Consider the following 72,089-nt stretch of genomic DNA (forward strand, 5'->3'; position numbering starts at 1 on the left):
GTGGTAGCTTATTTTGAAGTATACCATTGCATTTTTCCGTAAGCATTACCACAGAAACTTCTTCTAATTTTCTTTTACATGACAAAATTTCCTTTAAAAATTTGGTATATGAAGGCATTTGTAACAAAGCATCAGTAAAAGGAATATTGATGTGAATTTGTTTTAAAATCTCCAAAAATTTTGCAAATTGGTTGTCAAGCTTTTCTCTTTTTATTTTTTGTGGAAAGGGAATATTCACAGGGAGAGGAGTCAATTTTTCAATATTTTTTTCTTCTTTTTTCTTGACTTCATTCTTTTCAGATGGTTCAGAGGGTATTTCAACATTCTTACCGTTGTTTACTTGTTGTTCTGACTGGTCTGCATAGGGTTCATCAAGCTCCTTATCTGACCGTAAGGTGATGGCCTTAAGGTGCTCTTTTGGGTTTTTCTCTGTATTGCTTGGTAAGAGACCTTGAATCTTTTCTGAAACAAGAGTTGCCAATTGGCTCAACTGTATTTCCAGATTTTTGAGGGATGAATTTTGGCTCTCCATCTTTTCATCAGTGACCTTAATATACTTATACATAAGATCATCAAGACTTGAATAAGCTTGTTGATGCCTTTGCTGATAGGGCCTTGCTTGTTGATAAGGTCTAAAGTTTGATTGACCATGATTTGGATTCTGGTATCCGGGTGGACCCTGTATTTGTTGCTTCTGGAAGCTTTGAGAGTTCTCTACACCATTTGGATTGCTCCATTGAAATCCTAGATGTTTATGTGCCATTGGACTTCCAAAATGATACTGTTTGTAACTGATGACATTGACATGTTCATCATTGTGATTGATTGCTTGACATTCATGGTTCTGATGATTTCCTCCACACATGTTACAAGCCTCAGATTGGCTTGGTTGTTGTATATTTACCTGAAAAGTTTCAAATTTTTGTGCCAAAGAAACAATTTGTTGTGTTAGTGTATTTAAAGCATCAACCTGATTTACTGTAGCGGCCTTCTTGATAATTATACGCTCAGATGGCCATTGGATGACATTCTCAGAAATTTCATTCAACAATTGCAACGCTTTCTCTGTTGTTTTTCCCATTACTGAACCTCCTGCAACTGCATCTATCACATTTCTACAAGAGGGTTTTAGCCCGTGATAAAAAAATATACAATTGCATATGTTCAAGAATATTGTGGTGTGGACATTTTCTTAACATTGCTTTTAACCTTTCCCAAGCTTGATAAACTGACTCTGTGTCAGTCTGCAAGATATTAGATATGTCTTGTCTTAACTTTGTGGTTTTAGCAGGGGAAAAATATTTGTTTAAAAATTTCTGAGTCAGTTGATCCCATGTGGTAATGGAACCTTGTGGCAAATTTTGCAACCAAGTCTTGGCATCTCCTTTTAAAGAGAAAGGAAATAGCCTTAACTTGATAGCTTCAGGAGGTACTCCATTATACTTAGCTATTTCAACAAGTTCCAAAAAGTCAATTAAATGACTGTGTGGATCTTCACTTACGTCTCCAGTGAAGATGCAAGACTGTTGAATTGTTTGAATCAGGCCAGTCCTGATTTCAAAGTTGTTGGCTGCCACTGGAGGTTTTCTGACACTAGATTCACAGTTGAAACGGTCAGGTCTAGCATAATCCCTTAGGATTCTGTTTGCTGGCCTTGCCGCCACTTCATCAAATTGATCCTCTATTTGGACTGGTGGTGGCACTTCGTGTGGGTTGATATTTTCTACTTCCTAATTCTCCATACATTCACAAGCTATGCTTTGGGAAGATAATGCTTGTCCTTTCCTGTGCAATCGAAGAGATCTTTCAATTTGAGGATGATAATTGACAAACTCTTTTATAGAAGAGGGGCCATAAACTACTCAAAATTCTAAAAAAACAAACTGAACTTAACTCCTAAAGTGATAGTAGTAGTAGTAGTACTTAGAAGAAAATAATTAAAAGAAAGTGATGAATAACAAGGACAACAAAGATGACAAAAATAATAAGTGATCAAATAAAAATAGTAGTATGATAATGTTGTTGTTGTATAATAATAATAGTAGTAGTAGTAGTAGTAGTAGTAGTATATGATAATAGTAATTATATTAGTACTAATTAGCAATAGATGTTATGAAAAAAATGGTAAACGAAATCAGTTAGTAGTAACAGTAACTAACGATGGAAAATAATAATATAATACTAATATAGAATATAGTTACAAGTAGTACTTGTATTAATAATAGTGACTGATATGCTATAATGATGATAAGAAGGATAAATGATAATAACACTTGTATAAGATATTAGTACTTGTAATAGTAAAAGTAATAGTAGTAATATTTAGTAAACATTGATAGCAAAGATAATAATACTAATAGAAAGTTCCCAAATTAGTAACAGAATATTTAGTCTGAAGTAGACTTGTGCCAATACCCGGCAATGGCGCCAAAAATTTGACGAGGCCAATGCGTATAAGATTTTGCTACTCGTACTCTATCAAATTCTAGTATAGTTTATGATATCGTCCCACAGAGATTGGAGAATCTAGCTACAAACTTATAATGTTCTTACTACTATTTGAGAGAATCAAATTGATGAAGTTTTGTTTGTTGAAAATTTAAATTGCTTAAGTTGAAACTAAATAACTTTTTGAAGATTTATATTTAATAAGAGTTGGGAATTATTGAATTCGCTCGATAGCGTGATAATAATAAAATCTTAGCTTCTACATGTATTTCTCTTACGAATAATTGTTTATTGCTAATACAATTATATTTTGCTCACTCAGAAATAATCAATTAACAACACTCCGCGAGGTTATATAAATCAATTGATATATTACTTGTGACGATTAAACCGAAATAATTTTCTTGCCTGAATTGTGCTAAAAGATAGCAATAACCTCTTGCGATTAGTTTTTACTAAAAATCAATAATCTTGTCATCTACAACTCCTCCGTGAGAATTAGAATGGAAGTAAGCAAGATCACAGACCTAGAATGATAGCTTAAAAAGAATTACTCTCACTCTATTATTTTATCCAATAGTTATCGTATATTAATTTTGCTTCGTGAGAATTACAAAATTGACATACAACTAACTTTGGAGAATAAATAGATAGAAGTGATAATAATTAATTAAAACTAATATTCCAGCACAATATAGAAATATAATTAGAAAGTTTCAGGTCAAGCATGTAGTAAAATTGAGATTAATATTATAACGCTATCGAGCTTCATCAACTATCCCAACAAAAGATATTACCCTATTATGGAGTATTTAAATCTCACAAAGTAATAAATTCTTAAAATACTATCAACACTCTTAGAAAATTCAAAGACTACAAGATAAAATGAAATAGATAAAGAAAGAAGCAAAGACCAAAACTAGAGAAAAGTTGTTAATTAGGCATATATGATCTTCCCCTCCCTTTCAACACAAACATCCTATTTATAGAAATCAAATTTCATAAGGTGCCACGATGCCTCGTGGTTCTTTTGCCATGATGCGTCGTGCTTCTATTGCCATGATGCCTCGTGGTTCTTTCGCCATGATGCCTCGTGCTTCTCTTTTTATTCATTTATTTGCTTTATCATGATATTTTTATTTCCTGCAAAATACTATTAGAAAATACAGATAATTGACATATTATATATATATTATTTAAAATAATTTATTTTTAAGTATAAACATATGAATATTTTATAGTCATCAAAACTACCCCTCTTGAGAATGACTTGAGAGTCAAGCCTCACGTCCACTCCCACTTCCGTTGACTCGACCCCAAATTTGCACTCGAGGTATTCTGTCTTCGTCCTGCTCAACTTGAAACCTTTAGACTCAAGGGCATGTCTCCAAACCTCTAGCCTCTCGTTGACGCCTCCTCGTGTCTCATCAATTAAAACTATGTCATCAGCAAATAGCATGCACCATGGCACCTCCCCTTGAATATGATGAGTTAGTGTATTCATCACCGGGGCAAATAGGAATGGGCTGAACGCAGACCTTTGGTGCAACCCCGTAACAATCGGAAAATGTTCGGAGTCGCCTCCTACTGTCCTAACCCGAGTCTTAGCTCCATCACACATGTCTTTAATCACCCTAATGTAGGCAACCGGAACCCCTTTAACCTCTAAGCATCTCCATAAGACCTCCCTAGGAACCCTGTCGTACGCTTTCTCCAAATCAATAAACACCATGTGGAGATCCTTCTTCTTATCCCTGTATTGTTCTACCATCCTCCTAATAAGGTGGATAGCTTCTGTGGTAGATCACCCCGACATGAACCCGAACTGGTTGTCTGAAATGGACACCGTCCTTCGCACTCTCATTTCAACCACTCTCTCCCAAGCTTTCATGGTATGACTCAGTAATTTGATACCCCTATATTTTCTACAGCTCTGGATATCATCTTTGCTCTTATACAACAGAACCATTGTACTGCACCTCCACTCTTCAGGCATCTTATTAGTCTTGAACATAACATTAAACAACCCAGTAAGCCATTCCAAGTATGCTCTACCCACACACCTCCAAAGTTCAACTGGAATTTCATCTGGCCTGGTAGCTCTGCCCCTACTCATCTTACGCATTGCCTCCATGACCTCATCGACTTCAATGTCTCTACAATAACTTAATTCATGGGGACTGTCGGTATTCCTCAATTCACCTAGTACAATATCCTGATCCCCTTCTTCATTTAGAAGTTTATGAAAGTAGGTATGTCACCTCCTCTTAATCTGGTCATCCCCCATCAAAACTTTATCGTCATCATCTTTTATCCACCTCACTTGGTCCAGATCCCGAGCCGTCCTCTCTCTCACCTTAGCGAGTCGGAATAACTTCTTCTCCCCGCCTTTGTTCCCTAGTTCCTCTGTCACGACCCAAACTGATGGGCCCCAACGGGCACCCGGTACCTCACCTATCCTTGCGTACCAACTTTCAACTAAGGGACTCTGAACATATGATGTCATATTTTTAGCCATGGGCCACATTGCAAGACGACATCGAATGCTGACTAAATATCAATATAAAACTTGGCCGACAAGACTGTCATATTTATTACAGCTGACAACCCAAACAACTATACATACAAGGCCTGAAAGCCCAACATACTGCACTAATTGACAAAATATGTCTACAAGCCTCTACTAATGGATATGCTGTGATCGGAACGGCTCTCCGACCTACTCATGACATATATACGTATATATACAAGATATACATAAGGCTATAAACCCGGAAACTCCGAAAGGCATGGAGCTTACCGATCAAGCTGAACTCGGGCAACACTTATTGAAGAGGCCTACTCGTCTGTCTGTATGACCTGCACGCATGAAATGCAGCACCCCTAGAAAAGGGACATCAGTACGAAATAATGTACTAAGTATGTAAGGCAATATACTGGAAGTTGAAACTAAATTGATAATATAATTACTGCAAGTAGCTGGAAGTCAAAGATAATATGAAGATATGCTTACCTGCTGATACTGACTCAATTCTCTCAATATAGTAAGTAAAATAGTTGTCCGGCCCTATAAGGCTCGGTATACATATATATCTGCTATGCCATAGTAGGCTCGCTCATAAGCGCTCGGCCATACTAGGCTCTGTATCTCGACCAACTGGGCTCACTCATATGCGCTCGGCCACAGTAGGATCGTCATATAACTTACCATCTGATCAGAGGTTGCCCAATAGGGGCCTGCCCATCGATTATAGCTCGATGGTAATGAAAATACTTTTAATATTGTATATATATAAATTCTCTGCTCTCTTGACTGGAAGAAGGAAATACTCAACTGAATATGCAGTCCCGATAAGGAGAATATTATAACTTACAACACTAGGAAAATATACGCAATTTGCGAGACTAGCAAAATATATGTAAATTTCGGGATATGAATGTAATGACGAGATCATGCCAAATGAAAGAAGAACTTAGTGTCTAAAACGCAATACTCATCAAGCTTCTCATAGTGAAGTTGTGACAACTACTATGGATGTGTGGTTCCTTAATTTACTGAGTTCAGTCAATCCACAATATCAAACTAGTTGGGGAGATAATTGACTGAAATCTATTACTACCAGATAATATGGATGGAGAGGAGTATTTAAGCAAAGTTATTGTGAACTAATCAATGTAGTGTCTAAAAATCCCCTCATAATCCACATCCCAAGAAAAGGATAATATGTTGAAGATCAATGCTATTTAATGGGAAGGCACGTGTGTAGGCCAAAGCTTATCGGCAATACCAACAAAGAAGTTGAAAAAAATGGTTCACTTAGACTAAGAACAACAATAACGCACTACCATTATTAATATAAATATAGTGTTCTCCAAATCCCATTTTGATCATGCCACATATATTATGAATGTATGAGTCATACGTTGTTTAAGGCAAAATCTGCCACGTATGTTTTTATCCAAAATGTTTTGGATAATTACCAATTACCCACGTAATTAAGAATTGTCTCAAATTACTTAAAATTCTATTTATTTTTAATACACTTTATATACCATATTGTTACGGTCATGTGGTACTTTGTATGGTACTAGTTCATAAATATCGAGTATTAACGCTCAGCCCGTATTTTATCCCCACATGCCAAACTTGGACAAAAATTCATTTTTTTGACTTGCTTCCCCTTTCACCTTCACAAATTTACTTATCACTTGTGAAATACCATAATTCTTATAATCTCCAAATAATATTTTCCTTGGACTGATGTCAATTACCTTACGACAAATTTAACGTACAATACTACAGGGTGCAACATCGTCGTAATTTAATATTGCGAAGCGTAAAATCATCGTAATATAATACTGCGGGACGTAATATCGACGTAATATTGCAGGGTGTAACATTATTCTCCCCTTTGGAACATTCGTCCTCGAATGTTGACTGATGCTCTTATCATTCTTGTAACCTATAGGTCTTGCGAATACTTTAATACTTGTCTTTCCATCTAGGCGACTGTTTTGTGAATGAATCCCAGAGGCCAGGGCATTCCCCCCTTTAAGCCTGTTTCTCGCACCACGACTTGTAGTCAGAATCCTTCTTATCTCGTAACTGTTGCTACCTTCTATCATGCAGCCTTTACGACTTTAACTTTGTATGTGCGCCTGACTCTCCTCTTCCAGCTTTTAGCCAATCTCTAGGCTTCATTTTTTGAACATATACAAAATTATGTCAAGCTGTCCCCCTGAGCGTCATTAGCTTTACTAAATCTAAGTAGGCCATACTATACCAAAATTCTTACCCCGATTTATCGTTACTGAGGTCTACTACCTAACTCCAGGTTACTCCCGTTGCTTATCCTATATGCAAAAAGCTAAATCCTTTAACATTTCTTCATTACTGTTCATCTTAAGACTGATGGCCCAATCTCATCCCGTACTTTGAAACTTTTACCCATCCATTATTGATTCACCTCAATGTTGATATACAATTATCCATTGATAACTTGAAATTTCTTACGTAATATATTGCCACTAGGGCTTATGCTGTATCGAGGAATATTTGAGGTGATTTTCCTGATCCACTTAGGGGCAATACTGTATTTCAATAGTCGTATTTTATAGCATCCCAATGTAATTCACCTTACGTTTTTAATTTCATACAATCCATGAAATCCTCTTCAAATCATGGCTCAGTCGAGGGCCCAAACGTCATCCTTTATCTATCACAATTTCACCCTCATTCCACTACCAAAGAAGCATTCTATTTTTTTTCTAGATATTATTAGTCTTAGACTGCTTTGAGTTCATTCACGCTATATAAACTTTCTATAATTTAGTGAAACCATTAGCTTTCTTGTTTTCATGGGTTTAATCCCGATGACTTATCCGTTCTCGTCACCTTCTCACTCGCCCTTTCTCGTTCTTACACATGTCATAAAACTTTGTCGCTTTACTATAGCTTGGGACCTATAGATATCTATTTATACTATTCACATCCTTTCTTCAACTTGTTTGCACCATAGATTTCCTTATGTTTTTCTGTAACATCAAGCGAGACATCACATCGTCTCTAACTCTTCTTTATTCTCTTGACTAGATCTCTCGGTACTTAGAGACCATAGGCTGGAAGGTACGCCACTGACGACGCTCCTATCATTCCTGGATATTGAATCTTAGTGCTTCTAGCCTTCTATTCGAATCATGGACTATTCGCGATCTTCTGCCCTTGAGTTCTTGTACGTTGTTCACCTTTATCTTACTTACTTTAAAATCTCGCATAATGTCTTTTATCACTTTCATGACCTCCCTTTCACATAGGTATAATTCACGTCCATAACTTGAAGCTCTATTATAATACTTGCACCTCTGGTGCCTATACAATCCGGTGGGAGCTCCATAATGAATTCTTATGAGGCTGGTACTCTTCAGTTGGTTTCATCATAGAGCCGTTATAAAATATGGCTACTACAGTATCTCTCTTATGCCTCTGCTACTTAAGAGTGATCCTGACGCCGATAATTCTCTTGGTCCCTTCTGTTTTGCTTACTCGATGTAACTCTTTGGTTTCCACTTTTTTTCTGATCAGCCTTTATGTAGGCTTAAGCTATATTCCGATATGAGACTCCTGGTATTAGTTATTACTTTAGCCTTTCATAGGTGCTGAGGGATATCCATGATAAAATCTTTTAACAATTCAATCCTTCGTCTATGACCTGGGCTCAATTCTTTCTTTTAACGCATACCAGAATCTTTTACGGCTGTATATGCTACAAGTATAGAACTCCAAACTCTTGAGTGAGTTCATAACGTCATCAACTCGGGATCATTAATTGAATAATTCCTTTCGTTCCTTCTTCGCTTCCTTTAACGTAAGCTATTAGTTTTCCTTATTTTTTTGCCCCTTTGTTGCGTGCATACTTAGCTTATCTTAGTTCCCACGCATGCCAGAGTTTTTATGCAACTCATATGATCTTGAATATTACTTTTAATTTTACTTCCCGTTCATTATCCACGGTAGGGGCCACTTTCCTTTGGAGTGCTTACAATGTTGTTGTGAGACTGTTGTTACACGACCCTTTCCTTTTTTAGGTCGTTGTGCTTAGGTTGAAGCCTTCTTCCTTATTTCCTCAACTAGTCTTTCGTTATAGTACTTAGGGAGAACCTTTGATTCCTGTAAAGTTGTGAGCTTATTATGGACCTTTTGATGTCCTTTCTTTCCTATAATTATCCGTAGTTGCTTACCTCCATGCCCTTGTGCTTGTAGGGTTGCTTCTGAACTGACATTTTGACTGTCTCCCCAGTGACACTCTCTTTTATTCCCGTAACATTCATACGGTATCTTTAACTGCCCTGACTCCTATCTGAATATATTTCAAGTATAATAACATTATTGCGAAACCGAATTCACTATATTGGGTTTTATGATGTTTATCTTGCACGATCTGTTGATTCGTCTGTAACCTCCTGTCTAGCCGTAACTAGGCTCTTCCTTATTCAACTGCTAACTACTCGTTGGCCCATTCTCATATAAATATTCCACATAATCTTTCTTGGGTTATTTCCTTTGTCTTAACTTACGTCTCGTACTGGCTCCTTATTTATCCATAACATTCCGGGCAGGAACGCCTCACTTCTTTTCTTTGACGTCGTGTTTGCATAATGTTCTGGGATCGTAGCCTATCTGTTGGCTTTGAATAGTGCAATCTCATCCCTTTTTTATTTTTATTGCATTCTTCCTTTACCATTTCGTAACTACTAGAACCACTTATTTCTGACTTAACACCACATCACTCCATATTCCCCCTTTAGGGGAGTACTAAGAGTTGAAGCCACGAGGATCTACCTATAGATGTGTTACCTCTTCATCTTTGGTGTCTTTTCACATCATCGATGACCCTTACTCGCCTTCCGGCAATCCTTCTGTACCAAGGATAACAAAATTCCTCACTCACGAGGGTGATACTTAGTGTAACTGGCACATACAATCCCTTAAGCTTAACTTTGCTTACATTACTTGCTTTAGGAAAGCGTCTTCCTGAATAACCATTCTCTGAGTTTCTCATGAATCTTCCTCTGTGGTCCATTCTATTATCGCCAGAACGCAATATGAAGTTCTCATGATGCCGACCACCATCAAATCACTCAGTCCCTAATTCATGTTTAGTTTATCTTTTTCCACCAGTCCATGCTGACTTCTATTACTCTGAGGTCTAACTTTTTTTTCTGAATCACGTTAGCGTCGCGAACTTGTTTCTCGAAGTGAGGATATGACTTTATGGCCTATATTCTTTTGTTACCTCAAGGCCTGCCACTTCTCGTCTTTTCCTTCACTTGACTATCAACTCTAGAATACTGTTATCTTTTTGTCCTAATGTTGTCATCCATGTATCACATCTTACTCTTAATGCTTCTTTAGCTCTCTTCTTATTTCCCGTGAACATTTCTACCGATCACTTTATTCTGAAAACTTCAACAAGATATTCTTTTGCTTTTAATTCCCCTTTTGCACCATCCACTGGCTTTTTGGGCTGCCTAGCATTATCTCTCTACTAGGGACGAGAGCCCTACTAAGATAATATTTATCCTTTTCAGGCTTCCAGTGCCTGTCTTTGTAGTACTCATGTCTAGCTGTACTATTTTAGAGTGCACCATCTAGGTATCCCATAAGGAGATCTATTATCACCTTTTTAATATCCTTCTGAAATGTAAATTAGCGCAAACCATCCATCCATCATTTTGGGTTACTCTAACTCTAGCCGGATCCTGCTATCGTATCCTTCTCTTAAACCATATCTGTTAGCTCTAATAGGGCATGACTGAGATAGGTACGTACATTTGTTACTGTTGAAGGTAACTCAAAATGCTTATATCTCCCTTTCTGAATGATAAATAATGATAATCTTTATTAACTGGGTACCCCGTACCCTTCTTCACCTTGCTTCTTTTACTTGCTGAAACTTGTCTAACTTTCGATTCCGTTATTCCTTTTTACCGTAAGAGTGAATAAGTATTCTTTCCCAAAAGCTTATTATTAAGAACTGTGCACCTTTTAGTACACGCATGATCTACTGAAGACCTCGCATTTACTCATCATACGCAAGATACAAAATCGAATTCCTCTAATTCAACACTTTCACAACTATATGTCTTATCGATCATCTTTCTGAACGTAGGCATCGTTTTATTATGAATAAAAATAGAAGCTCAGGACTTGAATTCTTATAAGTGAGCTCTACCACATGATCTAGAGTAAGAAGAAAGAGTGACAGTCTTAAATGCCCGGTAGCCTCCTGCTTATAAGTGTGGTGCACGACACACCCATAAACAAGACTCTACTAGACACGGCTTGTAGACTTCCTAGTTCAGAACTGCTCTGATACCACTTTTGTCACGACCCAAACTAATGGGCCGCGACGGGCACCCGGTACCTCACATATCCTTGTGTACCAACTTGAAACTAAGGGACTCTGAACATATGATGTCATGCTTTTGGCCATGGGCCACATTGCAAGACGACAGCGAATGCTGACTAAATATCAATATAAAACTTGGCCGACAAGGCCATCATATTTATTACAGCTGCCAACCCAACCAACTATACATACAAGGCCTGAAAGCCCAACATACTGCACTAACTGACAAGATATGTCTACAAGCCTTTACTAATGGATATACTATGATCGGAACGGCTCTCCGACCTACTCATGACATATATACGTATATATACAAGATATACATAAGGCTCTAGACCCGGAAACTCCGAAAGGCATGGAGCTTACTGATCAAGCTGAACTCGGGCAACACTTATTGAAGAGGCCTACTCGTCTGTCTGTCTGACCTGCACACATGAAATGCAACACCCCCAGAAAAGGGATGTCAGTATAAAATAATGTACTGAGTATGTAAGGCAGTATACTGAAAGTTGAAACTGAACTGATAATATAATAACTGCAAGTAGCTGGAAGTCAAAGATAATCTAAAGATATGCTTACCTACTGATACTGACTCAATTCTCTCAATATAGTAAGTAAAATAGTTGTCCGGCCCTATAAGGCTCGGTATACATATATATCTGCTATGTCGTAGTAGGCTCACTCATAAGCGCTCGGCCATACTAGGCTCTGTATCTCGACCAACTGGGCTCGCTCATATGCGCTTGGCCACAGTAGGATCGTCATATAACTTACCATTTAATCAGAGGTTGCCCAATAGAGGCCTGCCCATCGATTATAGTTCGATGGTAATGAAAATACTTTTAATATTGTATATATATAAATTCTCTGCTCTCTGGAAGAAGGAAATATTCAACTGAATATGCAGTCCCGATAAGGAGAATATTATAACTTACAACACTAGAAAAATATACGCAATTTGCGAGACTAGGAAAATATACGTAAATTCCGGGATATGAATGTAATGACGAGATCATGCCAAATGAAAGAAGAGCTTAGCCGTAACATACCTGAGATTAGATATCACACCAAGATCAACTTTAGATGCAGAACGCAATACTCATCAAACTTCTCATAGTGAAGTTGTGACAACTACCATGGATGTGTGGTTCCTTAATTTACCGAGTTCAGTCAATCCACAATATCAAACTAGCTGGGGAGATAATTGATTGAAATCTATTTTTACCAGATAATATGGATGGAGAGGAGTATTTAAGCAAAGTTATTGTGAACTAATCAATGTAGTGTCTAAAAATCCCCTCATAATCCACCACCCAAGAAAACGATAATATGTTGAAGATCAATGGTATTTAATGGGAAGGCACGTGTGTAGGCCAAAGCTTATCGACAATACCAGCAAAGAAGTTGAAAAAAATGGTTCACTTAGACTAAGAACAACAATAACGCACTACCATTATTAATATAAATATAGATTTCTCCAAATCCCATTTTGATCATGCCACACATATTATGAATGTTTGAGTCATACGTTGTTTAAGGCAAAATCTGCCACGTATGCTTTTATCCAAAATGTTTTGGATAATTACCAATTACCCACGTAATTAAGAATTATCTCAAATTACTTAAAATTCTATTTATTTTTAATACACTTTATACACCATATTATTACGGTCATGTGGTACTTTGTATGGTACTAGTCTGTAAATATCGGATATAAACGCTTAACCCGTATTTTATCCCCACATGCCAAACTTGAACAAAAATTTATTTTTTTGACTTGCTTCCCCTTTCACCTTCACGAATTTACTTATCACTTGTGAAATACCATAATCCTTATAATCTCCAAATAATATTTTCCTTGGACTGATGTCAATTACCTTACGACAAATTCAACGTACAATACTACAGGGTGAAACATCGTCGTAATTTAATATTGCGAAACGTAACATCATCGTAATATAATACCGCGGGACGTAATATCGACGTAATATTGCGGGGCGTAACATCCTCATACATACGAGCAAAAGCTGTCGTCTTAGCCTCCGTTACTGCCATCTTCGCCTCTTTCCTAGCTACCTTATACCTCTCACTATTCGCTCTCCTCTCCTCCTCGCCAGTGCTCCCTACAAACCGCAGGTAAGCCTCCTTCTTTGCTTCCAATTTACCTCGGACAACTGCATTCCACCACCAGTCTCCTTTGTGGCCACCAGTGCGGCCCGAAGATATCCCTAACACCTCTTTCGCCGCTTTCCTTATACAGTCCGTCGTCGTCGACCACATAGTGTTTGCTTCCCCACTACTTCTCCAAGCTCCCATTGCCGATAACCTTCCTTACAACTCTTGAGCTTTATCGTTTGTCAAGGCGCCCCACCTAATCCTCGGGCAGCCTCGTACTAACCTCTTCTTCCTCCTTATCATAATACCAATGTCCATCGCCAAAAGACTATGTTGCGTTGCGAGGGTCTTACCCAGGATAACCTTGCAATCCTCGCACAACCTTCTGTCGCATCTCCTGAGGAGGAGATAGTCAATCTGAGTCTTCGCTACCAATCTTTGGTAAGTAACCAAATGCTCCTCCCGCTTCGAAAAACTTGAGTTCACTATCACTAGATCGAATGCCTTGGCAAAGTCCAACAGCGAAGTGCCCCTTCCGTTCCGCTCCCCGAAACCAAAGCCGCCATGCACCTCAGTATAACCACCTACAGATAACCCAATATGACCATTGAAATCTCCTCCTATGAATAACCTCTCGGAAGGCGGAATACTACGAATGATCTCATCCAACCCCTCCCAAAAGTGCCTTTTAATCTCCTCATCCAAGCCTGCTTGCGGCGCATACGCGCTAACGAAATTTAAAGCACACTCACCCACCCACCACCAACTTAATAGTCATTAGTCTATCATTCACCGGCCTGACCTCTACCACCGACTCTCTAAGATGGCTATCTACCAGGATACCCACTCCATTCTTACCTCTCAGGACTCTAGAGTACCACAACTTATACCCATCAAAATTTTTTGTCCTCAATCCGACCCACCTAGTCTCCTGGACACACGCTATATTAATCTTCCTCTTCTGAAGGATCTTCGCCAAATCTATAGACTTACTCATTAGTGAACCTATGTTCCATGACCCGATTCTCAACCTATAGGCTCCCTTGCCCCCTCTACCTCCCCTGCCTCCCGTCCCACCCCCTGACCCCAGCCCCACACTCTGCCCCACACTCTGCATAAACATATCCATATTTAGTAGAGCATTCAAGTTATTTATGAAGGTTTTGGGTCACTTCATCCATAACTTTAAGGTCTACGCAAGAAACTTAAATTTTTATATATGATACAAGCGACAGTCTCTGATACAGTAGTTTTTATACTCGTATAGGTTCTTATGAAAGCAAGTGTAAATTTTTAAAAATCTATGTTAGCCTTAAAAAGGTTTAGGTACTCAATTTCTATGCACAAATTTTTGTTAGAGCATGAATCTTTTGCTCATTCTCACACTAGTAAACAACAACAACAACCCAGTAAAATCCCACAATTGGGGTCTGGGGAGGGTAGTATGGATGCAGACCTTACCCCTACCTCGAAGAAGTAGAGAGACTATTTTCGGAAGACCCGCGGCTCAAGATAATAAGAAAAACAAAAAGGAGAGAATATTAGTTTCACTACAGAGATCATAGGAAAAATAGGAACATAAAATGCAGAAGGAAAAACGCAAAATAAAAACGATGGCCAGTAAATAGATCCTGCACTGAAAAGAGAAAATAGTAAGACACGACAATGCCCCTAGCTATATCAAACAAAAACCCTACCAGACTAGGCTCACAACAGTACAAGGTAACGCAAGACTCAACTACCTCCTAGCCTACAACCGTAATACTCGACCTCCACAACTTCCTATCAAGTGTCATGTCCTCGAAAATCTAAAGCCTCGCCATATCCTGCCTAATCACTTCTTCCCAATACTTCTTAGGCCGCCCTCTACCTCTTCTCGTGCCCTTTACAACCAGTCGCTCACACCTTCTTAATGGAGCATCTGGGCTTCTCCTCTGTACATGTCCGGACCATCTGAGCCTCACTTCCCGCATCTTGTCATCAATGAGAGCCACGTGCACCTTCTCCCGAATATCATCATTTCTAATCTTGTCCATCCTAGTGTGCCCGCACATCCACCTCAACATCCTTATTTATGCTACTTTCATCTTTTGGATATGTGAGTTCTTAACAGGCCAACACTCAGCCCTATACACCATGGTCGGTCTAACCACCACTTTATAGAACTTACCTTTGAGTATCGTTGGCACTCTCTTGTCACACAAAACTCCGGATGCTAACCTCCACTTCATCCATCCTACCCTAACATGGTGTGCGATATCCTCATCGATCTCCCCTCCCCGTGGATAATCGACCCTAGGTACTTGGAGCTACCTCTACTTGGGATAACCTGTGATTCAAGCCTCACATCCCCGCCCAATTCCCCCGGCTCAGTGCCGAACTTACACTCCAGGTATTTCGTCTTCGTTCTGCTCAGTTTGAAACCTTTACACTCAAGAGTCTGTCTCCAAACTTCTAGTCTCTCGTTAACACCGGCTCGTGACTCATCAATCAGAACTATGTCATCGGCAAATAGCATGCACCATGGCACCTCCCCTTGAATATGGTTTGTTAATGCATACATCACCAGGGCGAATAAGAACGGACTGAGCGCAGAGCCTTGGTGTAACCCCATTTCAACCGAAAAATTCTCAGAGTCGCCTCCTACTGTCCTAACCGGAATCTTAACCCCATCATACATGTCCCTAATCGCCATAATATAGGGAACCGACACACCTTTTGTCTCCAAGCATCTCCAGAGAACTTTTCAGGAACCTTGTCATACGCTTTCTCTAGGTCAATAAACACCATGTGCAGATCCTTCTTTCTCTCTCTGTACAGTTCCATCAACCTCCTAACAAGATGTATAGCTTCTGTGGTAGAACGACCCGACATGAACCTGAACTGGTTGTCGGATAAAGACACTGTCATCCTCACCCTCGCTTCAACGACCCTCTCCAATACTTTCATGGTATGACTCAGTAATTTGATACCCCTATAATTGTTACAACTTTGGATATCACCTTTGTTCTTATACAATGGAACCATCGTACTCCACCTTCACTTATCCGGCATCATCTTAGCCTTAAAAATAACATTAAACAACCCAGTCAACCACTCCAAACCTGCTCTCCCTACACACTTCCAAAATTCCACCGGAATCTCATCTGGCCCGGTTACTCTGCCCCTACTCATCTTACGCATAGCCCCAACAACCTCCTCAATCTTGATACGCCTACAGTGCCTGAAGTCACGGTGACTCTCAGAATGCTCCAATTCGCCTAGCACAATATCCCGATCCCCTTTTTCATTCTCACACTAGTAAATTTGTAGTAAAGTTCAAGTGTAAAATACAAATTCAAGTTACAAAACGGTGTCGGTTTGTATAATATCTCAAAGTGCACATACAAAAGCATTTGAAGAGGTTCATTTATAGGTACTCCATCCAGAGGCGGAGCTAGGATTTAGAGTTTATGAGTTCAGAATTTTAGTCATTTTAAGTTACTGAGTTCTAAATTATTAATTTGTATATATTCAATAATTTTTTTTTAAGACAATATACGGTTTGGACCAAAGCGACTGGGTTCGGCCGACTCCATCTATTACTTTAATTTTTTAGATACTAAATTATTGAAAATGACTCGCTTGCGTTACTGATTCTAGAGTCTGCATACATATAATTAGTAGTGGTACTAAAATTGGAGTTTCAGCAATGTCAATAAAGTCATATATAAAACCTTTGATTTTTTCCCCCTTCTTCTTTTGTGCTGATCAACTAAGAAGATTAGGGTTGTATATTCGGTTTATCGATTTGATTTTGACCCTTATCGATAATTAATTATCGATTATCGATTTGTACATATGCTTATCGTTATCGTTTCAATAAGGTTTCGATTTTTTCGATTTCGATTTATCGATTTTTGGGGGTTATCAATTCGGTTATCGATTACACCAATAAGAAAATTTGCGGGATTTCACGGAAAGTATATTGCTATAAACACGCATAACTAATATGGACAAAAAGAAGCTAAAATAAGACACCGTTTATAACATAAAAATTATAGAATATAGAATAAGGGTAAATTATTTCCTGCGAAAATCCAAGAAAAATTAACATACTTCCCCAGATCTAAATCAGTAATTTTCGTGTAATCCCTTAACAGAAATCTGAAAAAACAAAAACATGTAGGTTTTGCTGGTACAAAGAATCTTGTAACTCACCAAACTATCTAATGGAAAAGACTGAATACTACCATGAGTCTAATTTTCATATTTATCAGTTGATTATAAAACATTTAAAACCACAATCTACAACAAATTCAGAATAAGAAACACAGAAAAATTCAAACTTGAAGCAAAAGCACAAGTCTTTTCTGTCATTTAAGAGATGAAAGAAGAAAAACAAATATGTCAGCAGGACACAGAGGAGGGAAAATATTACTACTCCTATATAGTATATATTCTGAGGAAGAAGAATACCTGAAATGATTTTTCTTTTTTCCTTCCAAAAGTCTGTGCAACTCTGCCTGTACTTTCTTATTTCAACGATTAATTAACCCTTTAAACTATAGACGGAAGAGAGAGGAAAGGGTATTATAGAATAAGAGTATATTTATCTTTTTAGTATATCTTATCGGTTTATCGATAAACCGATAACCGAAAAGGACAAAATCGAAATCATAACTCAATAAGGAAAATTTCGAAATCGATAAACCGATTCGAATGCATCCCTAAAGAAGATATTTCTTTTCCAGTTTTGGTCCCTTGGTTGCTTTGTGTCAAAAAGTTTTTTCCTTTATATACATTTAGTACTCCAGCATAAACAAAAACGGTTCCATGGTCTAGTGGTCAGGACATTGGACTCTGAATCCAGTAACCCGAGTTCAAATCTCGGTGGAACCTTCTTTTTGTAATATCTTTTTCTTCATAAGACCGAACAAAAAAATTACTACACAGTAGTTGGTATGACATAAGCATTATTCTAATACGTGTCTATAGAGTAATTGGTATAGGCAAGTGATTTAATTTTGTACACCATTCACGAAATAAAATTTTGAATCCATTCCACCAATTCCTCAACTAATTGTTCACACTTTATCAACAGCTTTTATCAAAAGTCACTTATAGCTTGTTTGGCCAAGCTTCTTTTTGGCCAAAAGTGCTTTTTTTGGCCAAAAATTGAGGTGTTTGGCCAAGCTTTTGGAAGGAAAAAGTGCTTTTGGGGAGAAGTAGAAGCAGTTTTGGAGAAACGGAAAAAAGTAGCTTATCTCCAAAAGTACTTTTTTGAGAAGCACTTTTGAGAAAAATACACTTAGAAACAGTTTTTTAAAGCTTGGCCAAACACTAATTGCTGCTCAGAAGTGCTTTTCAAACTAATTAGCCAAACACAAACTACTTCTCACCAAAAGTATTTTTAAAAAAAGCACTTCTCAAAATAAGCTGATTTTTGCAGCTTGGTCAAACGGGCTATTTGGCACACCAGCTCAGAACTTGCAGATTTTTCATAAGAAAAGAAACTAATTTCAAGACAAGGAAAAGAGCACTTTATCACTGAATAAAAAGCTGCAGATATTTGGCAAAGACAACCTCCAATCTTTCATAACACATATATACACATTGATATACAACCTACCACCTTTGTGCATGGTCTAACCAAAGAAACACACATCGTATTACTTACACTAGACCAAATCTTTCACTACATAAAGTTGGTACAATTAGCTCAAAATAACTCGAGAGAACATTACTACTAGTAATATTTAACTAATACTTATTCTTGTTATACTTAACAATTCAACACGACCACATGTTTCTTGACCACAAACACCTCTATATATTTCTTGAGGAATTAATATCTATGGATTAACTCTAGAAATCATTTCCATCAGTCAATCTCCTTATTATTGACTTGATCACCTTGCATGAATGTAGGCAGTTCATAAGGAATAATCTCCAAACCCATGCATTTCTCCATAATGGAAGGTGGACCAACATGAATATATATCTTCCATAAAAGAATTCATTCTATTCTCTTCAAAAAATATATCATCCAATGCAAATTCTGGGACTTCACTGAAATCACAATATTCACGAACTTGCTCAATATTCCCTTGGCAAAACTCAATGGTTTCTACTTTGGCAGTAGAGTTTGTGGCATTGCTAGTTTGAGATTTTTTTTTGCTGTTTCCCTTTTCCAAATTCAAGCTTTTGATGTAATTCTGGAGGAGAGAACTAGGCTTTGGCCATTTGGTACGACATTTTCGTCTTGAAAATTGCCTTCTTTTTGTTGCATTCCAATGATTCTTAATGGAATTCTCAGTTCTTCCACGTAGTCTTTTTGCAATTTCTGCCCATTTGTTTCCCACTTCGGCATGAGCTTCTATTAGGATCCTGTCTTCTTCCTCTGTCCACAAATCCTTCTGAAACAACGGAAATAAAGTTTTTAAGTTTTATGGATTGACGGTTAAAAATATTTGGATAATCATGTCCTTTATATATTAGGTAATTAATTATAAATAAATTAAACTATACTATTAATGCTAAAAAACTTTATACTGACTATGCATATAACTTAAAAGCATATGGAATTAATCGTTAACAAAATTTTCCACAAGTCCTAAGGAATATTGGGGAAAAGAAATTCTACTACATGCATGGATACAGAAAGAAGAACAATGACAAAGAAAGAGAAAACCCTTTACATGGAATGTGATAAACTTGCATAAAGATATTAAGGGAAGATTCTAAACAGAAATCAAGATTAATATTATTTGCAAAGAAGGAAATAAAAAATCATACTTTTATATCAGGTCTGAGATGGTTGTGCCACCTCTCCCTACTTTGCTTGCCTATCCTCCCTTTGAGCATTTGTGCAATTTGAGACCATTTTCTAACTCCAAACTTCTCTACCAAATGGATCAAAAACCTGCACGTATATAAGTTTATTTTGATAAGTACATCAAGTTTCTCAATAGGAATTTAACCTACTAATTAAGACAATCTTCACGGCAAAAGAAAAAAAAGAAACATGAAATAACCAAAGATAACATAATTAAGTATTTAAAAGTATATTTTGTCTAACAACTCAAGCTTTTAAATGAAATAAAACGATATGATTACCTGTCTTCTTCAATCGTCCATTGTCCTTTGGCGGATTTAGACTTTTTCTTCCTCCCTCTACCTACCTAGTTTTTTCATTGATGAAGATAATAAGCTTCTTTCATTTCTTTTCACCTTCTTATTCTTTCTTCTTTCACCAATTTCTAATTTGCAATTAGAACCATTAGTGACACATGATGAACTTTCATCAGGCACAACAAAATTCAAAGGCTTCGCATCTTCACAACTCAAGGAATTAAAATAGCTCTCATTGTACGTGTAACTAACATCCATAGTATTCTCCTTGATTGTGTTACCACTCTCTCCATTTTCTTGATCAAATGGCTTAAGCTCATAACTTAAGTTAAAATCTTCTAATGAAGAAAAATTATCCTCATTGGAGAATGGATCAAAGGGGTCATAACCATTGGTATCAATCATAAAATTTCCAGTACTGTTGTTGAAGGTATAGTTAGGTAGTACTCCTCCTGAAAGAGAAAAGTTAAGATCAAGGTGCTGAAAATATTGAAGATAATTTTTTGAGTCTATGCAAAAATCATCATCTAATTCTGGTTTGAGGCTATTGTTATTAGGCGCAAAAATTGGGTGAAAAGAAAGCTCTTGTTTATCAAGTTCCATTGGAAGGAAATTAGCTTGAGGAAAATGGAGGAGAAATGAGGGGGGAAAAGGGAGCTCTCTAATCTCTATTTCATTCTCCGATCTTCAATTTAATTTAATTTAATTTCCTTCTCTGTTTGTTATCTTAATGGTAGTAGTAAAGGAGTGACATTTATTGTAGTGTGAATGTATCTGGACTGTTTTTATCAAAGGGTGATCTAATTGCAATTGTTCTAAAGGACCAAGGCTTGTTTTGTTCAGGACTAATTAAACAAAGTATGTACCAAATTTAGGTAGTTTTATAATGATTAGATTCTCAAGTTAGATATATGTTTTTGTTGAATTTTATTAATTTGATCACAAAATCTGATTTATCTTGATTTTTGATTATGTCAGATTTGGATCTTCTTTATTCAGTCTAATGTCTATTATCTTTCTCATTGACGGATGTATATCGATGTTCGAGTTACATACAAAATTGAGTATTTTATATGTATTTATATTAGGCTCAAAATCATATGTACATACAATGATACTGTGAATAATTACATTAAAAAGTAGTGTTGAAATTAGTAAATACATGTAAAGGAACTAAATTCTTCTTCTTCTTCCTTATTTTTCTTTTCGATCCTTATAAAAATGTAAAAGAGGGGTTTACTTATTTGTTTAATTGATACAGTAAATATGTACCATTAAATTGTTCAGCTTAGTAAATTCACACTACGTGAAATTTATCGTAATTTCCCTTTTCTTTCAAACTTTAACTTAAAATGATGTGCACAAAGAATACGGAGGAATAAGTCAATGGTATTTCTTTAATTAAAGCAGTCAATAGTAGCAATTCCTTGTTAAAATTAGCCAACGGATGTAATAAGAAGTTACTGCAATTTAATATAATTTTGACTTTGCAAAATAATTTTTTTTGCGATAAGTCTTCATTTAACATCAATTCTCCGAGTTATATTTTCAAAATCACACAATTGTATCATTACTCAAATTTTCATCACCCTTTTTTTGGCCCTTTGCATTTATTAAATAGGCTTTGTTTTAAAGAGAGTAATATGCTAAATGTTTCGAAAATGGAATTTTTTGTTAAAAATTTCATATATTGATAAGCGAGAATTTATGTTGAAAATCAACTCTATTTTGGAGAGGACAACTTAATTACCATGTTAAACAAAAACATGTTTCGTGTTTTAGTTCAAAAATTTGTATTCTAGTCTTTAAATGTCATAAAGATTTTTTACCATTATTGTCCACCAATTAATTCTTTGACCATGTAACTGGACAACCAGAATGTTCGTCTTAGTACCTTTAAATCTTTAGCATATAGTAGGAGAGTAGATGAGTAATTAGATTTGTTAACTGAAGCTCTCTTTCTCTTTCTCTCTCTCTTTCCATTGTCACATTAAATTCTGAAATTACTACTTGTCATTAAGAGTAATATTAATAGTCAATAAATAATCATAGATGTTACGATAACTCAGTCAACCTAATGTTGAATTACAATGGTTAAATGTTGCAGTTAACTATTCTCTCTCTATTTTTCTTTTAAAATCAAGAGTTTTATTGGTCTAAATTTACTACGGGATAAAATAAGTAAATAAAAGTAAGGTATGACATTAACCTAACATCAGCAAGTAGTAAAATATATCGGAAATAAATGTGACAACAAGGAGCTTTTCTTCTCCTTTTACGAGAGTGAGCTAGGGGTCAGTTGTTTAAGACTCAATTATTCAAATGGTCACTCAATTATCTCAAATTATTTCTTAAAGTTATTTTTTTTATTTATAATAACAAAGTCGCTGAACTATGCTTATTGCACTCAGAAGGTCACTCGTCTTTATTTTCCAAATTTTTGAATTGGGTCAATAGGCATAGTTCAGTAACTTTGTTGTTACAATCGAAAGAAAAGTGACTTTAGGAAATAATTTGGGATATTTGAGTGACCATTTGAGTAATGAAATCGTTGTTTAATGCAAAAATCATATGTGTGGCGCTGGAAACAGAGCATATGTATTTATCAGGAGAGTTTAAAATTAACAACAAAAATGGGTGTGAGCACGTGATTTTTGCCCTATATGAATTATTCCCATAAATTCAAAAACAAAACAATTTTTTCCATTGTTTGCAATTTTGCAGATTTTTTGTTGCATTTTCTGTTATTGTTTGCATTTGTCTGTGCATGTTTATTTTATTTAAATTATTTAAAAATAAAAAAAAAATATGTTGCATTTTTTTGCATTTAGGATTTAACTTTGCATTTTTAAGAATTAATTAAGTAGCTTTACAAAAATGGAAAATCACAAAAAATAGTTTATTGTTGCTTTTTAATTTTTGATTTTTTGGTAATTCTCCCTTTAATTTGGTACTTAACTTAGTTGTGGTAGTCATAATTAGAGTTAATTAAATTAATTAGATAATTTGGATTAGGAATTAATTTAGGTTTTTATTTTAGTTTAATTTAAAAGAAATTGGGAAAGGAAAAGAAATGAAAATAAAAGGAAATAGAAAAGGCTGTATTTGGGCCAAACTTGACAATTGTCCCCAAAACCCAACCAAAACCGGCCCAGACCCGCCCCAATAACCGGTCCGTCTCAAGCTTAATCCAAACGATGCCGTTTCAGGCGTTTTAATCTGGACCGTTGAATTAGTTTGATTAAACGGTCCAAATTCTCGCCCCCCAAACCCCGACCCGATCCAGAACCAAATAGGTTCCCCCAGTGAAACAAAACGACCTCGTTTTCCATTAATGATTTAATCAGAGCCGTTGGATTCCAATCATCCAATGGCCCTAACTAAATCATAAATTTAATATACTCAAAACCTCAAACCCCTTACCCCTCTCAGAACCCCCCCTCATCGTCTCTGATCTCTCTTCAGAGACCAGCCAAAATCGCCGCCTCAAACCACCGTTGGCCGCCCGCCGGAAATCGTCTACGGCAGCGGGTAATCACCAAACAACCCCAAATTCACACCATCGACTCTCCTTCATCTCCCCGTTCCGAATCCTTAATCCATTACCTTCGAATCACAGTCGAACTCTTCGAATATGGGATCGAAGGTCAGACCCTTAAACCCTAACTTACCCAATCGACCCCAAATCAACACCACCTAACCCCCATATCTCCCTCGTACCAAATCCATTATTGTTTTCCCTCGAATATTGCAAGAATCTCTCGAATCTTAAATCCGAGGTCGAGCCCTAAAAATCTAAGATTGTCCTCAATAAATCCTAGTGGCATGCATGGTCATATGGAGTTGTTTCTGTCAAAGTTTTGAAGATTAGATTCGACGAAGACTGATGTTGCTCAGTTGTTCTTGACAAAGAACAAATGTGTAACATCAGTCTCGTTAAATCAAGGTCTACAGCAGGTTGTTGATTTCTGAAATGGTAAGTGTTTTCATTCTTTTAATCCATTTCATCTCCTTTTTCCTCTCCCTTTCTTTAGTTAGATTTTTTTACTCCCTTTGAAAACTCGACCAATATGTTGAGTTCAAACTGTTCTCTACTCGTTGTCCCCTTTGTTTCTTTTTGTAAAAGTTGTTCTATGATTCTTATTGGTCCGCTGACTTAGTTTATCTAATTAGGTCGTTTGTTTTAATAACCTAACTAATTTCATGTTTGTTTGTTGATATTAATCAGTCATATAGTAGTTGTTATTAATCAGTCGTATGTTGAATCCATTTAAGTAGTCGATTTTGTTTTCTGCCTTCCATATGATCGCAGAAATTGGTTTGGATCACAGACAGTAGCTCAAGGACTTTGGGTCAATTTGACCCGTTTGTTAGGTTTGAGTAATTAACAGGGGTTGTAAGGGTAGCCTAGGGATTATTTAGTTTGTGTGAAACTTACCTAACTAATTAAGAAACTTCTAATAGTGGTAGGGTTTAGGAGTGCATTATTGAATAAAATAAAGAGCAAAGAATTGATTGGAATCAATTAAGAAATTGGGGAAGGGGCATTTATGAATAGGGAATTGATTTTAGGCTTCCTTAAGAGATCCTATATAAAGCTTGCTTAGGAAAAGACTAAAGGAGAACATACAGAATATAGAGTCCAAAGAAAAAGAAACAGAGATATAGAAGTTTAAGAGGGAGGACAAAATAAGAGAGAGACCTAGAAGATAAAAATCCAAAAATACAAACAGCTGCTTTTCACTGTTTGATTAAATTCTTTCTATGATCTCTTCAGTTTCTAATTCCTGAAATAGTTTCTAACTTATCTGGGCTCAAATGATTTGAATCTTGTGGTTTAAAAGCTTGGTTTGAAGTTTTGGTTGTGGATTTTTGATTTTTGAGCATCAGTCTTTGGTTTAAAGCTGTTTTTTTTTCTGTGGTTTCTTTCTGCTGCTGGATACTGTTGTTGCTACTGCTGATCTTATCCCCTTTACTTTCATTTCCAAGTATTTCCTTAGTCTATAAATACTGATTGAATGCTTGTTATGAGAATCAAGTGGAATCCGATGTAATATAGGCTGTATTTGCCATAGTTTTTCTTTTTCCTTACTGTTTAAATACCATGTAGTAGATTGGTAATGGTAGATGTTAAACGAGCTGGTACTGGTATTATAAAATGGGGTTTGTGTTTTAGCCAATTGTTTAGTTTCAACATTAAATAACATGTTTAGAAGGTGTATGAGCAGGTTTGTGGATTGTTTGTATGGCAAATGAACTGTAGGCCTCAATTATTCAGTATCACAGATTTTTTTGCTTAAGTTTCTGTCAAAAATCAGTAAGGTTTTGGTTCTAATATTTATCTGAATCCATTAAAATGTAAGGTGTTTGGCTTGTACGTGTATTGATGTTGTTTTATAAGCATGTTTGCCCATGAGCCTAAGGTTTGAGATCATGTTTGTTCATTAGGCCCTTTTACAAGTCTCCATTTATCATGTACATGGATTAAGCCAAGGTTTGAATGAATTTGAAATTTGTATGACTGTTCTTGTGAAGTTATTTAAAGGACTGGTGTCCATAGTTCCAGCATGTTTACCCATGAGCCATAATGAATTAGTGATGGTTTGATTTGGGAACATTTGGTCAATTATTCTATGTTAAGACAATTGTAAATATGGAAGTTAATTAGGCAATTTGTGTCCTTAGCTAAGAGTCAGGAATAATTGTAGGTTTAATACCACTTAGCCTTTAATCTAAATTAATTGTTAGTTTGTAAAATCTGGACTTAAAGCCAGCCCAAGTGGCGAAAGCATTCTCAAGTACGAATGCACAACTTTGAGCTGTTTTGGTTTTGTCGACCTTCATCACGACGGGCGTACTTCGAGCCCCAAAGCTTGCAATGGCTTTTGGTTTAATGCTAATTTGGCACGTTAAAAATCTGTCTGCTTTCAGTTGTTGTGGATGTTCGACATGTGCATCTCAGAATATTCTATTTGCACATGACCCATACGGACTGGGCTAGTTGATTGAGTTTGAGTTTTTCTTTAAAATGAAGTAGTACTTTCTTTTGGCCTTCAACAAATCCATTAGGCAATATTTGAGTAATTAGGAATCCTGCAACTTTATTTAAACAATTAATGTTTTTTTAGAATGAGGTTAGCCATACTAAATAACGCAAAATAGCTTATGGCCCTCCAAAGCTTAGTTTGAATGCCTCTTTAATTTAGAACTGAGGTGCGCCATGCCCAACAAAAATGACCATTGCATGGCCCTCATTTAATTAACTTGTGTTGATCCTTAGAATTCGAGGCGCGCCATTTAGCAATTTTCATGGCCCTCGCAAAGTTGCAAACGCGTAGTTGCTTTAGGCGCGTTACTTTAATAACTTACCTTCCTAAACTGTCGGGTGTGCATTTCATGTGACCTAAATCCAAATCCTAACAACGTTAAACAAAATATGTCACGGATCGTGGGTACATTTCATGTGGCTTGATCCAAAGACATGTTTTATATAACGTTGAAATCTTCCTAAAATTAAATAAAAGCAGGTAAAAACGCACATAGGTTTGAAAGTGTTCTAAAAATCAGATAAATAGGCCAATAATAACAGTTGAGCGACCGTGCTAAAACCACGGAATTCAGGAATGCCTAACACCTTCTCCCGGGTTAACAGAATTCCTTACCCGGATTTCTAGTTCGCAGACTGTAATACAAAGTCAAATTTTTCCTCGATTTGGGATTTGAACCGGGGACTTGGGACACCATAAATTATCCCAAGCGGCGACTCTGATTCTTAGATAAATAATCCCGTTTCGATTGTCACTTTAAGTTGGAAAAAAACTCCCTTATACCCTTTCCGGGGTAGGTAAAAAAGGAGGTGTGACAACTCTGCTGGGGAACGAACCCAGAATCTCTGGTTCAGGATTCAGAATTCGAGCTTAGATGAATTGTTATAGTTGGCTTTATTTATTATCTGATTTTGTTACATGTTTGGGCCTAATGTGATAAATGTTGCTTTTAAAGCTTTGATATTCTGTGAACTGTATATAAACTGCTACGAAACCCACCTGCTCTCTGAGTCTTCTAAATCATAGAGGAGTGTGCAATTCGTGTGATTTCTCTTTTGTTAGAGTCATATCCTAAATTTAGAACGAGGTTCAGATAAGTTGCAAAGCCGGTGAAACTTCTATATTCCCGGTACGCTGCCCCCCTCGGCTCGAGTTGTCCGCTCGGGTAAGCCAGGTCTAGAACAATAAACCCAGGTTTTAAACCTATTATAACAAAGCCTCATGCCGGATCCTTAGTAGGAACATTTGTTTGCATCACATGCATTTGACTTTGGAGACTCAACACAGGGGTTGGGTCTGTTTAGGACGGGTGTACCCGAAATGAAAAGGACCATCCTGATGCATCTTACTTGCTACTTGTGCATTTATTTGCTTCGTTTTTGCATGCTGATCGGCTTATAAATAATGGGAGAAGGCTGGAAAAAAAAGAATAGCAATGTGAGGGTTAAGTGAGTTCGTCACCTATTTTGAAAAATCCAATGTCCAAATAGTGCTGAAACTCTGCCGAATTTTTGAGAAAAATAAAATGAAAAAAGGAAAAAAAAGAGGTTTTGTTTTTAAAAATAGTTGGTTTTGTTTTATTTGCCCGAACTACGCCAGTTTGATTCTCACAGGGTGTGAGATACGTAGGCAACTCCCATCGGGTCCAACTTCCTTTTTGCATAAATAGCCCGAAAAGAACAAAAATTTTATTTTTATTGCAAATAAGTAATGTGATGCCACTCTTGTCAAAAATAGCCGAATGTCTCTCAAAAGGGCGCCGGAAGGCTGCTTTTGCAAGAATAGCCGCCTTTAGTCATTTTTCAAGGTTTTGGCTGGTTAGCCGACACAGACTTAAAATCTTCGTTTTCAGAGTGCTGAAAGGCCGTATCGGCAAAGCCAGATATTTTTGTGAAAATTTTGAAAAATGGTCCATTTTCTTGAGTCAAAATGAGTCGTAGTTTTCTTTTAATTGAAATCACCTTAATAAATATGCAGGATGAGCACAATTCAAAATGAATCTTTCTCAGTCCGTGAAGATATACCTTTGGAGCTACATATGTGGTGACATGATTTGGGGGATGACAGCAGGAAGGTTGTGACAAAAGCGTTGGGTGGTGTTATCGGGCTCTTGAAGGTTAAGCCGAGAAAGCACATAATTGAGGCCTTGATACCATTTTGGGACCTAGCACATAATGTATTCCACTTTACTGATTTCGAGTTAACTCCTACACTGGAAAAGATAGCAGGCTACACCGATTTTGACGGGAATCTTAGAAATCAATACCCAGTGGCACCTAGAGCAGTAACCCCTCACAAATTTTTGGACCTATTAAGCATCACTCGGGACATCCGAGATGGAAATTTAGCCAAAGGATTCTGTACCTTCTTTTTCTTGTACCGACATTACGGGAATCCCTGTGGCTTCGAGACGCCAGATACCGGTCTTACTCACGTAGGAAACAAAGACAAATGGGAAGCTCGGAGAGGATTAGATTTTATAATGATGTTCCTGGGTATTTTGATTTGCCCAAGAAAAGATGGGAATATAGAGTCGGGGCTCGTGGGGATAACTGACTTTATGATGAAAAAGGCAAATGGGACTATAATGCCGCTGATCTTGGCAGAAATTTACCAAGCTCTGACCCTTTGCTGAGAAGGGGGAAAGTTCTTTGAAGGGTGCAATATGCTGTTACAATTATGGATGGAGGAACACCTTTGTCACCATCCCAGATACTTGAATTGTGGTATGACTGGCATCAAGTGCATTGAAAAACAGGAAAAATGGGTAGAGGGTTATGAGTTCCTGAAGGGTACAAAATCATGGCATACCCACTTGAGATCCTTGACTGCAAACAAGATCGAATGGACGTTCGGGTGGCTCTCGTCTAGTGAAGTAATTTATATGTCGGCTGAGGTATGTTTCCTGTTGTTGATGGGTCTTCGGAGTATCCAGCCTTATGCTCCGCATAGAGTCCTGCGTCAGTTAGGCCGATACCAGACCATCCCACACGATGAAGATTTGAGTCGGCAGATCATTAAGTTAGAACCAAAAGCTGCCTTTCCAGAAGAAAAAGTGCGTCGGATTTGGCATCAGTGCAGATCTTAGAGCCTAAAACTCAAATACGAGATCTATCTAGAGGTGAGTTGGAGCCTGGTTACCCTGCTTGGTATGGTAAAATATCCCGAGTTCATTAGGAGCCTAAAAGGTCCGCAAAAAGACCCCATGTCCAATAGTGCACTGACGAAGCACAAGTGCAGTGGGACTGGTTGACCAAAGAAAATGAGTACAGAGCTACCATAAGCAAGTTGGAAAGGCAAGTCTTGTACCTTCAGTTTGAAAATGGTTTGCAAGCCGCCACAGATGAGGGAGAAAAGAAAAAACTAACTCAGGAAAATGAAACCCTCAAAGCTCAAATTTGGAAGATGAAAACAGCTGTTAGAAACCCAGAAAGAAGCCGAACGGATGAAAGGCTTATAAGCAGTCTGAAAAAGAAAGCCCTTGAGTGTCAAGATGACCTGGAAAAGTTTGAGGCCAACCTAGCCAAAGTTCGAGCACAATGGGCAAAGAAGGAGGAAGAGTAGGCAAAGTTTGTACAACAAATGAAAAGAAAGTATGAAGGGGCAATCACCATCCTGAAGAGAAAAATGACTACCCTCGAGAATGAAGCAGCCAAGCAAGCCAAGGACTTCAAAGTTGATAGGAAATACTGTTATGATTTGATGGCTCAGATGTAGGAAGGAATGCAACAGTTGCAAAATCAACATATCCACGACACTCAGTTGTTAGAAGCCCGGAATCAACAGGTCGGGCGTCTGCTTCAGGAAAAGGGTAGAATCTGAGAGCGGGTCAGAGTCATCGCCGACTACATTGTTGTGAAATGCCAAGCATGTGAGGATATGACTCACACCACTTTCTTCGCGGCAGCGATGACGTTTGTCCTACAGATAATGAGTGACTTGGAGAGGCTTCAAAGGGATCTTGCATATAGGCATGTGGTGAGACCGAATGATGTCCCTCGGGCCCTAGGAGCATTTGAGGCATTAATGTATTCGTGATTTTTTTTACTTGAGTCTGTATTTTCTTTCTATTAGAGTCTGTTAGTTTCTTTTGAGTCTGTTAGTTTTTGAGTCGTTATAATTAAAGTATTTGCTTTTTGAAATTCCCAAAAATGTTTTATTACTTATTTTTACACTTATACCCCAGAACTACGCTCGATTTGATTCATGCGGGGTCATGATACGTAGGAAATCTCCATAGGATTCGACCATAACCAAAAGAAAAGAGAAAAAAAATAAGAAACCGTAAGAACGAAACAAAATAAGAAAGGGAAATGAGAGAATAAAAAAAACAAAGAAAGGCAAGAATGAAAAAAGGGGAAAAAGAGAAAAAGGGAAGTTGCACATGAAAATAGGGAAAAGCCGAGATGAAACAAGCAATCGAGCAAATACATGATAGAAATGATTAATTACTTAGGTGCATTGCATTCCACAAATATGCGGTTACCAATCTGTTAAGCTCTAATCACTAACGAGTTTGTTGTTGATGCTCCAGAACTAAGGCAAGTGGATAGTTTGTTGAGCATTCTAGCAACCCATCCATATAACACCAGGTCCAAAGGCGAATTGATCATGTCTAACCAAGAACTTGATGCGAGTAGCATCGATCCTTCAAGAGAGGTGGAAGAATTGGATGTTAATTCGATGAAAGAAGAGATGTATAAGTTGAAGCAGCAGATGGCCGAAATGTACCAGGCCTGGGAAAAAGGGCAACCACCACCAGCTTACCCCGCCAACCCTGCTTTCATCCCACCATTGACTCAAACCCAGGAACATCCTACTGTTGATTCATCTGCAGGATTTCCTATTTACCATCACTACCAAGGCACCACCTCCCAAACCCCGCAAGCTCCACCACCCAAACCAGTTCCATATCCTCCTCCCCTAATCACTCTTGTCTTCGTAGCATCCCCATCTGATACACTACACCAATCTTCTAGTGAGCCTATGTTCCAAGCCCAAGATAACCAATAATACCCCCAGAGCCCACTTTCAAAGCTTCAGAAGTTTATACTCATTGTTTTGATCTCCCTGCAGAAGCTAAAAAACCATCCAAAAATCCCGAGCAGGAGGAGATGTTCAGCAAAGTTAAAAGCTTCGAACAATCATTCAGAGACATGCGAGGGTTAGGAGGTCAAGTAAGTGTGGCTTACAAAGACCTGTGTCTGTTTCCAAATGTGCAATTACCGGCAGGGTTTAAGATGCCCAAGTTTGATTTGTACGACGGGCACGGTGATCCAGTAGCACACTTGAGAGGTTTTTATAGCAAGATGAGGGGAGATGGAAGAAAAGATGAATTGTTGATGGCATATTTCAGTCAAAGTCTGAGTGGATCGGCGCTGGAGTGGTACACCCGGCAGGATCACGGAAGGTGATATACATGGGATGATCTGGCACAAGCATTCACTTGTCACTTCCAATACAATCTTGAGATCGTTCCAGACCGACTGTCCTTGACAAAACTAGAGAAAAAGCACAGTGAAAGTTTCAGAGAGTATGGTTTCCGATGGAGAGAGCAGGTAACAAGAGTAGAGCCTCCAATGAAAGAAAGTGAGATGGTGGATTATTTCCTACAGGCCTTAGAACCTACTTACTATGGTTATCTGGTCTCAACTATAGGAAAATCCTTCAATGAAGTAGTGAAGATGGGAGGTATGGTAGAAGAGGGGCTCAAGTCGAATAAAATCATGAGTTATTCAGCTATTAAGGCGACCACTCAGGATATTCAGGGCGGCACATGAGGAATTGGGAAAAAGAAGAGAGAGAACGTAGTAATGGTTGATTCAAGAACTTGGTTCGGACCCGTAGGCTCATCTCACCACTATAATCAGCCTCGATCCCACCACCAAAGTTACCCTCATGGCCCATATAATCCACCCCAACACTACTACCCCCACTAGAACCTCATTTTCTGTCCACCATGCCCAAATATACAACCAACCTCCCACCCACGCGCAATGGCGTGCGCCCATTCCCCAAAACACATATCTACCCCTACGAGCCTACCGAAACCTTCCTGGAACAAGTTTCCGGCCTAATCAAGCATTTAAGGATGAAAGGTTGCAGAAAACGAAAACCTTTACTCCATTGGGAGAGTCATATACTGGTTTATCCCACAGGCTAAGACAACTGGACATGCTGAGGCTGATACAGTCCAAATTTCCAAATCCTCCCCCGAAAAATCTTGATTATTCCGTAAGTTGTGAGTATTGTTCTGGTACTCTAAGTCATGACACGGAGAAGTGCTGGCACTTAAAAAGTGTTATCCAGGAGCTTATTGATACCAATCGGATTGAAGTTCAAGTTCTCGAGGCGCCCAATATCAACTGGAATCCGATGCCAGCCCATCAGGAGGCAAATATGATTGAAATAGTGCATGAGGGAGGGAAGCCCAGGAAGCCGTCACAAACCGTCATGATGATTTGGTCCAGTGGGGTCAAGACAGTTGAACAATCAACAAGTGAGAAATCAGTGCCCAAGTCAAGCGAAAGGAGTAGTGAACCATCCGTAATAGTTAAGAAGGGGACTTCGAGTGATGTTGCAGCAAAACAAGAAAGAATGAAAGTGGTTGTTGTCGCGCCCCCTTTTTTCTCGCGAAATCAGGCTTGTGACATTTGTGAGGACAACTCGTTCCCTTTGGGAATTGGGTTTTGGAACTTGAAGAGTCGCCACCTAATGATTAAGTGCATTAGGACACTAAGAAGGGTTTGAGTTTGAAGAACCAGAGTTTGGGTAAGGGCTAGAAATTATCTCGAGGGGAAGGTGTTAGGCACCCCTCAAGATCCACTAGTGTGGTTCCCGGCCATGTTACAATTGTGACTTCACATAATCAAATAAACAATTAAGGGCTCAAGTAAGAAGGGGTTCACATATTATTGCAAGCAAATTGAAAGTTTGAAGAGAATAAAGAAAGCAGAAATTTTAAGGAAATAGTTCGGACAATAAAACAAGTTAAAAGAAAGGTGGTCCTAGGTTTACAAACAATATGGATCACGTCAGTGCAATACCGGTAATCACTCCTCAAAAGAGAAGTTACACGTGGTATTAGTGCACCGGTCATCGTATATATATCTACCCTTTCCCACCCCATTAAGGTATTAAGCGCGGAATAGTATCGTTACTTATTGCTTGCTGGTACCCGCCCCAATCCTATCAATCCCGGAGGCATTTGGGACTACTAGTCCTAAAAGGAAGGGAAATTTGGCTTTTCAGAGTTTTAAAAGGATAAAATTCTAGGGCGACAATAAAAACGTATAAGGCAGGTATTGGGAGAACACATAGCAGTTTAAAGGGGTCAAACAAGCCTCCTCATTTAAAGAAACAAATTGGCTAGCATGACTCACAAGTACTGGTTATGGTCTGAATTAAATTAAAGCGTAGGATAGGCTGATTCATCACATATTTCTCAGATGAGGGGTCTGAATAAGCCTTCCCTGGTTGTAATTTATCAAAGACTGATGCAGTTAATTACTTATCTACTGGCTTGCCTAGGTGAAACTTATAGGCATGGTATCTAACAATGCTTACTCCGATTTTAAAGAAGGCTTACTGATTATATAAAAACATAAGATTTGCAGATATTAGACAACATTGCAACTGATTTTAAACTCGTAGATGAAATAAGCGAATCAGATTCAAAGGGTTACTCCTATAGGCATGATTTCTAAGCGTTGTTGATTTTAAGACGATTATGCAAGTGCAGGGAGTCCTATAGACATGGTATCTAGAAGGAAATTGATTATCATTTTAACCTATGACCGTTTGCCTAATGATAAATAAAAATGCAGAAGTGCAGGACACCTATGGTCATGATTTCTATATGCAGAAGTGCAGAAACTTATAGGCAGGATTTCTACATGATGTGCATAAGTGCAGAAACTATAGGCAGAATTTCTATATGACATGCATGAGTGCAGAAAACTTATAGGCAGGATTTCTACATGATGTACGTGAGTGCAGAAAACTTATAGGCAGGATTTCTACATGATATGCGTAAGTGCAGAGCTTGAAATAGTAACGCCTATGAGCATGATGTTTACCCTTTGCATACATAAATGACCCTCCCCTTTTCACCATAACCCCATAAGTTATTACAACATATTACAGACCAGAATGAGTCAAGGAAAAGTAAAATTACATCAGAATTTTAAGCTACAACTAAGGAGCCTAATTCAGACTCAAGGTTTAACAATATGAGATGAACCAACTTCCAGGATCAGGTTTCTAAAGCCTTCTCTTATTTGGTATGTGTCAAAGTTCCCAAAAGTCTCAAAGGGCTCCGGGCAATGCTTACATCCCAAAAACATTGTAGAAATTAAGAGCATAGTGCAGTGTGGAAATGCCATCCCTCAGATGTCCAAGTTCAGAGGGAACTCAAGGTCCCAAAGTAAGGCTCATAAGAGAGGGGCAGAACTTAGAGTATAAGAGTAAGTGAAAGTGCATAGGGGGGAATCAGGGAGAGCCATGGTAGGCTGGTGGTCATGCCCAACAATTAGGAGTGTTGGCACACCCCTGACCAGCCTGTTAGCCAAATTTTGAGAGTTGGGATCCATTGAGGATCAGGTTCAGACCTAAGCAGCAATTTGGATGCTGTCAGGCCATGAACCTTAACTCAAACACATAGAAGGGAGTAGGTGTATGGGGAATTCATAACAAACATGTACAACAGATGCAAAGAGAGAGTAGCATATTCAATACAGAATATGAAAAACAAAGTAGACAGGAGTGTAGCAACTGTAAAGTAAACACATAAGGATGGTTCTGAAATCAAAACTAAGACATACCAGTTTCAAGGAAACAAACAAGTGAAAGCTGAAGTCTTGTAAACCAAGTTGCAAGCAAACAGTACAAAAGATCTCAGAAGAGAGTTGAGTATTAAAATTGAGAGGTGTGTGTGTAAAGTATTGTATTCGAAGTGTTGAACTGAAGGTTCAAGGTGTCTAAGTGTAGAAGGGTCGTACCCCTTTTATAGTGCAGAAAACAAGTAAGAAAAGGTAAAGGAATAGTTTGCAATCAAGCACACAGAATCTCCCTTCAGTTAAGGGATTCTGATTTCAAATGGGTAGAAGACAATTAAGGAAAGAATTGGATTAAAATCTGTTCTAAAGTAACACAAGAAGGGTAAATACACAGGGTTTATTTAAGGAAAAAGTCTAATGGTACACGGTTTGTGAAAAGATAAGGAAAGTGAATCAATCATACAGCCAGTAAAAATCGAAATTGTAGGCTTTATTCGAATGAACCAAGTCAGGAAAAGGTAAAGAAGGTTCAATTAGAGAAAATCAGTAACAATCAATCAAACCCTATTAAAAGAAATTCGGAATCAATCAATATTTGGCAAAACCCTTTTTGAAAGAAGAATTTCTCATATATAAAGCACACAAATATCAAGCAAAAAGGAATTGTCATGTTGATTAGAAAAGACTATCATAGAAAGAGTTCAGAGTCAAAGAGGTTTCAGTTCAATTTATAGACTCAGAATGAGTCTGAGAGTCTTGGGGTTCCAAAGTAGCCCTAGTCCAAAATAAAACTTGCCAAAACCCAAAGCCTAGGGTTTTCAACTTTAATCAGAAGCAGAGACGAGAAGACAGAGAACAGGCTCAGAGGTCTCTTTCAGAGACTCATGAGAAACCAACATACATGATAGCAGGTTTGAAGCAACAAAGTAAAAAGTTGATTTGAGGAGCATAAAGAACAGGTTCAAGAAATGTCGGAACTTAAGCAAGTTCAGAAGAGAAAAAGGGTGATATAAGCTTAATAAATAGTAGTGAGACATCCTTAGAACTCCAACAAGAGCCCAGTAAAACAAACAAACTTAAGGAACTCAGCAAGAAACACATACAATAGAAGAATATTGGAAAGTATAGCAAAGAACATGTAGGAAAACATAACAAACATTAACATGCGAGCCTAATCTAGAGGCACAATAGAGTACAAAGGTACTGAAGAGTCATGTATAGTAGAAAGAAAACAGAAGAACAACACATGCGTGGTAGAAAAGAAAATACACGAGCATAATATATACAAACACACATAAAGAAAAGAAAAGAAAGAATCAAAAAGATGTTTTGAAAACCTTTCAGAAACCCTAAATCGAAGAGAAGCAATTTTTAAGATCTAAGAAAACAAATAGAGAAAAACCTCGAATAGCTTAGGATTTCGAAGAAACCCTAGAAATGAGAAAGGCTTGGAAGATAGTCTGATCTGGAGTCGCCTGAGTTAGAAAAGGCTTCTAGTGCTTGAATATGCCGGAGCATGGCCGGAGAAGCCATTGAACTTATAGATCTGAGAAGATCTGAAGGAGAACCATCGAGGTCAGACTTCAAAGCTTCGAACACCCAAAGCTTAATGATGGAGGGGGGTTAGTACGGGCCATCCATGGCTTGAGAAGCCAGGGATTCCGGTGGAAACATGGTAGAATAAGGTGGGAGATGGCTAGGGTTTCAGAGAGCTTGAGAGTGTTTTGAGAGACGAAGGGTTTCAAGGCGGCGGGTCAGGTGAGAATGAGGGAGATTAGGGTAGTCGTTTAGGAGTTAAAAAGGAAAGGGCTAGTTTTGGCCGTTGATCTTGAGTGATCAATGGTCAAGATTTAAGTGGTAGGTGGGGAACGGGTTGGGTTAAGATTTGAATTGGGTTGGTTTTAATTTGGTTGGAATTGGGGTCAAATTGAGGTTAGAATTGAAAGGAAATGAGGCTGTAATTGAAATAGAAATAAGCTAAATGAAATAGCCAATTTTCCTCTTTTATTTTATAAAAATAGTGAAAAAGACTTTAAAAATAAATTAAAAGTACTGACCCAACTAATAATGCATAAATATTAATTTAAAAATATTGAAACCAATTTTACAATTATAGAAATGCTATTAATCTTAAAATAGGCTATAATTGCAATTATATGCAATTTAGTCTTTTAAATACCAAATAAATTTGTAAAAATATACAAAAATTATCTTAACTATATTTTGGTATAAATATGGGAATAAAATAAATTACTCGCCAAAATTGATAATTTTGGGAATAATAACTAATTTTTGTACTGCTAAAAGTGGACAATAAATTGATTTTAAGATCTTTGAAAAAATACCAAAACTCTTGGGCATGCTTATATATGCTATTTTGAAAGTATTTTGCATATAAAAATACATAGGGAAAAATTGGGTATCAACAGCTGCCCCTCTTTACCCAGGAAGGATGAAAGAGTTGCCGAGTAAAGATATGATGGCCAATTTTGACCGAATGAAGCGATTTGAAGAATTTTGACCGAGCTCTGGTTCCTGAGCTGCCTATATATCCCTGGTCTTACAGGAATCATGCCATATGTAGTTCATGATCCATTGGCGGAATATACCGATGGAGGTTTCGAAAAGCGGACGCGATGCTCGGGTTGAGAAGGATGGTCGGAGTCTGATAAGCTGCGGGAACTGGAGCGAGATCGTCCCTGCTGAGACGGTCGTTGCTAGCCGATTTACCTGCAAATGAGCATATATTGTGCATAAATTTAAACGTGATGCAAGTTCCCATTGGACCATGAATGCTGTCTTCGAACGGTTAGGATGACGTCCTCGGACTATGACGTCCTGGGCCATGAAGCGTATAATAAAGGATTCGCAGGATATGAAATAATGTTCTCGGGCTATGAGAATGATGCCTCCGAACTATGATGCCTTTGAATAATGATATGCAAAAGATAAAATGGGGTCCTCAGGCCATGTCATGGCGTTCTCGGGCTATGCAAATGGTGCCTCCGAACAATGACGCCTTTGGACAATTTGGCGATCTTTCAGCCCATGAAATGTAGAAGGTGGCGATATTTCAGCCGATGCAAGATGTAAATAAAAGGTGGCGATATTTCAGCCGATGCAAGAGGGATAAAGTGGCGATATTTCAGCCGTGCAGGATGGAGACAGTGCTTAGTCTCGGAAGGCAGAACAGTAGCCTTATGCAATGCAGAGAAATGCAGGATGGAGACAACGCTTAGTCTCGGAAGGCAGAACAGCAGCCTTATGCAATGCAGAAAAATGCAGGATAGAGACAGTGCTTAGTCTCCGAAGGCAGAAAGGTAGCCTTATGCAATGCAGAGAAATGCAGACGGAGTTAATGCTTAGTCTCGGAAGGCAGAAAGGTAGCCTTATACAATGCAGAGAAATGCAGATGGAGGTAGAGCTTAACCTCAGAAGGCAGAAAGGTAGCCTTATGCAATGTAGAGAAATTTAGGATGGAGACAATGCTTAGTCTCGGAAGGCAGAAAGGTAGCCTTATGCAATGCAGGGAAATGCAGATGGAGATAATGCTTAGTCTCGGAAGGCATAAAGGTAGCCTTATGCAATGCAAGGAAATGCAGATGGAGGTAGAGCTTAACCTCAGAAGGCAGAAAGGTAGCCTTATGCAATGCAGAGAAATGCAGATGGAGGTAGAGCTTAACCTCGGAAGACAGAAAGGTAGCCTAATGCAATGCAGGAAATGCAGATGGAGACAACGCTTAGTCTCAGAAGGCAGAAAGGTAGCCTCGCTTAGTCTCGGAAGGCAGAAAGGTAGCCTTATGCAATGCAGAGAAATGCAGATGGAGGTAGAGCTTAACCTCGGAAGGCAGAAAGGTAGCCTTATGCAATGCAGAGAAATGCAGATGGAGGTAGAGCTTAACCTCGGAAGGCAGAAAGGTAGCCTTATGCAATGCAGAAATGCAGATGGAGACAGAGCTTAGTCTCAGAAGGAAGAAAGGTAGCCTTATGCAATGCAGGAAATGCAGATGGAGACAATGCTTAGTCTCGGAAGGCAGAAAGGTAGCCTTATGCAATGGAGGGAAATGCGGATGGAGGTAGAGCTTAACCTCGGAAGGCAGAAAGGTAGCCTTATGCAAGGAGTAAAAAGGGCAAAATGATGATAGAATTTTCTTAGCTGATAGCGGATCGAGGCATTGCGACTGCTGGGGATTCTGTGTCTGCTGGGAGCACTGCGTGCGGATAGCAGCTGTGAGTAAGTGCAACGGTTCTGAGAGTTATATTCCTGAGCAATGTGAGTCTCGTGAGTGTATAGTATATTTGATGATTTTGCAACTCAAGTGCCTGCATTTAAAGAAAAATCGTGAGTTTTGTAAAGAGGGGAGGTTAGTTCGTATTCCCGTTGGCTCTGCTTGACCTGATCAACTCCGTTCCAGTGATATTAGGCGTATCATTGGGGTAGCGTTGCTAAACAAAGCAACTTTGGTAACAGACATGCATGATTTAGTAAAGAAATGTGACAATAAAAACATAATTAAGAATAGTTTTCTTTAGATGAACTGACGACTGCGACGTGGTCCAAGATACTGCAACCTCTCTCGCTCCGGATTTTTGAGGGTCCTCCTCAAAATTCTATCCCAGTTTACTAGGTTGTTGCTTCCGACGGCTGCTTGCGTCGAATGGCTGAAATCACTTCGGAATTTTGAGGGTCCTCCTCAAAATTCTGCTCTAATTTCCAATTGCGGGGGGAAATGAAAATTTTATTGAATTATGACCGAACCCATAGGGCTGCCTACGTATCCCCTCTTAAACGGGAATCAGGTCAGGCGTAGTTCAAATTACATCATATGAGGAAAGCATAAAAGTTACACATAGTATCGCTTTACTGCATCTGAATTGATTGGCTTCGGCCAAACTTCTCTATTTCTGCAAGTATAAGGGCTCCTCCGGTGAGGACCCGGTGAACCATGTATGGACCCTGCCAGTTGGGAGAGAACTTCCCTTTGGCTTCCTCTTGATGTGGGAAAATCTTCTTTAACACTAGCTGCCCCAGTGTAAACTATCTCGGCTTGACTCTTTTGTTGAAGGCTCTGGACATTCTGTTTTGATAGAGCTGACGTGGCAAACTGCATTCATTCTCTTTCCATCTATAACAACTAGATGCTCGTAGCGACTCTCTACCCATTCTGCATCGTCAAGTTCGGCTTCCTATATGATTCTTAAGGAGGGGATTTCTACCTCGGCGGGAATGACTGCTTCTGTACCATAAACCAACATATAGGTAGTTGCCTCGGTTGATATGCAAACTGTGGTGCAATATCCCAACAAGGCAAATGATAACTTCTCATGCCACTGCTTATGCTTTTCTATCATCTTCCTTAGTATCTTCTTGATATTCTTATTGGCGGCTTCTACAGCTCCGTTAATCTGAGGTCTGTAAGCTGTAGAATTCTTGTGTTTGATCTTGAAGGTTTCACACATGGCTTTCATCAGGTCGCTGTTGAGATTGGAACCATTATCAGTGATGATTGACTCTGGAATTCCGAACCGACAAACAATACGGTCGCGGACAAAATCTGCTACCACTTTCTTAGTCACTGCTTTGTATGTTGCTGCTTCAACCCATTTGGTGAAATAATCAATTTCCACTAGAATGAACCTGTGTCCGTTTGATGCGGCAGGCTCGATAGGTCCGATAACATGCATTCCCCAAGCGGCGAACGACCATGGCAAGCTTGTTGCAGTAAGCTCGTTTGGAGGCACCTTTATCATGTCTGCATGTATCTGACAATGATGGCATTTTCGGACATACTGGATGTAGTTCGTTTCCATAGTCATCCAAAAATAACCAGCTCGGAGTATTTTCTTGGCTAAGACAAAGCCGTTCATATGCGGACCGCAGGTCTCTGCATGAATTTCCTCCAATAGCCTGGATGCTTCCTTTGCGTCGACATACCTTAGTAACCCTAAATCAGGAGTACTCCTATACATGATTCCTCCGCTATGAAAGAAATTGTTAGATAATCTCCGAAGTGTGCGTTTCTGAGTAGGATTTGCGAGTTCTGAATATTCTCCTTTCGTCAAATATTCCTTGATATCATGAAACCAAGGTTCTCCGTCTACTTCTTCTTCTACATGAGTGCAGTAAGCTGGATGATCATAGATCTTTACCGGAATAGGATCAATGAAGTTCTTGTCTAGGTGTTGTATCATGGATGATAGGTTAGCCACTGTATCGGCAAACCCATTCTGAACTCTAGGAACATGTTGGAACTCTGTCTTTGTGAACCTCTTCCTCAATTCCTGTACATGATGCAGATAAGGGAGTCTCTTGAAGTTCTTGGTTGCCCATTCTTCTCGGACCTGATGTATAAGCAGGTCTGAATCTCCGATCACTAGCAATTCCTGGATGTTCATGTCAATGGCCATCTTGAGCCCTAAGATGCAGGCTTCGTACTCGGCCATGTTGTTGGTGCACGGGAACCTGAGCTTGGCAGACACCGGATAATGCTGGCCGGTTTCTGATACTAGGACCGCTCCTATGCCAATTCCTTTGAAGTTTGCTGCTCCATCGAAAAATATCCTCCAACCATCATAGGGTTCTGCAATATCTTCCCCTATGAAAGATACCTCTTCATCAGGAAAATACATCTTTAGAGGCTCGTATTCTCCATCCACGGGATTTTCAGCAAGATGATCGGCCAGTGCTTGTCCTTTGATTGCCTTCTGAGTTACGTAAATAATGTCGAATTCACTCAGCAGGATCTGCCACTTGGCTATCTTGCCAGTGGTCATGGGCTTCTGAAAGATGTACTTCAAAGGATCCATTCTTGATATGAGATATATAGTATAGGAACAGAAGTAGTGCCTCAACCTCTGAGTTACCCAAGTCAGAGCACAACAGGTTCATTCCAATAGAGAATATCGGGCCTCGTACGGGGTGAACTTCTTGCTGAGATAATGGATGGCCTGCTCCTTTCTTCCCGTTTCATCATGCTGCCCCAGAACACAACCGAAAGCTCCATCTAATACTGCAAGGTAGAGTAATAGAGGTCTACCCGGCTCGGGCGGGACCAAAACTGGCGGCATTGACAGGTATTCCATGATTCTGTCGAAGGCTTTCTGACAATCATCAGTCCATTTGGTAGCGGCGTCCTTCTTCAACATCTTAAAGATTGGCTCACAAATGATAGTGGATTGAGCTATGAACCAACTGATGTAGTTAAGTCTTCCTAAGAAACTCATAACCTCTTTATTGTTCTTCGGTGGTGGAAATTCTTGGATGACTTTGACCTTTGACGGATCCAGTTCTATTCCTCGACGACTCACAATGAGCCTAAGTAGTTTTCCAGCAGGAACCCCGAATGCATATTTGGCGGGATTCAGCTTCAAGTTGTACCTTCTTAGTCTATTGAAGAACTTCCTCAAATCTTCCATGTGGTCATTGGCTCTCTTGGATTTGATGATGACGTCGTCTACATATACCTCGATCTCTTTGTGTATCATGTCATGGAAAATAGCAGTCATGGCCCTCATGTAGGTGGCCCCAACATTCTTTAACCCGAACGACATCATCTTGTAACAATACATCCCCCATGGCGTAATGAAAGCCATTTTCTCCGCGTCTTCCTCATCCATATCTGATGATTTCCAGCAAAACAATCAACGAATGACTGCAGTTCATGTTTGGCACAATTGTCAATTAGAATGTGTATGTTCGGCAAGGGGAAGTCGTCTTTCGGACTGGCCCGGTTGAGATCCCGGTAGTCGACACAGACTCTAACCTTCCCGTCCTTCTTCGGCACTGGCACAATATTGGCTAACCATGTTGGATGCTCTACTACCCTAAAAACCTTGGCTTTGACTTTTTTGGTGACTTCTTCCTTGATTTTCAAACTCATGTCAGGTTTGAACTTCCTGAGCTTCTATTTTACTGGTGGACATGTCGGATCGGTTGGCAGTTGTGAGCTACAATAGATGTACTGAGACCAGTCATGTCATCATAGGACCAGGCGAATATGTCCTCATATTCCCTTAGAAATTTCGTGTACTCTTTCTTTTTTGATGGTGACAGATGAATGTTGATTCGTGTTTCTTTGACATTTTCTGCATCTCCCAGGTTAACAATCTCAGTTTTGTCCAGAATAGACTTAGGTCTGTTCTCAAAATCCTCAACCTTTTTAACAACCTCTTCTGGTATATCATCTTCTTCTAAGTCCAATTCGTTTTTTGCGTTGCCTCGTTGCACGTCACAATGTCAGTTCATCAAGATAAATAATAGTAATGCTGTGTAAATAAAGTAAATGATAAAAAGTGATAAGAGCAAGATTTATAAAAAACTGAAATGCTTTGATAAATTTAATAATTGTTTTGAACATTGGGGCTCTTATTTCAATATTAAAAATGCGGAAAGAAAGTCAATTAGCGAAAAATAAAGATAAGGCATGGTGCTTTGTTCAGCCTTGCTACCCCGAAGCTTTCCGGGCCCTGGTGGTTCTGATGGACCAATTTTTGAACCGTGCTCCTGGGCTCACAGCTTGTATAGAAGGGCCTTGTGAAGTAAAATGATGATGTGAGAGTGCATGAACTAACCTTTGGGGAGGGGAATAAACAAAAGGTAAAAACAAAAAGGTAGCAAGTTAGTGCGGATTATGAGAAGAAAACGTTGCAATATTTAAACACATAGTGCAAGAATATAAATCGTGTCCTAATTTGGGATCCTCATTGTGCCCGAGGTAGGCCTAGCGACAAGTTGATTTGGAGAACTTATAATGCTTAATGCCTCATTTTATTGATAAGAAATAAGACGAATCCCAAAACGACACTAAAATAGCAGAAAATAAAATGTCACTAATGGCCGTTGGCCTTATTACATTCTTAAAGCAAAAGAAAAGACTCCTAGCTACTTGGTCCCAGAAAGACCTTCTTCAGGTTGAATGCTTGCGTTAATCAGATCCTCCAACTCGCACAGATTTTCTAGTAAAAATGCCTTCGCTAGGGGTTCTCCTTTGCCGTCCTCAACGTTCTAACAGTCGGTGACTCTTTTCCTCACTTTCCCTTCCAACTCTAGCAGACTATATTCGAGATATTCCAGCTTCTCACTAGCCTTGGTGACTCTCTCTTTCCATTCGTTGATTTGGTTATTTGATGGAAGACTCCTCCACCAGTCCAGCAAGAGTGAGGGTATGTTGATCATACCAAAGCTGGGGACCTCGTGCCTCATGTTTCTGCAAGACAAAAGGGTTAGGCCCTTACCCCCACCAGACTCGACTATTAAATACCAATAATTAGTATAAGCAACATTTAGTTCTCCAAATAAATGCACAGAATATGATAATGTCCGTTTGGGTTCCCAGGATTTGGACAAGGCTATCTTAAAGAGTCATTATGTGGACAACATAACTGACTCGGCTAGGTTTTGACAGTGATGCATGCACAATTGAACAGAGTAGGGTTTCTATAAAGTATTAGACTAGTACCCGTGAGCGGACAACTCAAGAGGGAAAGGCACGGAACCGTCGACTACACCGTTGATCGACTAGTTTTACCGCAAATACACCTTTGCCAAATTTAGGGGGTAATGATATCGGAAGGGCGCAACCACTCCTTATAAGCGTTGCTATGGTATTTTGTTTGGCACGAGTGGAATATGATGTTGAATATGCAGTTACAAGAATGAAACAAGTTGTCATGTATTTGCACTTTCATAAAGTAATGATTACAATAATTGCTCATAATTACAACAGTATTGAAGGAAAGCGGTAAAAGAAAGCATTAAATAAAAGAAACAAAGAGCCAAGTTAGTTTCGTCATAGAAGAGAAATAAAGGCAATAAAAAAGCAGTAAAGTCATAAATAACATGAAATGATAGAAGCTTAAAAGAAGTATCCCCAGCAGAGTCGCCACGCTGTCGTGCCCCCTTTTTTCTCACGAAATAGGGCTTGTGACATTTGGGAGGACAACTCGTTCCGTTTGGGAATTGGGATTTGGAGATTGAAGAGTCGCCACCTAATGATTAAGTGCGTTAGGACACTAAGAAGGGTTTGAGTAAGGGATAGAAATTATCTCGAGGGGAAGGTGTTAGGCACCCCTCAAGATCCACTAGTGTGGTTCCCGGCCATGTTACAATTGTGACTTCACATAATCAAATAAACAATTAAGGGCTCAAGTAAGAAGGGGTTCACATGTTATTGCAAGCAAATTGAAAGTTTGAAGAGAATAAAGAAAGCAGAAATTTTAAGAAAATAGTTTGGACAATAAAACAAGTTAAAAGAAAGGGGGTCCTAGGTTTACAAACAATATGGATCACGTCAATGCAATACCCGGAATCACTCCTCAAAAGAAGGGTTACACGTGGTATTAGCGCATCGGTCATCATATCCATATCTACCCTTTCCCACCCCTTTAAAGTATTAAGCGCAGAATAGTATCGTTACTTATTACATGCTAGTACCCGCCCCAATCCTATCAGTCCCGGAGGCATTTGGGACTACTAGTCCTAAAGGGAAGGGAGATTTGGATTTTCAGAGTTTTAAAAGGATAAAATTCTAGGGCTACAATCAAAACATATAAGGCAGGTATGGGGAGAACACATAACAGTTTAAAGGGCTCAAACATGCCTCCTCATTTAAAGAAACAAATTGGCTAGCATGACTCACAAGTACTGGTTATGGTCTGAATTAAATTAAAGCGTAGGATAGGCTGATTCATCACATATTTCTCAGATGAGGGGTCCGAATTAGCCTTCCCTGGTTGTAATTTATCAAAGACTGATGCAGTTAATTACTTATCTACTGGCTTGCCTAGGTGAAACTTATAGGCATGGTATCTAACAATGCTTACTCCGATTTTAAAGAAGGCTTACTGATTATATAAAAACATAAGATCTGCAGATATTAGACAACATTGCAACTGATTTAAACTCGTAGATGAAATAAACGAATCAGATTCAAAGGGTTACTCCTATAGGCATGATTTCTAAGCGTTGTTGATTTTAAGACGATTATGCAAGTGCAGGGAGTCCTATAGACATGGTATCTAGAAGGAAATTGATTATCGTTTTAACCTATGACAGTTTGCCTAATGATAGATAAAAATGTAGAAGTGGAGGACACCTATAATCATGATTTCTATATGCATAAGTGCAGAAACTTATAGGCAGGATTTCTACATGATGTACATAAGTGCAGAAACTATAGGTAGGATTTCTATATGACGTGCATGAGTTCAGAAAACTTATAGGCAAGATTTCTACATGATGTGCGTGAGTGCAGAAAACTTATAGGTAGGATTTCTACATGATATGCGTAAGTGCAGAGCTTGAAATAGTAACGCCTATGAGCGTGATGTCTACCCTTTGCATACATAAATGACCCTTACCTTTTCACTAGAACCCCATAAGTTATTACAACATATTACAGACCAGAATGAGTCAAGAAAAAGTAAAATTACATCAAAATTTTAAGCTACAACCAAGGAGCCTAATTCAGACTCAAGGTCTAACAATATGAGATGAACCAACTTCCAAGATCAGGTTTCCAAAGCCTTCTCTTATTTGGGATGTGTCAAAGTTCCCAAAAGTCTCAAAGGGCTCCGGGCAATGCTTACATCCCAAACACATAGTGCAATGTGGAAATGTCAGCCCTCAGATATCCAAGTTCAGAGGGAACTCAAGGTTCCAAAGCAAGGCTCATAAGAGAGGGGAAGAACTTAGAGTCTAAGAGTAAGTGTAAATGCACAGGGGGGAATCAGGGAGAGCCATGGCAGGCTGGTGGTCATGCCCAGCAATTAGGAGTGCTGGCACACCCCTGACCAGCCTGTTAGCCAAATTTTGAGAGTTGGGATCCATTGAGGATCAGGTTCGGGCCTAAGCAGCAATTTGGATGATGTCAGGCCATGAACCTTAACTCAAACACATAGAAGGGAGTATGTGTATGAGGAATTCACAACAAACATGTACAGCAGATGCAAAGAGAGAGAGTAGCATATTCAATATAGAACATGAACAGCAAAGTAGACAGGAGTGTAGCAACTGTAAAGTAAACACATAGGGATGGTGCTGAAATCAAAACTAAGACATACCAGTTTCAGGGAAACAAATAAGTGAAAGCTGAAGTCTTATAAACCAAGTTGCAAGCAAACAGTACAAAAGATCTCAGAAGAGAGTTGAGTATTGAAATTGAGAGATGTGTGTGTAAAGTATTGTATTCAAAGTGTTGAACTGAAGGTTCAAGGTGTCTAAGTGTAGAAGGGTCGTGCCCCTTTTATAGCGCAGAAAACAAGTAAGAAAAGGTAAGGGAATAGTTTGCAATCAATCACACAGAATTTCCCTTCAGTTAAGGGATTCTGATTTCAAACGGGTAGAAGACAATTAAGGAAAGAATTGGACTAAAATCTTTTCCAAAGTAGCACAAGAAGGGTAAATACACAAGGTTTATTTAAGGCAAAAGTCCAATGGTACACGGTTTGTGAGAAAATAAGGAAAGGGAATCAATCATTCAACCAGTAAAAATCGAAATTGCAGGCTTTGTTCGAATGAACCAAGTCAGGAAAAGGTAAAGAAGGTTCAATTAGAGAAAATCAGTAATAATCAATCAAACCCTATTAAAAAGAATTCAGAATCAATCAATATTTGGCAAAACCCTTTTTGAAAGAAGAATTTCTCATATATAAAGCACACAAATATCAAGCAAAAAGGAGTTGTCATGTTGATTAGAAAAGAATATCATAGAAAGAGTTCAGAGTCAAAAAGGTTTCAGTTCAATTTATAGACTCAGAATGAGTCTGAGAGTCCAGGGTTCCAAAGTAGCCCTAGTCCAAAATAAAACTTGCCAAAACCCAAAGCCTAGGGTTTTCAACTTTAATCAGAAGCAGAGACGAGAAGACAGATAACAGGCTTAGAGGTCTCTTTGAGAGACTCATGAGAAACCAACATACATGATAGCAAGTTTGAAGCAACAAAGTAAAAAGTTGATTTGAGGAGTATAAAAATATGTTCAAGAAAAGTCGGAACTTAAGCAAGTTCAGAAGAGAAAAAGGGTGATATTAGCTTAAGAAATAGTAGTGAGACATCCTTAGAACTTCAACAAGAGCCCAGTAAAACAAACAAAGTTAAAGAACTTAGCAAGAAACACATACAGTAGAAGAATATTGGAAAGTATAGCAAAGAACATGTAGGAAAACATAACAAACATTAACATGCGAGCCTAATTTAGAGGCACAACAGAGTACAAAGGTACTGAAGAGTCATGTATAGTAGAAAGAAAATAGAAGAACAACACATGCGTGGTAGAAAAGAAAACACACGAGCATAATATAGACAAACATACATAAAGAAAAGAAAAGGAAGAATCAAAAAGATGTTTTGAAAACCTTTCAGAAACCCTAAATCGAAGAAAAGCAATTTTTGAAAGAATGATAGGGGAAAATACTTTAAACATCCAGTAGAACACAAATATATCATAGATCTAAGAAAACAAACAGAGAAAAACCTCGAATATCTCAGGATTTCGAAGAAACCCTAGAAATGAGAAAGGTTTGGAAGAAAGACCGATCTGGAGTCAGCTGAGTTAGAAAAGGCTTCTAGTGCTTGAATATGCCGGAGCATAGCCGGAGAAGCCATAGAACATATAGATCTGAGAAGATCTGAAGGAGAACCATCGAGGTCAGACTTCAATGCTTCGAACACCCAAGGCTTAATGATGGAGGGGGGTGAGTACGGGCCATCCATGGCCTGAGAAGCCAGAGATTCCGGTGGAAACATGGTAGAATAAGGTGGGAGATGGCTAGGGTTTCAGAGAGCTTGAGAGTGTTTTGATAGACAAAGGGTTTCAAGGCGGCGGGTCAGGTGAGAATGAGGGAGATTAGGGTAGTCGTTTAGGAGTTAAAAAGGAAAGGGCTAGTTTTGATCGTTGATCTTGAGTGATCAACGGTCTAGATTTAAGTGGTAGGTGGGGAACGGGTTGGATTAAAGTTGGAATTGGGTTGGTTTTAATTTGGGCGGAATTGGGGTCAAATTGAGGTTAAAATTGAAAGGAAATGAGGCTTTAATTGAAATAGAAATAGGCTAATTATTAAATAGCCAATTTTCCTCTTTTATTTTATAAAAATAGTGAAAAAGACTTTAAAAATAAATTAAAAGTACTGACCCAACTAATAATGCATATATATTAATTTAAAAATATTGAAACTAATATTACAATTATAGAAATGCTATTAATCTTAAAATAGGCTATAATTGCAATTATATGCAATTTAGTCTTTTAAATACCAAATAAATTTGTAAAAATATACAAAAATTATCTTAACTATATTTTGGTATAAATATGGGAATAAAATAAATTACTCGCCAAAATTGATAATTTTGGGAATAATGACTGATTTTTGTACTACTAAAAATGGACAATAAATTGATTTTAAAATCTTTGAAAAAATACCAAAACTCTTGGGCATGCTTATATGCTATTTTGAAAGTATTTTGTATATAAAAATACATAGGGAAAAATTGGGTATCAACAGTTGTGCCAGGAGTGGCAAGGAAACCAGTCGTAATCGTGGAGGGTGCCCGCACAGATAATGTCATTATCAAGCCGGTAACCCAGTTACCAATAGTCAACAGTAGGGCTATTCCATGGAATTACGAATGGGTGACAGTGACTTACAAAGGGAAAGAAATCAAAGAAGAAGTTTGCGAAACCCAGGGTTTAACTCGCTCAGGAAGATGTTTTGCCCCCGAGGATTTGAGAAAAGCTAAGATCTCCAAAGATAACCCAGTGCTGGTAAAGAAAGCTGTAACTGAAGAAGAGGTAGAGGAATTCTTGAGGAAGATGAAGGTGCAGGACTATTCTATCGTGGAACAATTAAGGAAGACGCCTGCTCAAATTTCACTATTGTCATTGTTAATCCACTCAGACGAGCACCATCAAGCTTTAATGAAAATCTTGAATGAGGCTTACGTTCCCGATAAAATCACCGTGAACCATCTGGAAAAGATAGCCAACAAGATCTTTGAAGTGAACAAAGTCACTTTTTTCGATGATGAATTGCCCGTAGAGGGTACTGAGCATAACAGAGCCCTTTGCCTTACAGTGAAATATGAGAACTCCGTGGTTACCCGGGTATTGGTCGATAATGGTTCCAGTGCGAACATCTGCCCTCTCTCCACTCTGAGTAAGTTGAAAGTGGAAGATGAGAGGATTCATAAGAACAGTATCTGTGTCCGGGGATTTTATGGCGGAGGCAAAGATTCAGTTAGGGATATAATGCTAGAGCTGATGATAGGGCCAGTTGAGTTCACAATGGAATTCCAGGTGTTGGATATAGCTGTTTCCTACAATATGCTGTTAGGTCGACCGTGGATTCACACCGTTAAAGCAGTCCCATCAACACTACACCAGGTGGTCAAATTTGAATGGGATAGACATGAAATAGTTGTGCATGGCGAAAACAGTTTATGCGCTCACAACGATGCCCTTGTACCATTCATTGAAGTGGAAGATTACAAGGGACCGTGGGTCTACTAGGTTTTTGACACGATGTTGGTAGAGAAAGTTCCAGAGGGGAAATACATTCCACATCCGAAGATAACCGCCGCATCAGTCATGGTGGCCTATGAGATGTTAAAGAATGGTTTTGTACTTGGTAAAGGTTTGGGCTCATCTTTTCAAGGCATCATATAGCCGGTGTCTCTTCCTGAAAACTTGGGAACATTTGGTCTGGGATTCAAGCCCACTGCCGCAGACATAAGAATAGCCAGAAAGTTAAAACAGAGGGCATGGGTCCTTCCAAAGCTAGTCCCACGTCTCTCCAGATCATTTGTCAAGTCCGGTACCAGAAAACAACCAGTAACAACAATTCCCAGTCCTGTGATTGATCTTGATAAGGAGTTAATTGAAAGATTTGAGAAGTTGTTTGACGGTGTGAACATGGTGGAAAGTAGTGAAGGTTCTAGCAACGCAGAAATTCAATTCGCCGGGCCAAAAACAAAGGTTAATAATTGGAAAGCCACTCCTCTCCCCACTCGAAAGGAGTCTTGGTAGTTTATTTTGATTTTCCTTCAGTTTGTCTGGGTTATTCCAGGGTTGTAATCTAAATTTTTATCTTTCCGTCTGTTTGAGTGTGCAAACCTTGTTATCTTTTATCATTCAATGAAATGCAATTTCCCTTTCTTCATCATTCCTGATAGTTTCCCTTTTGTTTTTCTTTTCTTTTCTATATAGTTCTTTTTACGTTGGTTCTAATGACATGGCATGCGTGAGGAATCCTCAGCCTAGTCTTAAAAATCAATCTGATTCTAAGAAAATAATTCAAGAAGTAGAGTGTGATGACGAATCAGAATATGATGAGGAAGAGGCCTTTGAAGAAATTAGTAAGGAATTAAATCACTTTGAAGGAAAACCCAAACCCAACCTGAATGATACAGAAGCCATCAATTTAGGGGACGCAGATAATATCAGAGAGACTAAAATAAGCGTCCACCTTGAACCAAATATCAGGGAAAAGATGATCAAAACCCTGATTGAATACAAAGATATTTTTGCATGGTCATACGACGACATGCCGGGTTTAAGCACTGATTTAGTGATCCATAAGTTACCCACTGACCCGACATTCCCTCCCGTCAAGTAAAAATTGAGAAAGTTCAAAACTGATACGAGTGTGTATGATTAAGGAAGAAATCACTAAGCAGTTGGACGCAAAGGTCATTCGGGTCACACGATATCCCGTTTGGTTAGCTAATGTTGTGCCAGTACCAAAGAAGGACGGCAAGATCAGAGTATGTGTTGATTACCGCAATCTCAACAAAGCAAGTCCAAAGGATAATTTCCCACTACCCAACATCCACATTTTGATCGATAATTGCGCCAAGCGTGAGATTGGATCTTTTGTGGATTGCTATGCAGGGTATCATAAGATTTTAATGGATGAAGAAGATGCGGAAAAGACGGCATTCATCATGCCATGGGGAACTTATTGTTACCGAGTAATGCCATTTGGTTTGAAAAACGCTGGGGCAACTTACATGAGGGCAATGACTACTGTGTTCCATGATATGATACACAAGGAGATTGAGGTGTACGTAGATAATGTAACCATAAAGTCGAAGCAGCAGGCCGACCACGTCGGAGATTTGAGGAAATTTTTCCAGAGGCTTCGCAGGTATAACCTCAAGCTTAACCCTACCAAGTGCGCATTTGGTGTTCCATCTGAAAAATTGTTGGGATTCATAGTCAGCCATCGAGGCATTGAGTTGGACCCATCAAAGATCCAAGCTATCCAAGAATTTCCACCTCCGAGGAACAAGACTGAGGTGATGAGTCTGTTAGGGAGATTGAACTACATCAACAGGTTTATTGCTCAACTCACGACAACTTGTGAGCCTATTTTCAAGTTGCTGAAGAAGGATGTTGCGGTCAAGTGGACTGATAAGTGTCAAGAAGCATTTGATAATATAAAAGGATACTTTTCAAACCCACCTGTGTTGGTTCCACCAAAACCAATGAGACCTTTGATTCTTTACTTGACAGTCTTGAAAAATTCATTTGGTTGTGTATTGGGTCAGCATGATATCACTGGCAGGAAGGAACAAGCCATCTACTATCTTAGCAAGAAGTTCACAGCTTATGAGTTTAAGTACACTCACCTGGAAAGGACATGTTGCGCCCTAACTTGGTTAGCACAGAAATTGAAACATTATTTGTCATCCTACACTACTTACCTCATTTCGTGCTTGGATTTGTTGAAGTATATTTTTCAAAAGCCTATGCCCACAGGGAGGCTTGTGAAGTGGCAGATTTTGCTCACAGAGTTTGACATCGTCTATGTGACTCGGACCGCAATGAAAGCCCAAGCATTGGCCGATCATTTGTCCGAGAACCCGGTCGATAAAGAATATGAGCCATTGAGGACTTATTTTACCGATGAAGAGGTGATGCATATTGACGAGCTAGAGCAGACTGAAAAACTAGGTTGGAAACTTTTCTTTGATGGGGCTGCTAACATGAAAGGAGTTGGAATAGGAGCCGTACTTATTTCTGAAACAGGGCATCACTATCCTGTTACGGCTCAGCTTCGTTTTTATTGTACCAACAATATGGCTGAGTACGAAGCATGCATTTTGGGTTTAAGGCTAGATACAGACATGGATGTCCAAGAAGTCTTGGTCTTGGGAGACTCGGATCTTCTGGTACATCAAATTCAAGGAGAATGAGAAACACGAGATTTGAAGCTCATACCATACTGACAATGTTTGCATGATCTTTGTCAATGGTTTTGATCAGTAGAGTTCAAGCATATTCCAAGGGTCTATAATGAGGTGGCCGATGCTTTGGCTACCTTGGCATCAATGTTGCACCATCCAGACAAAGCTTATGTCGATCCTCTACATATTCAAGTCCGAGATCAGCATGCTTACTGTAACATGGTGGAAGAAGAACTTGATGGTGAAACGTGGTTCCATGAAATCAAGGAGTACATTAGAAATGGGGGTATATCCGATGCAAGCCACAGGGGATCAAAAGAGAACAATTCGACGGTTGGCAAGTGAATTTTTCTTCAGTGGAGGAGTTTTGTATAAAAGAACTCCAGATCTTAGATTGTTGAGATGTATAGATGCTAAACAAGCCATGACGGTCATGACCGAAGTACATTCTGGAGTCTGCGGACCGCATATGAGTGGATATGTGCTGGCGAAGAAAATTCTTCGAGCATGTTATTTTTGGCTCACCATAGAGCGAGATTGTATTAGTTTTGTGCGCAAATGTCATCAATGCCAGGTACATGGAGATTTAATTCATTCTCCACCATCGGAATTGCACACAATGTCGGCACCATGGCCCTTCATTGCTTGGGGCACGGATATCATTGGACCAATTGAACTAGCAGCATCGAACGGGCACAGGTTCATTCTGGTGGCCATTGATTATATCACCAACTGGGTTAAGGCTAAAACTCTCAAGTCTGTGACCAAGAAAGCAGTGGTCGATTTCGTTCACTCAAATATCATCTGTCGATTTGGGATACCAAAGGTGATCGTCACTGATAATGATGCTAATCTTAATAGTAACTTGATGAAAGAGGTATGTCAACAATTTAAGATTATGCATCGCAATTCCACCCCATATCGCCCCAAGGCGAATGGAGCAATCGAGGCAGCCAACAAGAACATAAAGGAGATACTTCGGAAAATGGTGGAAGGTTCCAGGCAATGGCATGAAAAGTTATCATTCGCATTGTTGGGTTATCGCACTACTGTTCGCACTTTAGTGGGTGCAACTCCTTACTTGTTGGTATATGGCACTGAAGTAGTGATACCTGCGGAAGTTGAAATCTCGTCCCTTCGGATTGTTGCTGAGGCCGAGATTGAGGATGATGAGTGGGTCAAAACCCATTTGGAGTAGTTAAGTTTGATCGATGAGAAGATATTGGCAGCAGTGTGTCATGGGCAGTTATATCAAAAGAGAATGGCAAGAGCATACAACAAAAAGGTGCGTCCCCGAAAGTTTGAAGTGGGTCAGCAAGTATTAAAGTGCATCCTTCCACACGAGGCCGAAGCGAAGGGCAAGTTCGCCCCAAATTGGCAAGGTCCGTTCATTGTAACAAGAGTGTTGTCCAATGGTGCTTTGTATCTAACAGATATCGAAGTCAAATGTGTAGACATGACTATCAATTCTGATGTAGTCAAGAGATATTATGTATGATTTCTTTGGTTCAATTTTTGATTGTTTGTACTTGGCATTGTTTCGAAGATTGGAATAACGAAGGCAATTTGTTCTGCTATCTAACACTCTACCCTTTGTTTCCCCTTTTGAGCCTTATTTATTTTATTTCATACCCCTCTTTGGAATCAATAACGAAAAATAGAGAAAAGAAAGAAAAGAAAAAAAAGAAAAAAAAGAAAAGAAGCGAAAAGAGAAAGTACAAGAAAACAAAGAAATTCAGGTGTGAACTACGTTTGACCTAATTCCTGTTAAGGATACGTAGGCACCCTCACGGCTCGGTCATATCATATCAAAATAAAAATAAAAAATCCCAAGCAAGAAACTGGGGTAGAAGTTGTGACTGTGGTAAGAGATCAGATTCCAAAAGTTGTAATTTTGACCCATTTAAGTTGCTTTGAGCCTTTTTGATACCCTTTTCTTTCCAAACATATCCAAAGAACCACACATTACCGTCCAAAGAAAGACCTCCCGATCAGTCTTCGAGATATGCCAAGTCAGGAAAGTAAAGAGGATTCATATCAGGGGCAACACTCCTATTTAAGTAAGAGAAATCAAAAAATGAGAGAGTTTTATTGGTGAAAACCCTCGTGGGCACCATGCGGCGACGAAAGCTAAGAGAAAGTAAAAATGAGAGAGTCTTATTGGTGAAAAACCTTTACGGGCACTATGAGGCGACAAGGAATTGAGGAATGAACAAATGAGAGAGGTTTGTCAATGAAAACCCTTCAGGGCAGTGCAAGCCGAACAAGGTCTGTAAGCTGGCGGAAAGTAAACATCGGGTTGCGGAGATCTTGGAGCACAAAGTAAAACAATTGGAAAAGTGATTGGTTAAATAGACTGGGTTGATTAATCCAAAATGCATACCATGATTATTGGTGCCAGTTACTCCACTCAGATAAGTTTCTTTTTCTCTCTCCAACAGTCATCCAAATTTGGATTTTCTTCTTTATTCTTAATTCTCAAAATCAGCGTATTTCATTGCTGTTAATTGTACTCCTCTAAAGCTCTTCCAAGGTTAGCCTTGTTTCAACAAATAAGAAGGAATTTCAAAGTTTACTACCAGTTTCAAAATTGCACAAAGCAAAATGCGGCTAGGACATACCATAGATAGTGTGATGAAAAGTGGGACATAGAGTGTAAGCAAAAGTTAAATCGGTGAAATGGTTCAGTAATGTCGCAGGAGATGCAGAGGTCAGAAATGAAAAACAACGGTTGGGGTGTAGAACACTCAGATCATCTAGGGTCCTGGGGTTAAGGATCAATCAGAAGGTCAAACAATTCTCGACAGGCTCAAGGCAGCCAGTCAAAGCAAAGCATGGCAAAGGAAGAACCACCTTCATCAAGAATGCCACAACTAACCACCACGTTTTAAACTGACAAAATTTTTCTTTGATTTGAAACAGGGGCAAAAATTTCATTTGTTTCGGAGAAATCCTACGTGAAGAAAGAGCAAGCACCAAGCAGGTTTGATCGCAAAGTTCATAGGACCCTCCTGGAAAATGGGACTTAGTTTAAAATTCAAAATAATCATGAGTAGCAGAATCTAGCATAAATGTACCCCAAAGGAATATAAGCAGAACTTCGAAGTTTGCATGCTTGAGATAGGATTTACTAGAAATTTTCAGGACCCTCCTGAATAATGGGACGTAGCACTAAGAATTCCATTAGATAACAAGTTTTAGCGTAAGTTCAACTATAAGGAAGTATAGTTTAGCTTTAAAAGCATCACTTGTAAGATAAGATTTAATTTAAAACTTTTCAGGACCTTCCTGGATAATGGGATGAAGTTTTAGGACCAAGTTAGATAACAAGGTTCAATAGAAGAAAATATAATGCAGCTTTGAAACGGGCATTTTACTAGAAATTTTCAGGACCCTCCTGGATAATGGGATCTAGTTTATAAATTGTTAGAGATATTAAGTAACATGATTCGGTTAACACTCACAAAGGTTCCCGGCTAACAAATTGGGGTAGAAAATTTTCTTTGTTATGTCTATTTTGTTGATGTCAGGTGCCTATCTGAAGAACAACAACAGGGAAGAACAACACGGATGTTAAGGATAAAAGGCAGTTCAGGATCAAGTAATCAGGAGCCCACCTGGAGAACAAGGGAAAACAAATCAAGTTTCAAGGAAGATTGACACAAGTATTGGTAATCAGGCACCCACCTGGAGGAACAAGGGAGAACAAGTCAAGGAAAAAACAGTTAAAGTTTCAGCAATCAGGCGCCCACCTAGAGAGCAAGGGAATACAATTCAAGTTTCAGCAGTCAGGCGCCCACCTGGAGAGCAAGGGAATACAATTCAAGTTTCAGCAGTCAGGCGCCCAACTGGAGAGCAAGGGAATACAGTTCAAGTTTTAGTAATCAGGAGCCCGCCTGCAGAACAAAGGAAAAAAGTACAATTCAAATGTTGGAAATTAAGAGCCCGCCTGAAGAACGAAGGGAAGAAGTACAAATTCAAATTTTGTTGAAATCAGGAGCCCGCCTGGAGAACGAAGGGAAGAAGTACAAATCAAACTTCAATAATCAGGAGCCCGCTTGAAGAACGAAGGCAAGAAGTACGATTCAAGTTTCAGTAATCAGGAGCCCCCCTGGAGAATAGAGGGAAGGCAACAATGGTCAAAAGAAGACAGTTCAAGTTGAAAAGGGAAAGCAATTCGAGTTTCATAGGAAGGGAACGCAATTCAAGTATTGGCAATCAAGAAACCACCTAAAAATGAAAGGAAGAAGAACAGAAGGAAACAATTCAAGGAAAGACAATAACAGTCAAAGGAAGACGATTAAAGTTCGGCAATCAGGTATCCACCTGGAAAACAAGGGAAAGTAATTGAAGGAAAGGGAAAGCATCACAAAATTACGATTCAAGTCAGTAACAAAGGAACTTCTGTAGCAAAATACAAGTCAACAAGGCAACACCAATCACAAGATCAAGTTTGAAAATAAATCTTTGTAATGCATAGTTCATAGCTTAGTCTAGCTTCTTTTATTTTATCACGGTGTAATAAGGAGGTCAGTAAGCAGTAACAACAGCAACAACAGTGAAATCACAGCTTCATGGTAGTCCATGTAAGCACGTGATTTTTGCCCTATATGAGAATTACTCCCAAAAAATTCAAAAATAAAATAATTTTTCTTGGTGTGCAATTTTTGTGATATTTTGTGTAACTATTTGTATGTTTGTCTATGCATGTTTATTTGTTAAATTAATAAAAAAATACAAAATATGTCGCATTTTGCATGTAGGATTTAATTCTACAATTGTTAGTAATTAAATTTGTTTACAAAAATTAAAAATTACAAAAATAGGCATCTTTTGCATTTTTAGCATTTAATGTCCAAATGAACAATTTTATGCTTAATTATTACTTAATTGTGCGTTAATTGTTATTGGAAGTTAATTTGCGCTTTTATAACTTAATTTAGTTCTTAATAATAATTTAAGTACTTTTATAATTTAGTTTTAGAAAAATAAAAGAAGAAAAGAGAACAAAAATACAAAGAAAAATCGGATTGGGCCACTTCTTCAATTTCAAACCACAGGCCCAAATAATTGCCCAACTTTCCCCATGACCCGGTCCGTTTCAAACCGGGTCGACCCGGTCCGCTCCATTAACCCAACACCCCATCTTCATTTTTGTCCAACACAAAACAAAACCAAAAAAATAAAAAATAAAAGGTGAATTATCACTATTAATAGTTTTATTTTTTGTTTTTTTTATATATAAAAAAATCCGAAAATATTTTTTTTATTTTTTTATTTTTATTTTAAAAAAAATATATATAATAATTTCGGGAATGATTTAAAAAAAAAGAAGTAAAAGAATGTAGAAAATTTAAAAAAAATAAAAAAGTTTTAAAAAATTTAAAAGTAAAAGAAGGTTGGAATTAAAAAATAAATATAAAGGTATCTGAAAATTTAAAAAATTTAAAGTAATTGAAAGTAGCATTTTTAAAAGAAAAAGAAAAGATAGTGGTTTGTTTTTTAAAGAAAAGTTAAATAAAGTGAGATTCTCTTTTAAAAAAATAAAAAGTGGGATTTTAAATAAGATAAAGTAATTAAAGTTGGAATTTTAAAAATAAAAGTAAATAAAGGTGGGATTTCTTTTTCTAAAAAAATAAAAGCAATTTGTAAGTGGGATTTCTTTTAATTAAAAAAATAATAAAATAATAAAAAACAAATCTGAAAATTTCGAAAATTTTGCTATAAATAGAAGAGAAAATTTAGGAAGAAGGGTGGAAAAAAAGAGGGGGCGGAGTGAGAAGTATACACCCGATATACATTCTGGATACACTGAATATACATGGGCAGAATTCATTTTGGAGAGTTTTGAAGTTGAAAAAGAATAGTTACTGCTTCATTGCCTCGCTTAAGATCTGAAATAGTCAGAACCTTCCTGCCTTTTACTTCTTCTCTATACTTGGAGTCGTTTATAGTCTCCTGGGTTTTCTGCTATTCCTACTGTACTGGTTTGCGGTGTTGCTGAATCTGCTGTTGCTGTGTTATTACTGCTGCTGACTTCTCCTTCTTTTGTTCTTGTACTGCTGTTTCCAGGTACACATTTGTACAATCTCGGCTTGAAGCAAAAATGAAATATTAATCAGGCTTTGTTCCTGTTGAATTCCTCCTGTTTAGATTTGTGGTTGAATATAATTTTCTTTTCTTTGTATAAAAATGTAGTTGATTGATTAAATTAGTAACGATGTCACATATGTATAACTTCTTCATCTAATAATGTTAGTTTAAATTAATCAAAGAATAGTTAATCTGTTTTGATATTATGGTGTGTCAATCTCACGTTTTAGTATTATTGAATAATAGAATATAGAATGAAAGCAGTTTTTCTTTGTACAAACTCGGTCGCAATTTTCCATTCGCATTAGCCGTAAACTAATAATTAATAAGTTACGTTTTTAGCATGTAATTAATTAAGAGATTTTCTTTTATTTTAGAGACGAACTTAATAGGAAAATATAGTCACTGTAGGTTTATCCTTTTAAATAAAAATGAGACGAGCCTCGACAAACAAAAATGCACAAGCTGCGGGGCCCTCTAAATGTATATATTAAAATACTTAGAATTCGGGACAGGCCGTTTAGCGAATTTTACGGCCTTCCCAAAATAACAATACGCTAGTTGCTTTAGGCGCACCTTTAATAATTTAACCTTCTTAAACACGGGTGCACATTGATGTGACCCAAATCCAAATCTCAATAGAGTCAAAATGTGTCGACGACCACGGGTACATTGATTGTAACGTGGTTCGGGATATATTTTCACAACGTTGCAATTCCTTGTAGAAAATAATAATAACAATTATGAAAGCGGTAAAAAGTTAAAATTTGCACATAAGTTCATATTTGTATAAAATCAGATAATCAAGCCGAATATAACAGTTGAGCGACCGTGCTAGAACCACGGAATTCGGGAATGCCTAACACCTTCTCCCGGGTTAACAGAATTCCTTATCCGGATTTCTGGTACGCAGACTGTAATATGGAGTCATTCTTTTCCTCGATTCGGGATTAAAATTGGTGACTTGGGACACCCTAAAACTCCCAAGTGGCGACTCTGAAATAAACAAACCAATCCCGTTTCGATTGTCCTTTAATTGGAAAAAACTCCCTTGTACCCTCTCGGGTACGGAAAAAGGAGGTGTGACAGCTCTGGCGACTCTGCTGGGGACAAACACCCAGAACCACTGGTTCAGGGTTAGAAATTCGAGCTTAGATAAATTGTTATATTTGGCTTTATCTGATTTTTACATGTGTTTGAGCCTAATGTGCTAAATGATGCTTTTACCGCTTTGATATTATGTGAACTGTATATAAATTGTGCCGAAACCCATCTTCTCTCTGAGTCTTCTGAATCATGAAGAAGGGTGTACTTCGTACGACTTCTTTTCTGTATAGTGTCAAGTCCCAATTTAGAACGAGGTTTGGATAAGTCGCAAAGCCGGTGAAGCTTCTGTATTCCCGGACTGCCGCCTCCTCCTCGGCTTCGAGCTGTCCGCTCGGGTAAGCCAGGTCTAGAACAAACACCCAGGTTCTGAACCTAGTATAACAAAGCCACATGCCGGATCCCTAGTAGGAACGTTTGTTTGCATCACGTGCATTTGACTTTGGAGGCCCAACACAGGGGTTGGGTCTGTCTAGGACAGGTGTACCAAAAATGAAAATGACCATCCTGATGCATCTTACTTGCTACTACTTGCGCATTTATTTGATTCGGACTTGTGTGCTGACTGACTTGTGAATATCAGGAATAATATTTTGAAATTGAAAAAAAAAACGAAATAGCGGTTAGGGAATTGATTGTTTATTTTTGAAAAGAAAACAAATGCCCAAATACTGTCAAAACTCTGCCGAAATTTTAAGAAAATGAAAAAAAATGTCTTATTAGTTTGTTTTATTAAAAGCTAAGAAAAGAAAAAAAAAGTCGTTGTTCTGTTTTTGTTTTTCAAAAATAAAAAATAGAAAAAATATATAGTTTGTCTTGCCATGAAAATGAAAATAAAAAAGAGTCTTATTTTTAAAATGGTTTTTTTTTATTATTTATTTTCTTATGAAAATGCAAAAAATAAAAAAAAATAAAAAAAAGTCTTTCATTATTTGTCGCAAATATATATATATATATATATATATATATATATATATATATATATATAAATCCGAAAAGTTTTTTTTTATTTCCAAAAGATATATATATCTTTATTTGTTGCAAAGAGTATTTGTCTTGCCAAGAAAATTCAAAATAAAATTCCAAAAAGATATGTCTTGCAAAAAATAATATAAATATCTTTATTTTCCATTGTTGATAAAACAAAAATAATAAAAATGTTTTCTTTTAAGAAAAAAAAAATCCGAAAATATTTTGATTCTTCTTTCAAAATTGAAAAGAAAATTCAAAATTCAAAAAATATTTTTTAGAAGCATTTCTTTTATCAAAAGTAAAATTCCAAAAATATTTTTTTTCTTTAGAATAAAAAAAAACAAATGGAAATTTCGAAAAAAAAAACTTCCTTTTACTTTTGAAATTCTCAAAGTTCAAATCAAAAGAAAAGGAATTTTTACAAGTTTTTCTTTCAAAAAGAAATCAATCAAAAAAAATATATATACTTCCTTTGAGCAGTTCTTTCACAGTTCCAATAAAAAAAAATATTAGTTCATTTACTTATTCACGAGGCCCGAACTACGCGGGTTTGATTCTCACCGGATGTGAGATACGTATGCAACCCTCATCGGGTCCAACCCCCATTTTTGCTAAAATAACCAAAAACAAATAAATAATAATAAAAATAATATGTCATAAAGAAGTCTGGTGATGTTGTTTTGTCATAAATAGCCGAATGTTCCCGAAAGGGACGCCGGAAGGCTGACTTTGCATAATCAGCCACCTTTGGGTCATTTTAGGATTTTGATCCAGTTGACCCACTCAGCCTTAAAAATCTTCGTCCCCGAGATGTTGAAAGGCCGTGTTTGCAATATTGAGTTTGCTAATTTGAAAACGATAAAAAGAGTCATGAATAAGTCAAGGTGATGTTGTTTTGTCATAAATAGCCGAATGTTCCCGAAAGGGACGCCGGAAGGCTGACTTTGCATAAACAGCCACCTTTGGGTCATTTTAGGATTTTGATCCAGTTGACCCACTCAGCCTTAAAAATCTTCGTCCCCGAGACGTTGAAAGGCCGTGCTTGCAATATTGAGTTTTCTAATTTGAAAATCGATAAAAAGAGTCATAAATAAGTCAGGTAATGCTGTTTTGTCATAAATAGCCGAATGTTCCCTAAAGGGACGCCGAAAGGCTGACTTTGCATAAACAGCCACCTTTTGGGTCATGTTTAGGAGTTTTTGTCCAGTGGACCCACACAGTCTTAGAAATCTTCGTCCCCGAGGCGCTGAAGGGCCGTGTTTGCAACACTAGTTTTTTTCGTAATTTTGAAAAGAAAAAAAACAAAGAGTCAGCGGTCAGGTGAATACCGTTTGAATTTTGTCATAATAAGCCGAGCCAGCTTCGGCCGCGTCTTAAACCGTTCTCGCCGAAATAGCCTTAGAGTATCTTTCAGTTGTCGAAAGGTTATTTTCGTAAAAGAATGGACAAGTTTGTAAAGTGTCAAAATAATCCTCCCCAGCCTCAAAACAAAAATAGCCGTTTGGTTGCATTTGACAAACGGGGAAAGGAAGCTGGCCGTTTGTTTTTGAGTTTGTAAATCTTTTGATTAGAATATGTGGGTTGTTTGATTTTCGAGTTTGTAGGTCATCTTCAAACCTTTGAAACTCAGTTTGTTTTAATATGAAAATTGAAAAAAAATGTTCATTATTGTTTATCTATTATTGGTCCGAACTACGCAAGGTCTGATTCATGCGGGGGCATGATACGTAGGCAATCTCCATAAGATTCGACCACAACAAAAAAAAAGAAAAAAGAAAAAGAAAGTGAATAAATAAAAAAGGCACAAAGAATAAATAAAAAAGGGTGGAATGAAGGGTTTCACGCGGGAGGATGCACGCGGTAGAAAAAAAAACATGTTAGAAATGGTTAACTGCCTAAGAAAATTGCGTTCCCCAACATGCAATTGCAATATCTGTTAAAACTTTAACGCTAACAAGTTTGTTGTTTGTCCAAATCCAAACAGTTAGTTGTTAAAGCGTACTGGCACCATACCATTATCAAACAAGATCAAAAGGGATTATACCAGAAAGCATGACTGACTCAGAAAATAGTGTTGAGTCGGAATAGTATCGTTACTTATTGCATGCTAGTACCCGCCCCAATCCTATCAGTCCCGGAGGCATTTGGGACTACTAGTCCTAAAGGGAAGGGAGATTTGGATTTTCAGAGTTTTAAAAGGATAAAATTCTAGGGCTACAATCAAAACATATAAGGCAGGTATGGGGAGAACACATAACAGTTTAAAGGGCTCAAACATGCCTCCTCATTTAAAGAAACAAATTGGCTAGCATGACTCACAAGTACTGGTTATGGTCTGAATTAAATTAAAGCGTAGGATAGGCTGATTCATCACATATTTCTCAGATGAGGGGTCCGAATTAGCCTTCCCTGGTTGTAATTTATCAAAGACTGATGCAGTTAATTACTTATCTACTGGCTTGCCTAGGTGAAACTTATAGGCATGGTATCTAACAATGCTTACTCCGATTTTAAAGAAGGCTTACTGATTATATAAAAACATAAGATCTGCAGATATTAGACAACATTGCAACTGATTTAAACTCGTAGATGAAATAAACGAATCAGATTCAAAGGGTTACTCCTATAGGCATGATTTCTAAGCGTTGTTGATTTTAAGACGATTATGCAAGTGCAGGGAGTCCTATAGACATGGTATCTAGAAGGAAATTGATTATCGTTTTAACCTATGACAGTTTGCCTAATGATAGATAAAAATGTAGAAGTGCAGGACACCTATAATCATGATTTCTATATGCATAAGTGCAGAAACTTATAGGCAGGATTTCTACATGATGTGCATAAGTGCAGAAACTATAGGTAGGATTTCTATATGACGTGCATGAGTTCAGAAAACTTATAGGCAAGATTTCTACATGATGTGCGTGAGTGCATAAAACTTATAGGTAGGATTTCTACATGATATGCGTAAGTGCAGAGCTTGAAATAGTAACGCCTATGAGCGTGATGTCTACCCTTTGCATACATAAATGACCCTTCCCTTTTCACTAGAACCCCATAAGTTATTACAACATATTACAGACCAGAATGAGTCAAGAAAAAGTAAAATTACATCAAAATTTTAAGCTACAACCAAGGAGCCTAATTCAGACTCAAGGTCTAACAATATGAGATGAACCAACTTCCAAGATCAGGTTTCCAAAGCCTTCTCTTATTTGGGATGTGTCAAAGTTCCCAAAAGTCTCAAAGGGCTCCGGGCAATGCTTACATCCCAAACACATAGTGCAATGTGGAAATGTCAGCCCTCAGATATCCAAGTTCAGAGGGAACTCAAGGTTCCAAAGCAAGGCTCATAAGAGAGGGGAAGAACTTAGAGTCTAAGAGTAAGTGTAAATGCACAGGGGGAATTAGGGAGAGCCATGGCAGGCTGGTGGTCATGCCCAGCAATTAGGAGTGCTGGCACACCCCTGACCAGCCTGTTAGCCAAATTTTGAGAGTTGGGATCCATTGAGGATCAGGTTCGGGCCTAAGCAGCAATTTGGATGATGTCAGGCCATGAACCTTAACTCAAACACATAGAAGGGAGTATGTGTATGGGGAATTCACAACAAACATGTACAGCAGATGCAAAGAGAGAGAGTAGCATATTCAATATAGAACATGAACAGCAAAGTAGACAGGAGTGTAGCAACTGTAAAGTAAACACATAGGGATGGTGCTGAAATCAAAACTAAGACATACCAGTTTCAGGGAAACAAATAAGTGAAAGCTGAAGTCTTATAAACCAAGTTGCAAGCAAACAGTACAAAAGATCTCAGAAGAGAGTTGAGTATTGAAATTGAGAGATGTGTGTGTAAAGTATTGTATTCAAAGTGTTGAACTGAAGGTTCAAGGTGTCTAAGTGTAGAAGGGTCGTGCCCCTTTTATAGCGCAGAAAACAAGTAAGAAAAGGTAAGGGAATAGTTTGCAATCAATCACATAGAATTTCCCTTCAGTTAAGGGATTCTGATTTCAAACGGGTAGAAGACAATTAAGGAAAGAATTGGACTAAAATCTTTTCCAAAGTAGCACAAGAAGGGTAAATACACAGGGTTTATTTAAGGCAAAAGTCCAATGGTACACGGTTTGTGAGAAAATAAGGAAAGGGAATCAATCATTCAACCAGTAAAAATCGAAATTGCAGGCTTTGTTCGAATGAACCAAGTCAGGAAAAGGTAAAGAAGGTTCAATTAGAGAAAATCAGTAATAATCAATCAAACCCTATTAAAAAGAATTCGGAATCAATCAATATTTGGCAAAACCCTTTTTGAAAGAAGAATTTCTCATATATAAAGCACACAAATATCAAGCAAAAAGGAGTTGTCATGTTGATTAGAAAAGAATATCATAGAAAGAGTTCAGAGTCAAAAAGGTTTCAGTTCAATTTATAGACTCAGAATGAGTTTGAGAGTCCAGGGTTCCAAAGTAGCCCTAGTCCAAAATAAAACTTGCCAAAACCCAAAGCCTAGGATTTTCAACTTTAATCAGAAACAGAGACGAGAAGACAGATAACAGGCTCAGAGGTCTCTTTGAGAGACTCATGAGAAACCAACATACATGATATCAAGTTTGAAGCAACAAAGTAAAAAGTTGATTTGAGGAGCATAAAAATATGTTCAAGAAAAGTCGGAACTTAAGCAAGTTCAGAAGAGAAAAAGGGTGATATTAGCTTAAGAAATAGTAGTGAGACATCCTTAGAACTTCAACAAGAGCCCAGTAAAACAAACAAAGTTAAAGAACTTAGCAAGAAACACATACAGTAGAAGAATATTGGAAAGTATAGCAAAGAACATGTAGGAAAACATAACAAACATTAACATGCGAGCCTAATTTAGAGGCACAACAGAGTACAAAGGTACTGAAGAGTCATGTATAGTAGAAAGAAAATAGAAGAACAACACATGCGTGGTAGAAAAGAAAACACACGAGCATAATATAGACAAACATACATAAAGAAAAGAAAAGGAAGAATCAAAAAGATGTTTTGAAAACCTTTCAGAAACCCTAAATCGAAGAAAAGCAATTTTTGAAAGAATGATAGGGGAAAATACTTTAAACATCCAGTAGAACACAAATATATCATAGATCTAAGAAAACAAACAGAGAAAAACCTCGAATATCTCAGGATTTCGAAGAAACCCTAGAAATGAGAAAGGCTTGGAAGAAAGACCGATCTGGAGTCAGCTGAGTTAGAAAAGGCTTCTAGTGCTTGAATATGCCGGAGCATAGCCGGAGAAGCCATAGAACATATAGATCTGAGAAGATCTGAAGGAGAACCATCGAGGTCAGACTTCAATGCTTCGAACACCCAAGGCTTAATGATGGAGGGGGGTGAGTACGGGCCATCCATGGCCTGAGAAGCCAGAGATTCCGGTGGAAACATGGTAGAATAAGGTGGGAGATGGCTAGGGTTTCAGAGAGCTTGAGAGTGTTTTGATAGACAAAGGGTTTCAAGGCGGCGGGTCAGGTGAGAATGAGGGAGATTAGGGTAGTCGTTTAGGAGTTAAAAAGGAAAGGGCTAGTTTTGATCGTTGATCTTGAGTGATCAACGGTCTAGATTTAAGTGGTAGGTGGGGAACGGGTTGGATTAAAGTTGAAATTGGGTTGGTTTTAATTTGGGCGGAATTGGGGTCAAATTGAGGTTAAAATTGAAAGGAAATGAGGCTTTAATTGAAATAGAAATAGGCTAATTATTAAATAGCCAATTTTCCTCTTTTATTTTATAAAAATAGTGAAAAAGACTTTAAAAATAAATTAAAAGTACTGACCCAACTAATAATGCATATATATTAATTTAAAAATATTGAAACTAATATTACAATTATAGAAATGCTATTAATCTTAAAATAGGCTATAATTGCAATTATATGCAATTTAGTCTTTTAAATACCAAATAAATTTGTAAAAATATACAAAAATTATCTTAACTATATTTTGGTATAAATATGGGAATAAAATAAATTACTCGCCAAAATTGATAATTTTGGGAATAATGACTGATTTTTGTACTACTAAAAATGGACAATAAATTGATTTTAAAATCTTTGAAAAAATACCAAAACTCTTGGGCATGCTTATATGCTATTTTGAAAGTATTTTGTATATAAAAATACATAGGGAAAAATTGGGTATCAACAGTTGTGCCAGGAGTGGCAAGCAAACCTGTCGTAATCGTGGAGGGTGCCCGCACAGATAATGTCATTATCAAGCCGGTAACCCAGTTACCAATAGTCAACAGTAGGGCTATTCCATGGAATTACGAATGGGTGACAGTGACTTACAAAGGGAAAGAAATCAAAGAAGAAGTTTGCGAAACCCAGGGTTTAACTCGCTCAGGAAGATGTTTTGCCCCCGAGGATTTGAGAAAAGCTAAGATCTCCAAAGATAACCCAGTGCTAGTAAAGAAAGCTGTAACTGAAGAAGAGGTAGAGGAATTATTGAGGAAGATGAAGGTGCAGGACTATTCTATCGTGGAACAATTAAGGAAGACGCCTGCTCAAATTTCACTATTGTCATTGTTAATCCACTCAGACGAGCACCATCAAGCTTTAATGAAAATCTTGAATGAGGCTTACGTTCCCGATAAAATCACCGTGAACCATCTGTAAAAGATAGCCAACAAGATCTTTGAAGTGAACAAAGTCACTTTTTTCGATGATGAATTGCCCGTAGAGGGTACTGAGCATAACAGAGCCTTTTGCCTTACAGTGAAATATGAGAACTCCGTGGTTACCCGGGTATTGGTCGATAATGGTTCCAGTGCGAACATCTGCCCTCTCTCCACTCTGAGTAAGTTGAAAGTGGAAGATGAGAGGATTCATAAGAACAGTATCTGTGTCCGGGGATTTTATGGCGGAGGCAAAGATTCAGTTAGGGATATAATGCTAGAGCTGATGATAGGGCCAGTTGAGTTCACAATGGAATTCCAGGTGTTGGATATAGCTGTTTCCTACAATATGCTGTTAGGTCGACCGTGGATTCATACCGTTAAAGCAGTCCCATCAACACTACACCAGGTGGTCAAATTTGAATGGGATAGACATGAAATAGTTGTGCATGGCGAAAACAGTTTATGCGCTCACAACGATGCCCTTGTACCATTCATTGAAGTGGAAGATTACAAGGGACCGTGGGTCTACTAGGTTTTTGACACGATGTTGGTAGAGAAAGTTCCAGAGGGGAAATACATTCCACATCCGAAGATAACCGCCGCATCAGTCATGGTGGCCTATGAGATGTTAAAGAATGGTTTTGTACTTGGTAAAGGTTTGGGCTCATCTTTTCAAGGCATCATATAGCCGGTGTCTCTTCCTGAAAACTTGGGAACATTTGGTCTGGGATTCAAGCCCACTGCCGCAGACATAAGAATAGCCAGAAAGTTAAAACAGAGGGCATGGGTCCTTCCAAAGCTAGTCCCACGTCTCTCCAGATCATTTGTCAAGTCCGGTACCAGAAAACAACCAGTAACAACAATTCCCAGTCCTGTGATTGATCTTGATAAGGAGTTAATTGAAAGATTTGAGAAGTTGTTTGACGGTGTGAACATGGTGGAAAGTAGTGAAGGTTCTAGCAACGCAGAAATTCAATTCGCCGGGCCAAAAACAAAGGTTAATAATTGGAAAGCCACTCCTCTCCCCACTCGAAAGGAGTCTTGGTAGTTTATTTTGATTTTCCTTCAGTTTGTCTGGGTTATTCCAGGGTTGTAATCTAAATTTTTATCTTTCCGTCTGTTTGAGTGTGCAAACCTTGTTATCTTTTATCATTCAATGAAATGCAATTTCCCTTTCTTCATCATTCCTGATAGTTTCCCTTTTGTTTTTCTTTTCTTTTCTATATAGTTCTTTTTACGTTGGTTCTAATGACATGGCATGCGTGAGGAATCCTCAGCCTAGTCTTAAAAATCAATCTGATTCTAAGAAAATAATTCAAGAAGTAGAGTGTGATGACGAATCAGAATATGATGAGGAAGAGGCCTTTGAAGAAATTAGTAAGGAATTAAATCACTTTGAAGGAAAACCCAAACCCAACCTGAATGATACAGAAGCCATCAATTTAGGGGACGCAGATAATATCAGAGAGACTAAAATAAGCGTCCACCTTGAACCAAATATCAGGGAAAAGATGATCAAAACCCTGATTGAATACAAAGATATTTTTGCATGGTCATACGACGACATGCCGGGTTTAAGCACTGATTTAGTGATCCATAAGTTACCCACTGACCCGACATTCCCTCCCGTCAAGTAAAAATTGAGAAAGTTCAAAACTGATACGAGTGTGTATGATTAAGGAAGAAATCACTAAGCAGTTGGACGCAAAGGTCATTCGGGTCACACGATATCCCGTTTGGTTAGCTAATGTTGTGCCAGTACCAAAGAAGGACGGCAAGATCAGAGTATGTGTTGATTACCGCAATCTCAACAAAGCAAGTCCAAAGGATAATTTCCCACTACCCAACATCCACATTTTGATCGATAATTGCGCCAAGCGTGAGATTGGATCTTTTGTGGATTGCTATGCAGGGTATCATAATATTTTAATGGATGAAGAAGATGCGGAAAAGACGGCATTCATCATGCCATGGGGAACTTATTGTTACCGAGTAATGCCATTTGGTTTGAAAAACGCTGGGGCAACTTACATGAGGGCAATGACTACTGTGTTCCATGATATGATACACAAGGAGATTGAGGTGTACGTAGATAATGTAACCATAAAGTCGAAGCAGCAGGCCGACCACGTCGGAGATTTGAGGAAATTTTTCCAGAGGCTTCGCAGGTATAACCTCAAGCTTAACCCTACCAAGTGCGCATTTGGTGTTCCATCTGAAAAATTGTTGGGATTCATAGTCAGCCATCGAGGCATTGAGTTGGACCCATCAAAGATCCAAGCTATCCAAGAATTTCCACCTCCGAGGAACAAGACTGAGGTGATGAGTCTGTTAGGGAGATTGAACTACATCAACAGGTTTATTGCTCAACTCACGACAACTTGTGAGCCTATTTTCAAGTTGCTGAAGAAGGATGTTGCGGTCAAGTGGACTGATAAGTGTCAAGAAGCATTTGATAATATAAAAGGATACTTTTCAAACCCACCTGTGTTGGTTCCACCAAAACCAATGAGACCTTTGATTCTTTACTTGACAGTCTTGAAAAATTCATTTGGTTGTGTATTGGGTCAGCATGATATCACTGGCAGGAAGGAACAAGCCATCTACTATCTTAGCAAGAAGTTCACAGCTTATGAGTTTAAGTACACTCACCTGGAAAGGACATGTTGCGCCCTAACTTGGTTAGCACAGAAATTGAAACATTATTTGTCATCCTACACTACTTACCTCATTTCGTGCTTGGATTTGTTGAAGTATATTTTTCAAAAGCCTATGCCCACAGGGAGGCTTGCGAAGTGGCAGATTTTGCTCACAGAGTTTGACATCGTCTATGTGACTCGGACCGCAATGAAAGCCCAAGCATTGGCCGATCATTTGTCCGAGAACCCGGTCGATAAAGAATATGAGCCATTGAGGACTTATTTTACCGATGAAGAGGTGATGCATATTGACGAGCTAGAGCAGACTGAAAAACTAGGTTGTAAACTTTTCTTTGATGGGGCTGCTAACATGAAAGGAGTTGGAATAGGAGCCGTGCTTATTTCTGAAACAGGGCATCACTATCCTGTTACGGCTCAGCTTCGTTTTTATTGTACCAACAATATGGCTGAGTACGAAGCATGCATTTTGGGTTTAAGGCTAGATACAGACATGGATGTCCAAGAAGTCTTGGTCTTGGGAGACTCGGATCTTCTGGTACATCAAATTCAAGGAGAATGAGAAACACGAGATTTGAAGCTCATACCATACTGACAATGTTTGCATGATCTTTGTCAATGGTTTTGATCAGTAGAGTTCAAGCATATTCCAAGGGTCTATAATGAGGTGGCCGATGCTTTGGCTACCTTGGCATCAATGTTGCACCATCCAGACAAAGCTTATGTCGATCCTCTACATATTCAAGTCCGAGATCAGCATGCTTACTGTAACATGGTGGAAGAAGAACTTGATGGTGAAACGTGGTTCCATGAAATCAAGGAGTACATTAGAAATGGGGGTATATCCGATGCAAGCCACAGAGGATCAAAAGAGAACAATTCGATGGTTGGCAAGTGGATTTTTCTTCAGTGGAGGAGTTTTGTATAAAAGAACTCCAGATCTTAGATTGTTGAGATGTATAGATGCTAAACAAGCCATGACGGTCATGACCGAAGTACATTCTGGAGTCTGCGGACCGCATATGAG

General features: G+C 38.3%; 2 protein-coding genes and 1 non-coding gene across 3 annotated transcripts; 2 read left to right on the forward strand and 1 right to left on the reverse strand.

The window, feature by feature from the left end:
• The first annotated feature begins 18,281 nt into the window (after positions 1 to 18,281).
• Positions 18,282 to 18,353, forward strand: TRNAQ-CUG (transfer RNA glutamine (anticodon CUG)). The gene has a single exon. It is a non-coding gene; the product is annotated as a tRNA-Gln (tRNA).
• A 1,034-nt stretch (positions 18,354 to 19,387) lies between these two features.
• LOC104225700 (transcription factor MYB98-like) lies at positions 19,388 to 21,188 on the reverse strand. Its single transcript, XM_070148745.1, has 4 exons — positions 20,685 to 21,188; positions 20,571 to 20,635; positions 20,250 to 20,376; positions 19,388 to 19,870 (listed from the first exon to the last, which is right to left on the reverse strand). Exons 1-4 carry the CDS (start codon positions 21,186 to 21,188, stop codon positions 19,388 to 19,390), a joined length of 1,179 nt encoding a protein of 392 aa, XP_070004846.1.
• Positions 21,189 to 30,541: 9,353 nt separating this feature from the next.
• LOC138870904 (uncharacterized) lies at positions 30,542 to 32,412 on the forward strand. Its single transcript, XM_070148746.1, has 5 exons — positions 30,542 to 30,660; positions 31,225 to 31,610; positions 31,709 to 31,804; positions 31,865 to 31,993; positions 32,114 to 32,412. The coding sequence occupies exons 1-5, from the start codon at positions 30,542 to 30,544 to the stop codon at positions 32,410 to 32,412; spliced, it is 1,029 nt and encodes a 342-aa protein (XP_070004847.1).
• Positions 32,413 to 72,089: the final 39,677 nt, after the last annotated feature.

The sequence above is a fragment of the Nicotiana sylvestris genome, chromosome 6 (assembly GCF_000393655.2).
Source record: "Nicotiana sylvestris chromosome 6, ASM39365v2, whole genome shotgun sequence".
Lineage (NCBI taxonomy): Eukaryota > Viridiplantae > Streptophyta > Magnoliopsida > Solanales > Solanaceae > Nicotiana > Nicotiana sylvestris.

Bases quoted from the DNA above. Each gene is read 5' to 3' on its own strand.
- LOC104225700 (XM_070148745.1), bottom strand. From the start codon at position 21,188: ATGGAACTTGATAAACAAGAGCTTTCTTTTCACCCAATTTTTGCGCCT. The intron at 20,636-20,684 runs GTGAAAAGAAAT...TGAAAAAACTAG, and splicing joins AAAGAAGAAAGAATAAGAAG to GTAGGTAGAGGGAGGAAGAA. The intron at 20,377-20,570 runs GTAATCATATCG...ATATACGTGCAG, and splicing joins TGGACGATTGAAGAAGACAG to GTTTTTGATCCATTTGGTAG.
- LOC138870904 (XM_070148746.1), top strand. From the start codon at position 30,542: ATGACGTTTGTCCTACAGATAATGAGTGACTTGGAGAGGCTTCAAAGG. The intron at 30,661-31,224 runs GTATTCGTGATT...ATATAACACCAG, and splicing joins GGAGCATTTGAGGCATTAAT to GTCCAAAGGCGAATTGATCA. The intron at 31,994-32,113 runs GTCTGAGTGGAT...AGATCGTTCCAG, and splicing joins GATGGCATATTTCAGTCAAA to ACCGACTGTCCTTGACAAAA.